Raw genomic sequence first — 72,089 nt, 5'->3', positions numbered from 1 at the left:
TGGGACCAAAGTAACAAAGCCTACCATCAGTAACACACTACGCCGCCAGGGACTCAAATCCTGCAGTGCCAGACGTGGCTCCCTGCTTAAGCCAGTACATGTCCAGGCCCGTCTGAAGTTTGCTAGAGTGCATTTGGATGATCCAGAAGAGGATTGGGTGAATGTCATATGGTCAGATGAAACCAAAATATAACTTTTTGGTAAAAACTCAACTCGTCGTGTTTGGAGGACAAAGAATGCTGAGTTGCATCCAAAGAACACCATACCTACTGTGAAGCATGGGGGTGGAAACATCATGCTTTGGGGCTGTTTTTCTGCAAAGGGACCAGGACGACTGATCCGTGTAAAGGAAAGAATGAATGGGGCCATGTATCGTGAGATTCTGAGTGAAAACCTCCTTCCATCAGCAAGGGCATTGAAGATGAAACGTGGCTGGGTCTTTCAGCATGACAATGATCCCAAACACACCGCCCGGGCAACGAAGGAGTGGCTTCGTAAGAAGCATTTCAAGGTCCTGGAGTGGCCTAGCCAGTCTCCAGATCTCAACCCCATAGAAAATCTTTGGAGGGAGTTGAAAGTCTGTGTTGCCCAGCGACAGCCCCAAAACATCACTGCTCTAGAGGAGATCTGCATGGAGGAATGGGCCAAAATACCAGCAACAGTGTGTGAAAACCTTGTGAAGACTTACAGAAAACGTTTGACCTGTGTCATTGCCAACAAAGGGTATATAACAAAGTATTGAGAAACTTTTGTTATTGACCAAATACTTATTTTCCACCATAATTTGCAAATAAATCCATTAAAAATCCTACAATGTGATTTTCTGGATTTTCTTTTTTCATTTTGTCTGTCATAGTTGACGTGTACCTATGATGAAAATGACAGGCCTCTCTCATCTTTTTAAGTGGGAGAACTTGCACAATTGGAGGCTGACTAAATACTTTTTTCCCCCACTGTATGTATAAAAATGCCCAAAATACCAAAAGCTAAATCAAGCAGAGATTTACGACTATTTAACCATGTTAATCATTACTGAAACATGCAAACTACAAACATTTAACCAGTTAAAGATAATGAATATGTGACAACTAGATACAAATATTTAATTAAAAATAATTCATACAAAAGTCAAGAGTTGGCTATAAAATGAGTGCAAACAAAGTGAGTGTGTGTATACTGTATGTGTGTAAGTGGTTGTGTGCGTGTGTGTGTATTATAATTTCCCATCATAAAAATGTATCCCCATTCCCCAATCAAATACCTTCATCAATACCCCACACCCCCCCCAAAAAAAAAAAAATCTGTTTTTTTTTCTCCAATCTGGCAACCCTCATAAAATCCGACATATCCTTGTATAAAATACATTATGAAAGAAATGGTGTAATGTACGCAAAATAGTGGAGCCTTGTATTAAATCCATTTGAAGAAAATGGTGTAATATAGGCTCAACAAAATATGAAATGCTTTATGTAGAAAATCCTGTAGGCCTACTGTTGCCTACATGAAAAAAAGGGCCTTTCTGACTACAAGTGCACCAGTATCCCAAAGAATAGAAAACAGTATTGGCATTAATTTAAAAAAATAACAACATAAGGGTACTATTATATTATCATTATTTCGGTGACAACCTGATTGATGAGCAATATTGGGTTGTTAACACGTATTTAAAAATATATACAGTAAATAAATGTGTGACACAAAAAAAAGGCAGTGTAGAACACCATTGCCCTTCATGCATTGCTCTAATAACTTTCAAAATATTGTTCCGAAAATGTATTTTCCTGTGAATGAAGTCGCACAAAAATGTGTGTATTTTCCTATGAATTAAGTTGCACAAAAATCTGTGTCTTTTCACACGAATTAAGCCACACAAAAATGCAAAAAAGCGCACAAAATGTGCTGAAATACTTTTTGTACATATTTGCACAAATTGAGTGTGAGATTGTGTTGATTATTTAGATATTCAATGTAAATACTGTATGTATCTGTAATCTGAGTTTAACAGAGTTGGTATAAGAAAATATAATACAATTTAGAAAATAAGTTAAAACTGCGGAATGGTTCACTCCATCTCCATGAACCTGTTGACTTACCAGTTGTAGGCTACTTTTTCTGTCCTTCTGCTCACATTGGTGGAGGTAGGTGACTTTCTGCTCTTCAAATGTGTTCATTAAAAGTGTGTTAATATCGCTGTCTAGTAAAAAGTAATGAAATATGTTTCCTGTGAACTTAATCGAAATTTTGAGTCGAAATTCCGTTTGTTAAGAATGTTATCTCTCTACAATGGAAGGAGCTGCTAGCTCTCCATGTTGGTTTTAGCATTTGCTATCTGTGCAGCTTAGCATGTTAGCATCTTAGCAATGCCAAAAAATATACTGAACAAAAATATAAACGCAACATGCAACAATTTCAAAGATTTTACTGAGTTACAGTTCATAGAAGGAAATCAGTCAATTGAAATAAATTCATTAGGACCCTAATATATGGATTTCACATGACTGGGCACTGGGCAGGGTTGCAGCCATGGGTGGGCCTGGGAGGGCATAGGCCCATCCACTTGGGAGCCAGGCCCACCCACTGGGGAGCCAGGCCCAGCCAATCAGAATTAGATTTTCCCCACAAAAAGGCTTTATTACAGACATACAGAAATACTCCTCAGCACCCCCTACCCCCTCAGACGATGCCGCAGATGAAGAAGCCGGATGTGGAGGTCCTGAGCTGGCGTGGTTACACATGGTCTGCGGTTGTGAGGCCGGTTGGACATACTGTCAAATTCTCTAAAACGATGCTGGAGGCGGTTTATGGTAGAGATTAACATTAAATTCTCTGGCAAAAGCTCTGTTGGACATTCCTGAAGTCAGCATGCTAATTGCACTCTCCATCAAAACTTGAGACATCTGTGGCATTGTGTTGTGTGACAAAACTGCACATTTTAAAGTGGCCTTTTATTGTCCCCAGCACAAGGTGCACCTGTGTATTGGTCAAGTTGTTTAATCAGCTTCTTGATATGGCACACCTGTCAGGTGGATGGATTATCTTGGCGGATAATAAATACTCACTAACAGGGATGTAAACAAATTTGTGTATATATAATATCACCATTCCTGAGACTTGTAGTAGTGTCTCTGTTATACCATGGTTTTGGTAGAGCTATTGGTTAGAATGCTGCTTCATGAGTGCGAAAGGTTGTTGTACAGAAGGTCTCGGGTTTACGCCCATGTTGGGACAGGGACGAGACCTACTCGGTTTCAATGTTTACTCACCAGGGAGTGGCAAAGACAAAATGTGCCTGTAATGTTGGCAGGGTGCCAGACAGCCAGTAAGTAATGTTATTCATAAACAAGCAACTTTTTATTTTATTTAACACGATCTTGTAGATACCCGGCTCCCATGAAAATGAGCTTCTCCCCTTTAAAAACTCACAACATTGTCTTTAGGACTGTGGCCGTCATGGAATTTTGGATGAAGGTAATTGGCAGCCAAATGACCACGGTCAATGTAATAATGTCACGACTTCCTCCGAAGCTGCCTCCTCTCCTTGTTCGGGCAGGCTTCGGCGTTCGTCGTCACCGGCCTTCTAGCCACTGCCGCTCCTCATCTCATCATTCCATTTGTTTTGTCTTGTTTATTACACACACCTGGTTTCAATTCCCCTCATCAGTACCTGTATAAGTGTTCCCTCTGCCCCCTTGTCAATGTGTGTGATTGTTTATTGTGGAGGTTATATGAGCTCGGTGGAGCTCCTTGTACTTTGTATCGACATATACAGTTGAAGTCGGAAGTTTACATACACCTTGGCCAAATACATGTAAACTCAGTTTTTCACAATTCCTGACATTTAATCCCAAAAAAATTTGAAGAAAAATTCCCTGTTTTAGGTCAGTTAGGATGACCACTTTATTTTAAGAATGTGAAATGTCAGAATAATAGTAGAGAGAATTATTTCTTTCAGCTTTTATTTATTTCATCACATTCCCAGTGGGTCAGAAGTTTACATACACTCAATTAGTATTTGGTAGCATTGCCTTTCAATTGTTTATCTTGTGTCAAATGTTTCTGGAAGCCTTCCACAAGCTTCCCACAATAAGTTGGGTGAATTTTGGCCCATTCCTCCTGACAGAGCTGGTGTAACTGTGTCAGGTTTGTAGGCCTCCTTCCTCGCACACGCTTTTTCAGTTCTGCCCACACATTTTCTATAGGATTGAGGTCAGGGCTTTGTGATGGCCACTCCAATACCTTGACTTTGTTGTCCTTAAGCCATTTTGCCACAACTTTGGAAGTATGCTTGGGGTCATTGTCCATTTGGAAGACCCATTTGCGACCAAGCTTTAACATCCTGACTGATGTCTTGAGATGTTGCTTCAATATATCCACATAATTTTCCTTCATCATGATGCCATCTATTTTGTGAAGTGCACCAGTCCCTCCTGCAGCAAAGCACCCCCACAGCATGATGCTGCCACACCCATGCTTCATGGTTGGGATGGTGTTCTTAGGCTAGCAAGCAACCCCCTTTTTCCTCCAAACATAACAATGGTCATTATGGCCAAACAGTTCTATATTTATTTCATCAGACCAGAGGACATTTCTCCAAAAGGTACAATCTTTGTCCCCATGTGCAGTTGCAAACTGTAGTCTGGCTTTTTTATGGCGGTTTTGGAGCAGTGGCTTCTTCCTTGCTGAGCGGCCTTTCAGGTTATTTCGATATAGGACTCGTTTTACTGTGGATATAGATACTTTTGTAGCTGTTTCCTCCAGCATCTTCACAAGGGCCTTTGCTGTTGTTCTGGGATTGATTTGTACTTTTCGCACCAAAGTATGTTCATCTCTAGGAGACAGAATGCGTCTCCTTCCTGAGCGGTATGATGGCTGCGTGGTCCCATGGTGTTTATACTTGCGTACTATTGTTTGTACAGATGAACGTGGTACCTTCAGGCATTTGGAAATTGCTCCCAAGGATGAACCAGACTTGTGGAGGTCTTGGCTGATTTCTTTTGATTTTCCCATGATGTCAAGCAAAGAGGCACTGAGTTTGAAGGTAGGCCTTGAAATACATCCACAGGTACACCTCCAATTGACTCAAATGATGTCAATTAGCCTATCAGAAGCTTCTAAAGACATGACATCATTTTGTGGAATTTTCCAAGCTGATTAAAGGCACAGTCAACTTAGTGTATGTAAACTTCTGACCCACTAGAATTGTGATACAGTGAATTTTAAGTTAAATAATCTGTCTGTAAATAATTGTTGGAAAAATTACTTGTGTCATGCACAAAGTGGATGTCCTAACCGACTTGCGAAAACTACAGTTTGTTAACAAGAAATTTGTGGAGTGGTTGAAAAACAAGTTTTAATGACTCCAACCTAAGTGTATGTGAACTTCCGACTTCAACTGTATACGGAATAAACCTTTATTATGTGATTTACCCTCCAGCGCCTGACTCCTTCCAAATCACACGCCACAGAATCACACACAACCGCCATGGAGTCAGCAGGAGAAGAGCCCATGCCTGGAGTCGTGGCACGGGTCCACAAGCATTCCAGGATGCTAGACAGCTTGGGAGAAGAGATGGATCGGGTTCTCCAGGTCGTCCAACGCCTGGAGAGGAGAGGACCCGACCCGTCGGGACCAGCTGAGCAACCGGATCTGGCCACCCACACTCCATCACCCCGAGGGATTTATCTATCCTAACCAAGGGACTTTGACGGGACGGCTGCCCGCTGCCAGGTATTCCTCCTTCAGCTGGACCTCTACTTCGTGAACATCAGCCCGGCTCCATCGGAGTGGGAGACAGTGTCCACCCTCATCTCCTGCCTCTCGGAGAAAGCCCTGGAGTGGGCCAACGTCTGGAGAGAAGGAGGAACCGCGTTGGACAACTACGGGGAGTTCGCTCGCCTCTTCCGGGCAGTCTTCGACCACCCACCCGAAGGACGAGAGGCGGGCGTGCGTCTGGTCCAACTGAGGCAGGAGACGAGGACCGCGCAGGACTTCGCCCTGGAGTTTCTGAACCCTAGCGGCTGGGTCCGGATGGAACTACCCTGTAGTTTCCCAGTGTAAGGCACTGGTCGATTCAGGCGCAGGTGGGAACTTTATGGACAGGTATTCCATTGGTTCCCCTATCCACTCCACTACCCATTAAAACACTTGACAGTCAACCATTAGGGTCAGGGTTCGTTAGGTAAGTTACAGCACCTTTTACGATGGTTACTCAAAGGACCCATAGAGAGCACGTCACATTTAATGTTATTTTGTGCCCCGATTTCCCTGTTGTGTTGGGTCTTCCCTGGTTAGCACTACACAACCCCACCTTTTCATGGCTGCAGAGGGTTCTCACAGGGTGGTCGCGAGAATGTCAGGGTAGGTGCCTAGCTGTTTCCGTTGGTGCAACCACGGTGGAAAGTCCAGACACTTCTTCCACCGTGCGCATCCCCCCCCCCACCCCCGAATACAACGATTTGGCGCACGCGTTTTCCAAAACGCAGGCGACCAAATTATCACCTCATCGGGGCTGGGGGGATTGCGCGATAAACCTACGAGTAGATGCTGTGCCTCCCAGGAGTCATGTATATCCCCTGTTGAAAGGCTGAAACGGAGGCGATGGAGACATACGTCTCCAAGTCCCTGCGCCAGGGGTTCATACAGTGGGGAAAAAAAGTATTTAGTCAGCCACCAATTGTGCAAGTTCTCCAACTTAAAAAGATGAGAGAGGCCTGTAATTTTCATCATAGGTACACGTCAACAATGACAGACAAATTGAGATTTTTTTTTCCTGAAAATCACATTGTAGGATTTTTTATGAATTTATTTGCAAATTATGGTGGAAAATAAGTATTTGGTCACCTACAAACAAGCAAGATTTCTGGCTCTCACAGACCTGTAACTTCTTCTTTAAGAGGCTCCTCTGTCCTCCACTCGTTACCTGTATTAATGGCACCTGTTTGAACTTGTTATCAGTATAAAAGACACCTGTCCACAACCTCAAACAGTCACACTCCAAACTCCACTATGGCCAAGACCAAAGAGCTGTCAAAGGACACCAGAAACAAAATTGTAGACCTGCACCAGGCTGGGAAGACTGAATCTTCAATAGGTAAGCAGCTTGGTTTGAAGAAATCAACTGTGGGAGCAATTATTAGGAAATGGAAGACATACAAGACCACTGATAATCTCCCTCGATCTGGGGCTCCACGCAAGATCTCACCCCGTGGGGTCAAAATGATCACAAGAACGGTGAGCAAAAATCCCAGAACCACACGGGGGGACCTAGTGAATGACCTGCAGAGAGCTGGGACCAAAGTAACAAAGCCTACCATCAGTAACACACTACGCCTCCAGGGACTCAAATCCTGCAGTGACAGACGTGTCCCCCTGCTTAAGCCAGTACATGTCCAGGCCCGTCTGAAGTTTGCTAGAGTGCATTTGGATGATCCAGAAGAGGATTGGGAGAATGTCATATGGTCAGATGAAACCAAAATAGAACTTTTTTGGTAAAAACTCAACTCGTCGTGTTTGGAGGACAAAGAATGCTGAGTTGCATCCAAAGAACACCATACCTACTGTGAAGCATGGGGGTGGAAACATCATGCTTTAGGGCTGTTTTTCTGCAAAGGGACCAGGACGACTGATCCGTGTAAAGGAAAGAATTAATGGGGCCATGTATCGTGAGATTTTGAGTGAAAACCTCCTTCCATCAGCAAGGGCATTGAAGATGAAACGTTGCTGGGTCTTTCAGCATGACAATGATCCCAAACACACCGCCCGGGCAACGAAGGAGTGGCTTCGTAAGAAGCATTTCAAGGTCCTGGAGTGGCCTAGCCAGTCTCCAGATCTCAACCCCCATAGAAAATCTTTGGAGGGAGTTGAAAGTCTGTGTTGCCCAGCGACAGCCCCAAAACATCACTGCTCTAGAGGAGATCTGCATGGAGGAATGGGCCAAAATACCAGCAACAGTGTGTGAAAACCTTGTGAAGACTTACAGAAAACGTTTGACCTGTGTCATTGCCAACAAAGGGTACATAACAAAGTATTGAGAAACTTTTGTTATTGACCAAATACTTATTTTCCACCATAATTTGCAAATAAATTCATAAAAAATCCTACAATGTGATCTTCTGGATTTTCTTTTCTCATTTTGTCTGTCATAGTTGACGTGTACCTATGATGAAAATTACAGGCCTCTCTCATCTTTTTAAGTGGGAGAACTTGCACATTTGGTGGCTGACTAAATACTTTTTTTCCCCACTGTACGTCCCTCCACTTTGCCCGCCTCCTCATGTTTCTTTTTTGTGAAGAAGAAAGACGGAGGTCTGCGCACGTGCATTGATTACCGAGCATTGAACAAGGGGACAATCTGTTATAGTTATCCTCTGCCCCTCATCCCATCTGTGATCGAGTCAATGCATGGGGCGCTGTTTTTCACAAAATTAGATCTCCGGAGTGCATATAACCTGGTGAGTTTCCGAGAGGGGGACGAATGGAAGACAGCATTCAGCACAACCACGGGGCATTATGAATACATGGTGATGCCGTATGGTTTGATCAATGTTCCATCCGTTTTCCAGTCCTTTGTGAATGAGGTGTTTCGGGACATGCTTGGTCACGGTGTAGTTGTCTACATCGATGACATTCTGGTGTATTCCGCTATGCGTGCCGAGCATGTGTCCCTGGTTTGCAAAGTTCTAGGCCGACTGTTGGAAAATGACCTTTATGCCAAGGCAGAGAAGTGTTTGTTTTTCCAGCAGTCCATCTCCTTCCTCGGATACAGCATTATCACCTCAGGTGTGGAGATGGAGGGAGATTGCATTTCAGCCGTGCGTAATTGGCCGACTCCAACCACGGTAAAGGAGGTGCAGCGCTTTATTGGCTTTGCCAACTACTATCGGAGGTTTATCCGGGGCTTTGGCAAGGTCGCAGCTCCCATCACATCTCTGTTGAAGGGTGGGCCGTCCCGGCTCAGCTGGTCTGCTGAGGCTGACAAGGCCTTCAGTAACCTGAGGGTTCTGTTCATCTCATCCCCGGTACTGGCCCATCCCGATCAATCACTACCGTTCGTAGTGGAGGTGGATGCGTCCGAGGTAGGGATAGGCGCTGTCCTGTCTCAATGCTCGGGCATGCCACCCAAGCTCTGCCCCTATGCCTTCTTCTCCAAGAAGCTCAGCCCGGCGGAGCAGAACTACAACGTTGGTGATCGGGAGCTGTTGGCTGTAGTCAGAGCCCTGACAGTGGACGGACCACCATAACCTGGAGTACATCCGGGCAGCGAGGAGGCTGAACCCTCGCCAGGCCAGGTGGGCCCTATTCTTCACCCGGTTTGAGTTTACTCTGTCATACATCCCAGGTACGAAGAACGTGAAGGCAGACGCACTGTCACAACTGTACGACACAGAGGAGAGGCCCATAGACAACACCCCCAAACCCCCGGCCTCCTGCATTGTGGCGCCGGTAGTATGGGCGATGGACGCGGACATAGAGCGGGCGGTACGCACAGAGCTATCTCCACCTCAGTGTCCAGCTGGGCTGCAGTACGTGCCGTCTCTTGTCCGTGACCGTCTGATCTATTGGGCCCACACGTCTCCCTCCTCTGGTCACCCAGGTATCGGTCGTACAGTGCGCTGCCTGACCGGAAAGTACTGGTGGCCTACCTTGGCAAAGGACGTGAGGGTGTATGTCTCCTACTGCTCGGTGTGCACCCAGAGAAAGGCACCTAGGCACCTCCCAGCGGGTAAGTTACAGCCCTTACCAGTTCCACAACGGCCATGGTCCCACCTTTGTATTGACTTTCTAACTGATCTTCCCCTCTCTCAGGGTAACATCACCATCCTGGTCGTTGTGGACCGCTTTTCAAAAGCCTGCCACCTCCTTCCTCTGCCCGGTCTCCCCACGGCCCTGCAGACGGCAGAGGCCCTGTTTACTCACGTCTTACGGCACTACGGGGTGCCAGAGGACATACTGTCTGACCGGGGTCCCCAGTTCACATCCAGGGTCTGGAAAGCGTTCATGGAACGTCTGGGGGTCTCGGTCATGGAACGTTCATGGAACATCTGGGGGGGGGGGGTGTACTGTCATGACTTTCTCTGAAGCTGCCTCCTCTCCTTGTTCGGGCAGACTTCGGCGTTCGTCGTCACAGGCCTTCTAGCCACTGCCGCACCTCATCTCATCATTCCATTTGTTTTGTCTTGTTTATTACACACGCCTGGTTTCAATTCCCCTCATCAGTACCTGTATAAGTGTTCCCTCTGCCCCCTTGTCTTTGTGTGTGATTGTTTATTGTGGAGGTTATATGAGCTCGGTAGAGCTCCTTGTACTTTGTATCGACATATATACGGAATAAACCTTTATTCTGTGATTTACCCTCCTGCGCCTGACTCCTTCCAAATCACACGCCACAACTAACCGTTCTAATATAATTATTTATACATTTTTTATAGACACACATTGTCTCCTCTCTTCCGCTCCTGACTGCATGTGCTGCCATAGAAATAGAATGAATAGAACACATCAAAATATAAATACAAAATGCAAGCACAAAGAAAGAAAAACACGGTCATAAAAAAAACACATTCTTCAGTAATAAGGTCCTCAATCAGCTTTCAGAATTGCCCTAGAGGCAACAAAACATGAAATGTAAGAACATTTTGAAGATTGTTCCACAAATAAGGTGCAAGAAAACTAAAAGCTGATTTACCTAACTCAGTAGAGACCAAAGGAATTTCCAGAGTTAGCCATCCCTGAGACCGGGTGTGATAACTCATATGTCGAAAGTTTAGTAATAATGTTATGTATAGTGGGACTTTTTGTAAAAGTGCTTTATAAATGGAAGCATAGCAATGTATCAACCTACGTGACATCAAAGAGGGCCAACCAACTATCTGGTAGAGAATTCAGTGATGAGTACTAATATTGTCGCCCGTAATATGATAAACTGCATCTAACGGCTTTAATGAAGTGGCAGCTATGTTCATATAGATGATGGCGCCATAGTCTAGGACTGGTAGGAACGTCGACTGAATAATCTGCTTTCTACTATTTAGCGAGAGGCAGGACCTATTTCTAAAGAAGAAGCCCATTTTTATTCTCAGCTTCTTAACTAACTCATCAATATGCTTTTTAAAAGACGGCATTTCATCTATCCAGATGCCCAGATATTTGTAAGCACAGACACGTTTAATATGGACACTAAAGTACATATGCTTAAATCAGACTTATTTTTTATGCGCTCTAGAGAACAACAAATACTTAGTTTTACCTGCATTCAGTACTAATTTCAGGTCAATAAAGTATTTCTGTAATACAATGAAGGTAGACTGTAGTTCAGATAGAGCCTGGTCAACCGTGGGGCAATAGCATACACAACAGTATCATCGGCAAGTGCAGGTCACATGTTTTTACAGACAAGTCGATATTGTTAATGTAAACAGTAAAGAGTACAGGACTCAGAATTGGCCCCTCTGGGACAACTTTCGTAATATCCAGGAAACTTGATTTAACACCATCAGTAGATATATATTGAGTTCTGTCTGTCAAGTAATTTTTAAACCAGTTACATGCAGCCTGGTCTAGGTCAATTGAGGAAAGCCTTTGAATTAGCAGTGAGTGATCAACAGTATCGAAAGCCTTTGACAGGTCAATGAAGAGGGCAACACAATGTTGCCTTTTGTCTATACAGTTCACCACATCATTTAGAACTAGGGATGCAGCAAAGATAGTGCTATGACCTGGTCTAAAACCCGACTGATGTACATTTAGAATACATTTCAAAGATAAGAAAGATCTTAGCTGAGAATTAATCAAAGATTTTAATATTTTAGCTTGGCAAGAAAGTTTATAAATAGGCCGATAATTATTTAGGTCACAAGGGTCACCACCTTTGTGAAGGGAGAGTACATGGGCTGCCTTTCAAACCTTGGGGATTGGACCAGTTATAATCATCAGGTAAAAAATATGGGTTAATGATTCAGCGATCAGGGGGGCTGAGAGCTGCAGCAAATATGGATCAAGAATATCAGCTCCAGTGGAGGTTTTAACATCAGTCTTAAGCAAGGCATCTACAACATCACAGATAGTAAATTGTTTAAATGAAAACAAAGATTCACTATAACTTGACGGGTTAACCGTCAAGTCAGCTAGAGGCTGGCGGAGGGAAGAGCAGTCGATTGACTGACCAGGGTTAACTACACCACCGTTTCTCTCAAATGAAAAGCCTGCAGAGATAAAATTATGATTAAAAACATCACTTATCCCATTCTTCTCAGTTAGGATGCCAGAGTCAGACAGAGCTTGCTTAGGCAGGGAAGAGGAATTTTTATGCTTCAGTGCATTTACTGATTTCCAACATTTTGAACGATCACCAGCAGAGTCAGAGATAGAGCTTAAAAAGTTACTTGATTTAGCTTTCTTAATCGAGATATCTGTTTCTCAATTGTCTGAAAGACTGCCAGTCCACTGTAGAGTCAGTTTTCCTTGCTTTGGCCCAGGCTTGATTTCTCCTCTGAATGAGCTCAGATAATTCCGAATAAAACCACGAGTTCGATCTATCTTTGACTCTGAATTGTTTAAAAAGGGGCATGTTTATCTGCCAGAGGAGTAAATATGGAGGAGACATTATCTAGAGCCAACTCAGGGTCAGGAATACAGGAGACAGTGGCATTAAATGTAATATAAAAACCCTTGAGCAGAAAACATTTTAAAATGTATTTTCTTAATTAAACGATGATTAGTATTTTGCTGTTTCGTATCTCTAAACAGAGATAGAGTCAGAGATAGAGCTTAAAAATACAGGAGACAGTGGATAAATCAGAGTAGAACATGTCATGTAAAAACACTTGAGCAGAAAACATTTAAAAATGTATTTTCTTAATTAAACGAGGATTAGTATTTTGCTGTTTCGTATCTCTAATACGGAGATAGAGTCAGAGATAGAGCTTAAAAAGTTACTTGATTTAGTTTTCTTAATCGAGATATCCTTTTCTCAATTGTCTGAAAGACTGCCAGTCCACTATAGAGTCAGTTACATTACATACTATGGGACAATGATCACTGAGATCATATGCAAATACTCCACTAGACAAATATTCATGGGGGTTATTAGTAAGAATTAAATCAATCAATAAAGAGTTAACAGGGTTTTTCACATTTAGCCATGTGGGTTTTGAGATAAATTGAGTCAGATTAACATACTGTTAAATTGATCTGAGGCTGGGTATGGACAATCCAGATTCAACTCCCCTAAAACGACCAACTCCGAGGCCAGAAAAGGTACTAAACATTCAGCTATAGCACCTATAATATCCGCCATGGCAGCAGGGGGGCAGTAAATACCAGCAACAAATAAATGTGTATTCTGGTTTATGGACACATCTAAAACCAGGAGCTCAGATTTCTTGGGAACAGAAATATTGAAAGATTGGGACGCCATGAAATTTGATTTTACATATATGGCCACTCCTCCCCCTTTCTGTAATCTGTCACATCTAAATATATTATAATCATTTACTATGATGTCTTTCTCAAAGACAGAACCAATTAACCATGTTTCTGAGAGTACCAGAATATCAGGACATGAGTCCTGTACCCAAATGTCAATTGTGTCCATTTTTTAAATCATACTTTGCACATTTAGGTGAATTAGACAAGACCCCTACAAGATTTAAAGTCATAGGGGGTATTAAGCTCATTCCCATAAGAGATAACATGCATAGGGTCATCTGAAGCTATTTGTTGAGTGAGCTGAGACTTTGCCAAGTCCCTGGTCAACCACATGAGACCAGAGCAGACTGAGCATTTGACAGACCTCCCTCAAGTCGCTGGATGCAGGGGCTGGGGAGAGAACTGGGAGATCAGAGCTCAGTCCACCCGGATGAAACTCCCGCCAAAGGAGTGGAGCTGCTGCAGGGGACCAGAGTGGCTGCCAATTCTCCATTCTGGGTGTGCACAGGAGGTTTTGGTGTGGCTCCTGTTGCAGGGTTGGGGATCCCATGGGGGGCAGGAGTGTCCCAGATGGGAGTAGGGAGGGTAACCAAAACTAGCCTGGTAGGGAGGTTGTGGGGGAAATTGACGAGGGTTGTGTGGAGGGCACTGTGGCTGTCGAAGCTCCAAACTCTCAGCATATGTAGGCTGATGATGTGAATGATACATGGTGTCGACTGCATCATGTGGTGCACTACCCTCAACAGTGTTTTGCCAGGCCCAGGGTAGTGGTCGGTGCTGTGTAGAGCTGGGCTGAGTTGAGGTGGGCCTGGTCTGGTAGAGCTGTGCTGAGACAGGCCGGGTCTAGTAGAGCTGTGCTGTGATGGGCCGGGTCGGGTCTGGTTGAGCTGTGCTGTGTTGGGCCGGGTCTGATAGAGCTGTGCTGAGGCGGGCCTGGTCTGGTAGCATGGGAGGGAGGTTTTAGGTGGTGTGGGGGGCAGTGTGGCCGGCGATACTTCAAACTCTGCGTAGTGCCTCTTTTACTGCATTCGACTTGGGCATAGCTCAGTGTATCTGCATGCAGTTCCTGGGAGAGAAGTGGTGGAGGGTGGTGTGTGGGGCAGTGTTGCTGGCTGTATTCCAGTCTCTGTGAAGGGCCACCGGATGCAGGTCTAAAGGAGCGCCTGATTTGTGGGTTCTGATTCAGCTGTTGGCTTGGTCCTGGGTTTTTGTGGTACTCTTTGTAGAGTGGATGGTGGTGGCTGAGAAATTCCTGCCTTAGCTCATGTAGCTCCTTCTGCAGGTCCTGCAAATGGCTGGTGTTGAATGTGCTGGACAGTTCCTCTCTAAGTCTCTAAGTTCGATCCTGAGAGCCTGGTTGTGCTCCTTAACATTTTTCATTTTTCATTCACACTGCAGCTCCCGGATCTCATTCCTATGCTGACGCACCAGGCTGATCTCCTATATAAGATGCTGTGGTACTGCAGGTTTCATGTGTGAGAGAGGCATTCTGGGGGGAATACATTTGTTTACAAAAGTACAGGCCTTTACCAGTCCCATATTAGCGGTTCCATGCATTGAATTTGATGTCGGCATTTGAACTTGGCCTAGTAACCCTTGTTGTAATATGATAGCCAGGGTTTAATTTAATTGGGAATTGGGAGATGGGTTGCCCACCTTTTTGGTGACCATTCAAAACTGTTTTATTGCTATTAAAATATAAGTTGTGATAGCTGTCAGCCAAATTGTTATGTTAATTTATTCGCCCATTAGGCTAGTGCAATTTTGGTTTCATGTAGGCCTATTGGTATGAAAATAAACAACTGAACAACTTGCTATTTAGAGCATTTCCCCAAAATACATGTCTTGTTTTTGCCTTCAAAGACAATAAGAATTGTAGGCTATAACAAATGTGTACCTAACTTGGCCTAACTTTGTTTTACTTCTTGCTGTAGGGCTACATCATCATCCTCTGCCTGCATCCCTACCTGTAGCCTACCTGCCTCTAGTATAATGCATTTCCACCTCTCACTCTATCAGTCTTGGTTGTCCATCTTCCTGATTTAAAATGAGATATTATAACAGATCAATCATGCTGGCAAAACTTAATTAAATATTGCGAAGTTATTTAGCTATAGTGTGGATGTAGAGCTGTTTTTTTTGTATATAATGAGCGCCCAGATGCTGCGTAGGAAACACAATAATATCACACAGAGACAAGCTGGTCCGGGGAAAATGTTTCACGGGCCGCCTCCGCGTTGGCAACTATGTTCCATATATTAATATTCTTGGAGCAGTCTTGTTTATATAAAATGTTTCAATATTCTCCGAATCACCTTGTTGATGCAATGCTTCAATTTTCGCAGAATGTTTCTCTTCCCTGGCGAATAATGCAGACAGGCAAATACAAAAATGAGCTGGGCGTACACATTGTAAGGAACAGCTATGAATGCAGAGCAACAATTTTGGTGGGAAGCTCACGAGACAATGACACTGTCATAGTACACTGTATGCACCGTTCCACAAGGGTGACTTCATATAGCCTAGGGTCTGCACATTTTTTACAACCGATCCTACAATGTCTAAAGATCTGCGTGCCAGTTATGCATTTCATATAAGCATTGTAGGCTACTCAACTGTGGCCAGAAAATGTCTAACTGGCCACAAACTGAATAGCCTAATTCGAACTGGCTACAAGACAGAGACGCTGTCCATTCAGCCACACCCCATGGAGCTCCACTATGCCTACCTGTACCGAAGCGCTGTCCATTCAGCGGTGCTGAATCACAGGCGTGGCCTTAATGTGTAGCTTTTTCTTCATTCCTTGGTCGAGTTTGTTTGTCTTAATGCGTAATTGTCCATTGTAGGCCTAAGTAATTCCTTTGATGTATGCCTTTTATTTCAATGCATGTGTAGGATTTATCTGGCATAGTTTGCATTCGCAGTGAGCTGTTTTATGCTCCGGTTACTTTCACATTGATGTCGGTATTTGAAGTCGGCCTTGATAGCGTGTATTATGCTTCCATTTCATGTTGCACTGTATGCACTGTTCCACAAGTAGACTAAATGAGTCAATGTAGCCTATGTATGATGAAGTTGAGGAGTACATTGTACACGCCATTCCACAGAGCTTATATTGTGGTGATAATGTCTGGGGGACATTTGTTTTTGTTTTTGCTGTTCTCCAAATAGCATTTTAGAGTTTTAAAATTGTGTAGAAGTACAGTAAATGAGCTTCAACTGGTGGGTGTATTTCTACACAACCCACTTTGCCATACCCTAGGTTTACCTGAACTGATGCCCCCCACCCTCATTGGCGAAAAAACGCAGCACCCCCACCCCCAAACTACTTCCCGCAGCTATGACTATGTCCTAATTCTCCTGTGTGTTCGTTAAAATTCACTCTGGAGTGTGCTCTGGGCGTCAGATTGTCCTTTTGTAAATTCAGAGCGTTTCGCTCTCGGAGTGCACACTGGACGCTCTGGCCAAGGAGTAGGTTTGATGACCTCACATTTACATTTTAGTCATTCTTATTCAGCTCTTATCCAGAGTGACTTACAGTTAGTGAGTGAATACATTTTCATATTGGCCCCCCATGGGAAACGAACCCACAACCCTGGCGTTGCAAGCGCCATGCTCTACCAACTGAGCTACAGAGGACTCACAAAGGCAGTCAAGCACCCAAGCTAACTGGCTAAAGTGAATTTACGAACGCACCATTCTTTTTGTCCTTGTTGGGTTTATAGTCCCCCAATTCCATTCCTTCCTTGTGTTGCCTGATGATTCAGCAGATGAGCCTTGCAAGTACATTTACATTTTTTGTCATTTAGCAGACGCTCTTATCCAGAGCGACTTACAAATTGGTGCATTCACCTTATGATAGCCAGTGGGACAACCACTTTACAATATATCCATTAAAAAATATATATATATATATTGTATTTGTTTTATTTAAAAAATGTTTTTTTATTTATTATTATTATTATTTTATTTTTTTTGGGGGGGGTAGGGGGAGGGTAGAAGGACTATCCCAGGTATTCCTTAAAGAGGTGGGGTTTCAAGTGTCTCCGGAAGGTGTTAAGTGACTCCGCTGTCCTGGCGTCGTGAGGGAGCTTGTTCCACCATTGGGGTGCCAGAGCAGAGAACAGTTTTGAATGGGCTGAGCGGGAACTGTGCTTCCGCAGAGGTAGGGGGGCCAGCAGGCCAGAGGTGGATGAACGCAATGCCCTCGTTTGGGTGTAGGGACTGATCAGAGCCTGAAGGTACGGAGGTGCCGTTCCCCTCACAGCTCCTTAGGCAAGCACCATGGTCTTGTAGCAGATGCAGGCTTCAACTGGAAGCAAGTGGAGTGTGCGGAGGAGCGGGGTGACGTGAGAGAACTTGGGAAGGTGGAACACCAGACGGGCTGCAGCGTTCTGGATGAGTTGTAGGGGTTTAATGGCACAGGCAGGGAGCCCAGCCAACAGCGAGTTGCAGTAATCCAGATGGGAGATGACAAGTGCCTGGATTAGGACCTGTGCCGCTTCCTGTGTAAGGTAGGGTCGTACTCTGCGAATGTTGTAGAGCATGAACCTACAGGATTGGGTCACCGCTTTGATGTTAGCGGAGAACGACAGGGTGTTGTCCAGGGTCACGCCAAGGTTCTTTGCACTCTGGGAGGAGGACACAACGGAGTTGTCAACCGTGATGGCGAGATCATGGAGCGGGCAGTCCTTCCTCGGGAGGAAGAGCAGCTCCGTCTTGCCGAGGTTCAGCTTGAGGTGGTGATCCGTCATCCACACTTATATGTCTGCCAGACATGCAGAGATGTGATTCGCCACCTGGTTATCAGAAGGGGGAAAGGAGAAGATTAATTGTGTGTTGTCTGCGTAGCAATGATAGGAGAGACCATGTGAGGATATGACAGAGCCAAGTGACTTGGTGTATAGAGAGAATAGGAGAGGGCCTAGAACTGAGCCCTGGGGGACACCAGTGGTGAGAGCACGTGGTGCGGAGACAGATTCTCGCCACACCACCTGGTAGGAGCGACCTGTCAGGTAGGACGCAATCCAAGAGTGAGCCGTGCCGGAGATGCCCAACTCGGAGATGGTGGAGAGGAGGAACTGATGGTTCACAGTATCAAAGGCAGAAGATAGGTCTAGAAGGATAAGAGCAAAGGAGAGAGAGTTAGCTTTAGCAGTGCGGAGAGCCTCCGTGACACAGAGAAGAGCAGTCTCAGTTGAATGACCAGTCTTGAAACCTGACTGGTTTGGATCAAGAAGGTCATTCTGAGAGAGATAAGAAGAGAGTTGGCTAAAGATGGCACGCTCAAGAATTTTGGAGAGAAAAGAAAGAAGGGATACTGGTCTGTAGTTGTTGACATCGGAGGGATCGAGTGTAGGTTTTTTGAGAAGGGGTGCAACTCTTGCTCTCTTGAAGATGGAAGGGACATAGCCAGTGGTCAAGGATGAGTTGATGAGCGAGGTGAGGTAAGGGAGAAGGTCTCCGGAAATGGTCTGGAGAAGAGAGGAGGGGATAAGGTCAAGCGGGCAGGTTGTTGGGCGGCCGGCCGTCACAAGTCGCAAGATTTCATCTGGAGAGAGAGGGGAGAAAGAAGTCAAAGCATAGGGTAGGGCAGTGTGAGCAGGACCAGTGGTGTCATTTGACTTAATAAATGAGGATCGGATGTCGTCAACCTTCTTTTCAAAATGGTTGACGAAGTCATCCACAGAGAGGGAGGAGGGAGGGGGAGGAGGATTCAGCAGGGAGGAGAAGGTGGCAAAGAGCTTCCTAGGGTTAGAGGCAGAGGCTTGAAATTTAGAGTGGTAGAAAGTGGTTTTAGCAGCAGAAACAGAGGAAGAAGGGAGGAGGGAGTGAAAAGATGACAGGTCGGCAGGGAGTCTAGTTTTCCTCCATTTCCGCTCGGCTGCCCGGAGCCCTGTTCTGTGAGCTCGCAATGAGTCGCCAAGCCACGGAGCAGGAGGGGAGGACCGAGCCGGCCGGGAGGATAGGGGCCATAGAGAGTCAAAGGATGCAGAAAGGGAGGAGAGGAGGGTTGAGGAGGCAGAATCAGGAGATTGGAGGGAGAAGGATTGAGCAGAGGGAAGAGATGATAGGATGGAAGAGGAGAGAGAAGCGGGAGAGAGAGAGCGAAGGTTGCGACGGTGCATTACCATCTGAGTAGGGGCAGAGTGAGTAGTGTTGGAGGAGAGCGAGAGAGAAAAGGATACAAAGTAGTGGTCAGAGACTTGGAGGGGAGTTGCAGTGAGATTAGTAGAAGAACAGCATCTAGTAAAGATGAGGTCAAACGTATTGCCTGCCTTGTGAGTAGGGGGAGACGGTGAGAGGGTGAGGACAAAAGAGGAGAGGAGTGGAAAGAAGGAGGCAGAGAGAAATGAGTCAAAGGTAGACGTAGGGAGGTTAAAGTCACCCAGAACTGTGAGCCATCCTAACTTACAGTTAGTGAGTGCATACATTTTCATACTGGCTCCCCTGTGGGAATCAAACCCACAACCCTGGCGTTGCAAGCGCCATGCTCTACCAACTGAGCTACAGTACCAAGTCGATCAATCTCTCAAAATCTCACCAAACTATTTCCACAAAAGAAAAATATCTTCCAATTCCTCTAGATGTGTAAAACACAGCAATGCACTAAAATAACTAAACTGTTCACATATAATAAAATCATTTAACAAAAAATTGCAATTTAAGGAGGAGCTCCTCTTAAGTGCTGCTGCTTATGGAATTGGTTGCTAGGAGAGGAAAAGCAAAGCAGGTAGTAAAAGCAGGAAGTAAAAGCAGGAAGTTTACCCATCAATATGTGCTGTGATTTGTTGATTCCTCAACTGACATTACAAAAAATACATCCCATGGTATGAGCCACATCAGTGAACATCATTTGAATGAATATTCGACATTACCATGGAAATGATTGCATCATAATACCAGGCAGCCATTGCGTATGTACCAATGAGTTTACCAGTCAAATTGCCAGTTTTAGAGGTGCCAAGCTCGTTCTATTCATTATATTTCTATTTGTGCTGCTGCTGCAGGGAAAGGGGCATTGCCTAGGCAACCGAAGACTCATTTGGTACAACACCTTGCTTGTTTCAGCAGGGAGCAACAAAGTTTCATCACATTGTTAAAGTCCATGTTAACACGAAACAGACTCAACTGCACAAAAATGCCTGGCTCTTAATTCATAACCATTACACGAAAATAAGGTAATTGTACCAGCCCAAATTGTCATTTCACTAGACATTAAATTAAATTAAACAGACGTCTGAAATAAGTTGACTCAATAAAAGCCTTTGCATTTTAATACCACATTATAGCAGGCCTGTAAAAATGAGGAGCAGGGATTGTATTTTAAGAAGGGCAGGTGGGAGGAAGGCCGTGCGCAATGACAGGGCCCCATAATTTCCACAGTGAGAGTACATCACTGTGAATGTTAATGACTTCATAGGCAAGCTTTCTCTTCTCATTTTTAGATTGCGTCCTTCCCACGCACTTTATGGCACAAGAGCAAAGTCACTCAATGGTATCGGTAATTAAATCACACAACCCGTTAAAAGGACTGCAAAGGGCAGTGGCCAGGTAATCTTCTCTCTTCATTTCTGGGCTTGAAGTGCATAGGCCTACATCATTTGATCCTTTGTTTCATGTTTTTGAATGCCATTACAGTATAACAATGTAGATTAGAAGTTATGACCAGAAAAATAGAAAACGCAAGTAAAATATACAAAATATGTTTATTAGGCTATGAAAACCCTATTCTAATCCTTCTCAATATATAACATCAGTAGGGCCCTATAAAATCTGTTACATTAGCGAACATTTCAAAAAATCTGTCATTATGGGGTATTGTGTGTAGATTGATGAGGGAAAAAAACTATTTAATCCATTTTAGAATAAGGCTGTAACGTAACTAAATGTGGAAAATGTCAAGGGGTCTGAATACTTTCCGAATGCACTGTACATGCAGTGCTTTTATTACAATGGATATATTTTCACCCGTACCCTTGTCCGCGGTGGTCTGCAAATCTACAACCTTCTGTCTACTTTGCTATGTAATAATTACAAAACAATGAACAGTTTCTAATATTTGCAATTTCTAAAAGGCTCTGGTCTGTCCTAGGAGTGAGGGTAAATGGTACGCATGTTTTCTGCTATCCACTTTGTTTTAATTATTATTTTAGGTATAGGGGAGGATCACTTGTTTATTTTTCAAGCGTTCAGGGAGGGTCGGGTAAAGACATATTTTACTGAAGGGAGGGCCATCCATTTTCATTTCAGAGAGGTCAGATTTTCTCCAGGTATCCAAATGTACTTTCACATACAGCTTGTGTAAGAAATGTTAGAGGAGTTACTTTCAACTATTTAATGTTATCAAATCAAATGTTATTTGTCACATGCGTCGAATACAACAGTTTACGAGCATTTCCCAACAATGCAGAGTTAAAAAATAGTAACACAAGGAATAAAATAAAATACACAAGAATGGAGCTACTGTATATACAGGGAGTACCAGTGCAAAGGTACTAGGTATTTGAGGTAAATATGTACATGAAGGTAGTGTAAAGTGACTAGGCATCCAGACAGATAATAATAAGAGTGAAATAAAAAACAGAGTATCAGCAGCAAATGATTAGTGTAAAAGTGTGAGTGTGCGTGCGTGTAATGTGTATGTATGTGTGTTTATGTTGTGTCTGTGTGTGTTTTATGTGTGTGTGCGTATGTAATGTATGTGAATGTGTGTGGCTTTCATGTGGGAGTGTCAATGTAGTGTTTGTGAATGTGTATATGGTTTGTATATAAAGTGGGGAGAACAAGTATTTGATACACTGCCGATTTTGCAGATTTTCCTACTTACAAAGCATGTAGAGGTCTGTAATTTTTATCATAGGTACACTTTAACTGTGAGAGACGGAATCTAAAACAAAAATCCAGAAAATCACATTGTATGATTTTTAAGTAATTAATTTGCATTTTATTGCATTACATAAGTATTTGATCACCTACCAACCAGTAAGAATTCCGGCTCTCACAGACCTGTTAGTTTTTCTTTAAGAAGCCCTCCTGTTCTCCACTCATTACCTGTATTAACTGCACCTGTTTGAACTCATTACCTGTATAAAAGACACCTGTCCACACACTCAATCAAACAGACTCCAACCTCTCCACAATGGCCAAGACCAGAGAGCTGTGTAAGGACATCAGGGATAAAAGTGTAGACCTGCACAAGGCTGGGATGGGCTACAGGACAATAGGCAAGCAGCTTGGTGAGAAGGCAACAACTGTTGACACAATTATTAGAAAATGGAAGAAGTTCAAGATGACGGTCAATCACCCTCGGTCTGGGGCTCCATGTAAGATCTCACCTCGTGGGGCATCAATGATCATGAGGAAGGTGAGGGATCAGCCCAGAACTACACGGCAGGACCTGATCAATGACCTGAAGAGAGCTGGGACCACAGTCTCAAAGAAAACCATTAGTAACACACTACGCCGTCATGGATTAAAATCCTGCAGCGCACGCAAGGTCCCCCTGCTCAAGCCAGCGCATGTCCAGGCCCATCTGAAGTTTGCCAATGACCATCTGGATGATCCAGAGGAGGAATGGGAGAAGGTAATGTGGTCTGATGAGACAAAAATATAGCTTTTTGGTCTAAACTCCACTCGCTGTGTTTGGAGGAAGAAGAAGGATGAGTACAACCCCAAGAACACCATCCCAACCGTGAAGCATGGAGGTGGAAACATCATTCTTTGGGGATGCTTTTCTGCAAAGGGGACAGGACGACTGCACCGTATTGAGGGGAGGATGGATGGGGCCATGTTTCGCGAGATCTTGGCCAACAACCTCCTTCCCTCAGTAAGAGCATTGAAGATGGGTTGTGGTTGGTCTTCCAGCATGACAACGACCCGAAACACACAGCCAGGGCAACTAAGGAGTGGCTCCGTAAGAAGCATCTCAAGGTCCTGGAGTGGCCTAGCCAGTCTCCAGACCTGAACCCAATAGAAAATCTTTGGAGGGAGCTGAAAGTCCGTATTTCCCAGCGACAGCCCCAAAACCTGAAGGATCTGGAGAAGGTCTGTATGGAGGAGTGGGCCAAAATCCCTGCTTCAGTGTGTGCAAACCTGGTCAAGACCTACAGGAAACGTATGATCTCTGTAATTGCAAACAAAGGTTTCTGTACCAAATATTAAGTTCTGCTTTTCTGATGTATCAAATAATTATGTCATGCAATAAAATGCAAATTAATAACTTAAAAATCATACAATGTGATTTTCTGGATTTTTGTTTTAGATTCCGTCTCTCACAGTTGAAGTGTACCTATGATAAAAATTACAGACCTCTACATGCTTTGTAAGTAGGAAAACCTGCAAAATCGGCAGTGTATCAAATACTTGTTCTCCCCACTGTACATATAGTCTAGTGAGCATGCATAGGGTCAGTGCAAGATAAAGTCAGTGCAGATAGTTTGGGTACCATTAATTTACTATTTAGCAGTCTGGCTATTTAGCAGTCTTATGGCTTGGGGGTAGAAGCTGTCTCTGAGCCTGTTGGTCCGAGAGCCAATGCTACGGGACCATTTGCCGGACGGTAGCAGAGTGAACAGTCCTCTAGAGGTCTTGGATGGCAGGGAGCTCGGCCCCAGTGAGGTACTGGGCTGACCACACCACCCTCTGTAGTGCTTTGCAGTCAAGGGCATACCAAGCAGTGATGCAGCCAGTTAAGATGCTCTCGATGGTGCAGCTGTAGAACATCTTGAGAATCCTTTCAGGCTCCCGAGGGGAAAGAGGCGCTGTCGTGGCCTCTTCACGACTGTGCGGGTGTGTTTGGACCAGGTTAGGTCCTTAGTGATGTGGGCGCCAAGGAACTTGAAGTTGTCAACCCAGTCCACAACAGCCCCATCGATGTGGATGGGGGCGTGCTCTCCCCTCTTTCTCCTTTAGTCCATGATCAGCTCCTTGGTCTTACTGACATTGAGGGAGAGGTTGTTGTCCTGGCACCACACTGCTAAGTCTCTGATCTCCTCCCTGTAGACTGACTCATCACCGTCGGTGATCAGGCCAACCACCAACGTGTGCTCAGCAAACTTGATGATGGTGTTGGAGTTGAGCATGGCCATGCAGTCATGGGTGAACAGGGAGTACAGGAGGGGACTAAGCACACACCTCTGAGGAACCCCCGTGTTGAGGGTCAGCATAGCGGAAGTGTTGTTGCCTACCCTCACCTCCTGGGGTGGGCCCGTCAGGAAGTCCGGGATCCAGTTGCTGAGGGAGGAGTTCAGTCCCAGGACTCCTAACTTGGTGATGAGCTTGGAGGGGACTATGGTGTTGAACACTTAGCTGTAGTCTATGAACAGCATTCTCACATAGTTACTGTTTTCCCCTCTTGTCCAGGTGGGAGAGGGCAGTGTGAAGTGCAATTGAGATTGCGTTATCTGTGGATCTGTTGTGGCGGTATGCGAATTGGAGTGGGTCAAGGGTTTTGATTGTGTTGATGTGTGTCATGACCAGCCTTTCAAACCACTTCATAATTACAGATGTGAGTGCTACAGGGTGATAGTCATTTAGGCAGGTTACCTTGGAGCTTTTGGGAACAGGGACACTGGTGATCAGCTTGAAACATGTTGGGATTATAGACTGGGACAAGGATAGATTGAAAATGTCTGTGAAGACACTTGCCAGCTGGTCTCCGTATGCTTTGTATTTACTGTAGGTAGTCTACGCAAATGAGTATGGAAGCTGATCAATGTGTAAATGTATCGACATGATATGTTAGCTGAAAAGGACACAGCTTGTTTCCAAAGCTAAGCACGGTATATGTCAGCGTCTGGGTGAAGTGGTGAAACAGAATCAGGCACAGGACACAGAACTGAGAAAAGTATGGCTTTACTAAACATAAAAGTAAACCATAGCAAACCCTCCACGCAGGGAAGAGCAAAACAACAGCTCAACAGACGACGTAACAACGAACAATCACGCACAAACCCAGCAGGGAAAACAGAGGTAATATAGGGAAACCAATAAGCCTAATGAGTAACAAGTCTGAATAATAAAGACAGGACTAGTGTGACACAGAAACATCGATCGGTGGCAGCTAGTACTCCGGTGACGAGGAACGCCAAAGCCTGCCCGAGCAAGGAGGAGGGGCAGCCTCGGCTGTATCCGTGACAGTATATAGAGATAGGCATCTGGATGGTAGACTCGTTCTCACTGAAGTGCATTACCCCTCATATACCAGTAAGAGTCACTGTTCAGGCAGGAATCGTTGGACAGTGGCTTCACATTTTATTTCAATATACCTCTTTATTTAGGTTCATGGCATGACGTTGAAACAATGACGTTGATTCAAATATACAATTTTACTATCATCATTGAAAGAAAGTAAAATAAAATATGTCTAATCAAATATATAATGTATTTCAACAACCCAATATACACTGCTCAAAAAAATAAAGGGAACACTTAAACAACACAATGTAACTCCAAGTCAATCACATTTCTGTGAAATCAAACTGTCCACTTAGAAAGCAACACTGATTGACAATAAATTTCACATGCTGTTGTGCAAATGGAATAGACAACAGGTGGAAATTATAGGCAATTTGCAAGACACCCCCAATAAAGAAGTGGTTCTGCAGGTGGTGACCACAGACCACTTCTCAGTTCCTATGCTTCCTGGCTGATGTTTTGGTCACTTTTGAATGCTGGCGGTGCTTTCACTCTAGTGGTAGCATGAGACGGAGTCTACAACCCACACAAGTGGCTCTGGTAGTGCAGCTCATCCAGGATGGCACATCAATGCGAGCTGTGGCAAGATGGTTTGCTGTGTCTGTCAGTGTAGTGTCCAGAGCATGGAGGCACTACCAGGAGACAGGCCAGTACATCAGGAGACGTGGAGGAGGCCGTAGGAGAGCAACACCCAGCAGCAGGACCGCTACCTCCGCCTTTGTGCAAGGAGGAGCAGGAGGAGCACTGCCAGAGCCCTGCAAAATGACCTCCAGCAGGCCACAAATGTGCATGTGTCTGCTCAAACAGTCAGAAACAGACTCCATGAGGGTGGTATGAGGGCTCGACGTCCACAGGTGGGGGTTGTGCTTACAGCCCAACACCGTGCAGGACGTTTGGCATTTGCCAGAGAACACCAAGATTGGCAAATTCGCCACTGGCACCCTGTGCTCTTCACAGATGAAAGCAGGTTCACACTGAGCACATGTGACAGACGCGACAGAGTCTGGAGACACCGTGGAGAACGTTCTGCTGCCTGCAATATCCTCCAGCATGACCGGTTTGGCGGTGGGTCAGTCATGGTGTGGGGTGGCATTTCTTTGGGGGGCCGCACAGCCCTCTATGTGCTCGCCAGAGGTAGCCTGACTGCCATTAGGTACCGAGATGTGGTCCTCTGTAGCTCAGCAGGTAGAGCACTGCGCGTGTAACGCCAGGGTAGTGGGTTCGATCCCCGGGACCACCCATACACAAAAGAAATGTATGCACGCATGACTGTAAGTCGCTTTGGATAAAAGCGTCTGCTAAATGGCTTATTATTATTATTATTATTATTATGAGATCCTCAGACCCCTTGTGAGACCATATGCTGGTGCGGTTGCCCCTGGGTTCCTCCTAATGCAAGACAATGCTAGACCTCATGTGGCTGGAGTGTGTCAGCAGTTCCTGCAAGAGGAAGGCATTGATGCTATGGACTGGCCCGCCCGTTCCCCAGACCTGAATCCAATTGAGCACATCTGGGACATCATGTCTCGCTCCATCCACCAACGCCACGTTGCACCACAGACTGTCCAGGAGTTGGCAGATGCTTTAGTCCAGGTCTGGGAGGAGATCCCTCAGGAGACCATCCGCCACCTCATCAGGAGCATGCCCAGGCGTTGTAGGGAGGTCATACAGGCACATGGAGGCCACACACACTACTGAGCCTCATTTTGACTGGTTTTAAGGACATTACATCAAAGTTGGATCAGCCTGTAGTGTGGTTTTCCACTATAATTTTGAGGGTGACTCCAAATCCAGACCTCCATGGGTTGATAAATTTGATTTCCATTGATAATTTTTGTGTGATTTTGTTGTCAGCACATTCAACTATGTAAAGAAAAAAGTATTTAATAAGATTATTTTATTCATTCAGATCTAGGATGTGTTATTTTAGTGTTCCCAAAAAAATTTTGAGCAGTGTATATATTGAAAATAGGATGAAAAATATTTTTAACGTTTCTATGTGGAACTTCAATGCAATTTCAACGTATACATAGTTCTGATGATTATGTTGAAATTCAATTGATGTAACAACTTGTTAGTCAGGTTAAGTCAATGTATTTAAGTTGAAGTTTTACCCTAATTTCAATGTTTACAATGCTGGTTGAAATGAGATGAAAACAGTACTGGTTGATGACTTATTTCAAATCCAGTGTATTTACCACGTTGATTCCACATCACAATACGTTGACAAATTACATTGAAACAACGTTGATTCAACCAGTGTGTGCCCAGGGGGATAGTTCCCTCTTATGCATATAAGGCCGGTAGGCCTACACTGTGAATAGTATATTCTCCCTGTGCCATTTGTTGTCTTGTGGTTCTATCAGAATAATCAGATTTTGTTGTCTGTTTTGTTCTGTCTTGCTTTCTTTGTCCTTTATAGTTTTTGATATTCACCTGCGTATTGTGTTTTTATGGAATGTGGTCCGTTCTGGCATGTGTTCTTGGGTTTGAGATAGACACTATATCAATATAACATCACCTAACTAACCAAATTCAACTTACTTTCATACACACAGCCCTTTATTGTCTAAGAAAGAGACCTAAATCTGCGAACTATGCCTTTATATTTCTACAGAGAAACTTCATCTCTCTTGGTCTCAACGATTCCTTAGAAGCCAAGGGAAGGGATAAAAGAGATGCAGTAAATATTTGATGATTTCCTGAACTAGTCTAAGCACTGATCGAGCCAGTCCCATTCCCCTGATGGTCCATATGCATCCACACACACACTGTTGTAACTAGCTCATGTGAATGCAGGACAACCTACAAGCAAACACCAGTACACACTGTACCACTCACAGACACACACACACACACTCACACTCACACTCACACTCACCAGCCACTGGCGAGGGCAGGCAGCTCAATCTCCCCTCTGCTGTTTTGGGGGAGAGGCTGATGGAGAGCTGCCTGCTGCAGACCTCTTGTCAGGGAAAGGCTTGAGCAATCTATTAATGAGCAAAGGGCCTGGGGCCCATGCTGTGTTTTCCTCTGCCCACAGGTCTCCTTGGAGTATTTCTTGAAAAAGTTATTTGGCAAAAAAACATTGACAATAACTGCAGAGGTAAAAGGGTGTTTACTTGAGTTGTTTAATAGTATTTTTTCTACAATGTATATATATATAGACAGTACGGACACAACGACAGCCAGGCACACCCTACATACACGGGTGTAGACAATAACACTCACATACAGAATCCACAATGACAAAGCCAGATACACTATATCTCTTTTTCCCCATCCTCGGCTGTTTCAATCAAGATCTTTCTGTCTCAAATGTACAGTTGGCCATAGAAAAAGCCTACCAATGAGTCCCCTTGGCAATGGTTGCTCTTCAAAGCCAACCATTGTTTATGAGAATAATTATTGAAATGCCACAGCATTTTTTCTGTTGACCACAGGCAGTATGCCTGTGACTGAATGACAAAACCCCAAAAGCTCCCTGCATTCAAATGACTTCAAGGTAGTTTTACGTATAGCAATATTCACATATAGCGAGCCACATATTGCTATATCTATTTCTTATTTTCACGCCTAGCTAGGATGAGAAGATTTATAGGACTTTAATTCACTCTTTTGCATTACAAAAACAAAGAATTGTACAGTCTACATCTCAACTGTGTTACAAATTGCAATGGGGATATTGTTTTGTTCAGACAGTTCAGTGTATTACTTTTTTGATTCCTTACTTAGTGTTGAATAAGTACTTTGTAGGCCCGATGCAAGTTGTGGTATTTTAGTCCAAATGTGAGTTGCTGTGATATCATATCGACACAGAGAAGCTCTCAAAGAAAAGCAGAACAACACTGCCCTCTTGTGGAAAACAATGAGAAACGGAATAATCCACATTGCCTCCTGTCTCTGACAGGAGAAGCCTTAACAGGGGCTACAGTATAGAGTTGTGAATATAATTATCAATTTGTAAAATCATCATATCCATAAAAAACTTTTTTCAACATATATAATTGTACCAACATTTTGTAAAATCCCATCATCAGATGTGAATATTTCTTGACAAGAAAGTCAAACTAATATAACTCTAAATTCTAAACCATTCTAGTTACAATGATCAATGACTGGATAAACAAGTGTAAAGATGTTACACTGGCTTCAAAATACAATACGTGCTGAATTAATCTGTTATTCGATTCCTCCAACAGCGCTAACTCTGTGAATAACTAACTTTCTAGTATTATGTAAAGTACTGACATTTTGAGTAGGAAGTTAATATCTTCCCCATTTTCTGGAATTTATGGACCAATTATTCTCGTCAGTTTCATTCACTATGTCGATGCTCAGCGTAACAGGTAAGGTTTTTATGTATGTCAATATATCTATGTATTTGTAATAAACTGACATTTATATGGATGGACATGCATTTTTTAAACAATTAACCACAATGCTAAGGACTTGACGAATTCAAATGTTCGCATTTATAATTTTGTAAACTTTAATTATTTTGTAAATGGTTTGATTTAATATAAAAATGTCAGCTTTCAATGCATTCATATTTACAGATACTTATTTCCCCTACATAAGAACACATACATTGTACATGTACTGTCTTACAGCAAGAACATAAACAGGACAAAATAACTTTGTTGGCACCCAATTATTCTTTTGTCTGCACTTAATTTACAAAGCTACACTTATTTTTAATATCTTTAAATAATGACAAGTTTTATATACAATGAGGTCCAAAAGTATTTGGACAGTGACACATGTTTTGTTGTTTTGGCTCTGTACTCCAGCACTTTTGATTTGAAATGATACAAAGTGCAGACTGTCAGCTTTAATTTGAGGGTATTTTCATCCGTATCTGGTGAACCGTTTAGAAATTACAGCATTTTTTGTACATAGCCCCCCATTATAGGGAACCAAAGTATTTGGACAAATTCACTTTAATATACAGGTATGTGTATTAAAAGAGTAAAAAGTTAGTATTTGGTCCCATATTCCTAGCATGCAATGACTACATCAAGCTTGTGACTCTACAAACTTGTTAGATGTATTTGCAGTTTATTTTTGCTGTGATTCTGATTATTTTGTGCCCAACAGAAATGAATGGTAAATATTGTATTGTGTAATTCTGGAATCACTTTTATTGTAAATAAGAACAGAATATGTTTCTGAACACCTCTACAATAATGTGGCTGCTACCATGATTGCAGTTAATCCTGAATTAATCGTGAATAATGATGAGTGAGAAAGTTAGAGCCATAAATATCATACCCCCCTACAAATGCTATCATTCCATGTTATTTGTAATGGTGGAAAGTTAGCATGTCTTGGGGGAATGGTCTTTGTGCCTCTTTAAGTTTGCAGAGTCACAAGCTTGATGTAGTCATTGTGTGCTAGGAATACGGGGACCAAATACTAAACTTTTGACTATTTTAATACACATACAGTGGGGAGAACAAGTATTTGATACACTGCCAATTTTGCAGGTTTTCCTACTTACAAAGCATGTAGAGGTCTGTAATTTTTATCATAGGTACACTTCAACTGTGAGAGACGGAATCTAAAACCAAAATCCAGAAAATCACATTGTATGATTTTTAAGTAATTAATTTGCATTTTATTGCATGACATAAGTATTTGATCACCTACCAACCAGTAAGAATTCCGGCTCTCACAGACCTGTTAGTTTTTCTTTAAGAAGCCCTCCTGTTCTCCACTCATTACCTGTATTAACTGCACCTGTTTGAACTCGTTACCTGTATAAAAGACACCTGTCCACACACTCAATCAAACAGACTCCAACCTCTCCACAATGGCCAAGACCAGTGAGCTGTGTAAGGACATCAGGGATAAAATTGTAGTCCTGCACAAGGCTGGGATGGGCTACAGGACAATAGGCAAGCAGCTTGGTGAGTTGGCAACAACTGTTGGCGCAATTATTAGAAAATTGAAGAAGTTCAAGATGACGGTCAATCACCCTCGGTCTGGGGCTCCATGCAAGATCTCACCTTGTGGGGCATCAATGATCATGAGGAAGGTGAGGGATCAGCCCATAACTATACGGCAGGACCTGGTCAATGACCTGAAGAGAGCTGGGACCACATTCTCAAATAAAACCATTAGTAACACACTACGCCGTCATGGATTAAAATCCTGCAGCGCACGCAAGGTCCCCCTGCTCAAGCCAGCGCATGTCCAGGCCCGTCTGAAGTTTGCCAATGACCATCTGGATGATCCAGAGGAGGAATGGGAGAAAGTCATGTGGTCTGATGAGACAAAAACAGAGCTATTTGGTCTAAACTCCACTCGCAGTGTTTGGAGGAAGAAGAAGGATGATTACAACCCCAAGAACACCATCCCAACCGTGAAGCATGGAGGTGGAAACATCATTCTTTTGGGATGCTTTTCTGCAAAGGGGACAGGACGACTGCACCGTATTGAGGGGTGGATGGATGGGGCCATGTATCGCGAGATCTTGGCCAACAACCTCCTTCCCTCAGTAAGAGCATTGAAGATGGGTCGTGGCTGGGTCTTCCAGCATGACAACAACCCGAAACACACAGCCAGGGCAACTAAGGAGTGGCTCCGTAAGAAGCATCTCAAGGTCCTGGAGTGGCCTAGCCAGTCTCCAGACCTGAACCCAATAGAAAATCTTTGGAGGGAGCTGAAAGTCCGTATTGCCCAGCGACAGCCCCAAAACCTGAAGGATCTGGAGAAGGTCTGTATGGAGGAGTGGGCCAAAATCCCTGCTGCAGTGTGTGCAAACCTGGTCAAGACCTACAGGAAACGTATGATCTCTGTAATTGCAAACAAAGGTTTCTGTACCAAATTTTACGTTTTGCTTTTCTGATGTATCAAATACTTATGTCATGCAATAAAATGCAAATTAATTACTTACAAATCATACAATGTGATTTTCTGGATTTTTTTTTTTGATTCCGTCTCTCAAAGTTGAAGTGTACCTATGATAAAAATTACAGACCTCTACATGCTTTGTAAGTAGGAAAACCTGCAAAATTGGCAGTGTATCAAATACTTGTTCTCCCCACTGTATTTAAGTGAATTGTCCAAAGAGTTTTGGTGCCCTATAATGGGGGGGACTATGTACAAAAAGTGCTCTAATTTCTAAATGGTTCACCCGATGTGAATGAAAAATACTCTCAAATTAAAGCTGACAGTCTGCACTGTATTATTTCAAATTATTATTATTCCAAAGTGCTGGAATACAGAGACAAAACAACAAAAGATGTGTCACTGTCCAAATACTTTTGGACCTCACAGTTCTTTAAATATTTTTTTAAATATTCAACAAATAGGTGTAGTCAGTATATACACTACTGGTCAAAGGTTTGAGAACACCTACTCATTCAAGGGTTTTTCTTAATTTTTACTATTTTCTACATTGTAGAATAATAATGAAGACATCAAAACTACGAAATAACCCATATGGAATCATGTAGTAACCCAATAGCCAGCCTTTGGCTTGATGACAGCTTTGCACACTCTTGGCATTCTCTCAACCAGCTTCATGAGGTAGTCACCTGGAATGCATTTCAATTAACAGGTGTGCCTTCTTCAAAGTTAATTTGTGGAATTTATTTCCTTCTTAATGCATTTGAAGATAGATACAGAAGATAGCCCTATTTGCTAAAAGACCAAGTCCATATTATGTCAAGAACAGCACAAATAAGCAAAGAGAAATGACAGTCCATCATTACTTTAAGACAAAGTCAGTCAATATGGAACATTTCAAGAACTTTGAAAGTTTCTTCAAGTGCAGTAGCAAAAACCATCAAGCGCTATGATGAAACTGGCTCTCATGAGGACCGCCACAGGAATGGAAGACCCAGAGTTACCTCTGCTGCAGAGGATAAGTTCATTAGGGTTACCAGCCTCAGAAATTGCAGCCCAAATAAATGCTTCACAGAGTTCAAGTAACAGACACATCTCAACATCAACTGTTCAGAGGAGACTGTGTGAATCAGGCCTTCAAGGTCGAATTGCTGCAAAAAAAACACTACTAAAAGACACCAATAATAAGAAGAGACTTTCTTGGGCCAAGAAACACGACATTAGACCGGTGGAAATGTGTCCTTTGGTCTGGAGTCCAAATTGGAGACTTTTGGTTCCAACCGCCGTATCTTTGTGAGACGCGGTTTGGGTGAACGGATTATCTCTGCTTGTGTATTTCACACCGTAAAGCATGGAGGAGGAGGTGTTATGGTGTGGGGGTGCTTTGCTGGTGACACTGTCTGTGATTTATTTAGAATTCAAGGCACACTTAACCAGCATGGCTACCACAGCATTCTGCAGCAATACGCCATCCCATCTGGTTTGAGCTTATTGGGACTATCATTTGTTTTTCAACAGGACAATGACCCAACATACCTCCAGGCGGTGTAAGGGCTATTTTACCAAGAAGGAGAGTGATGGAGTGCTGCATCAGATGACCTGACCACCACAATCCCCCGACCTCAACACAATTGAGATGGTTTGGGATGAGTCGGACTGCAGAGTGAAGGAAAAGCAGCCAACAAGTGCTCAGCATATGTGGGAACTCCTTCAAGACTGTTGGAAAAGCATTCCAGGTGAAGCTGGTTAAGAGAACGCCAAGAGTGTGCAAAGCTGTAATCAAGGCAAAGGGTGGCTATTTGAAGAATCTCAAATCTCAAATATAGTTTATTTTGTTTAACACTTTTTTGGTTACTACATGATTCCATATGTTATTTCATAGTTTTGATGTCTTCACTATTATTCTACAATGTAGATATAGTAAAAAAGAAAGAAAAACCCTTGAATGAGTAGGTGTTCTAAAACTTCTGACCGATAGTGTATGTTACAGTCAGTGTATGGTTTAAATAATATTCACTATCAGGAAGTTGTGGGGAGGGAAGTTGGAGCAGTTACATAACACTAAAATGTCCCTTTCTCTCCTTCTCATCCAGTACTCACCATCTTGTGGCTTGGGCAATCAGCCAGGGTGGTTTGGACTCAGGGTAAGCATGCTCTCTCTTGCATATTTCCAAATGTGCTTGTTAAAACTAGTTGTTTCTCTCCATACACAGTTGTACCCCCTGTAAATTAATCTATGTTCCCGACTTGAGAGTGAATAAGGCGCATTATGTATTATATGTTATGCATAATTAGTAGAGTATCACTGAAAAACATGTTATGTAATGTAGCTGATACAGTAATCAGACAGCAGACATACAGTACACTATAAGTAGGGCCAGATGTTTTGGTAGATTTATGTGGGTTATTTTTAGAACAGCATTATCCACTAGGTTTGCTGCAGGTATAACATCCTATGAAATGTTATTTAATTGACACAAGCTGTCTCCAATCAATCAATGTCTGGTTGTGAGTGAGTGTTTGGTGGGGGATCGCCTAAAGCTTACCGTATGCTTCCCAGTCGAAACAGTTTGCGCATATACAGTTGAAGTCGGAAGTTTACATACACTTAGGTTGGAGTCATTAAAACTTGTTTTTCAACCACTCCACAAATTTCTTGTTAAAAAACTAGAGTTTTGGCAAGTCTGTTAGGACATCTACTTTGTGCATGACACAAGTAATTTTTCCAACAATTGTTTACAGAAAGATTATTTCACTTATAATTCACTGTATCACAATTTCAGTGGGTCAGAAGTTTACATACACTAAGTTGACTGTGCCTTTAATCAGCTTGGAAAATTCCAGAAAATGATGTCATGGCTTTAGAAGATTCTGATAGGCTAATTGCCATAATTTGAGTCAATTGGAGGTGTACCTGTGGATGTATTTCAAGGCGTACCTTCAAACTCAGTGCCTCTTTGCTTGCCATCATGGGACAATCAAGTCCGGTTCATCCTTGGGAGCAATTTCCAAATGCCTGAAGGTACCACGTTCATCTGTACAAACAATAGTACGCAAGTATAAACACCATCGCACCACACAGCCGTCATACCGCTCAGGAAGGAGACTTGTTCTGTCTCATAGAGATAAACGGATTTTGGTGCGAAAAGTGCAAATCAAGCCCAGAACTACAGCAAAGGACCTTGTGTGGTCCTCTGTAGCTCAGCTGGTAGAGCACGGCGCTTGTAACGCCAAGGTAGTGGGTTCGATCCCCGGGACCACCCATACGTAAAAATTTATGCACGCATGACTGTAAGTCGCTTTGGATAAAAGCGTCTGCTAAATGGCATATTATTATTATTATTATTATTATTATTATAAGATGCTGGAGGAAACAGGTACAAAATGATCTATATCCACAGTAAAACAAGTCCTATATCGACATAACCTGAAAGGCCGCTCAGCAAGGAAGAAGCCACTGCTCCAAAACCGCCATAAAAAAGCCAGACTACGGTTTGCAACTGCACATGGGGACAAAGATCGTACTTTTTGGAGAAATGTCCTCTGGTCTGATGAAACAAAAATAGAACTGAGAAAAAAGGGGGTGCCTTGCAAGCCAAAGAACCGTGAAGCACGGGGGTGGCAGCATCATGCTGTGGGGGTGCTTTGCTGCAGGAGGGACTGGTGCACTTCACAAAATAGATGGCATCTTGAGGAAGGAAAATTATGTGGATATATTGAAGCAACATCTCAAGACATCAGTCAGGAAGTTAAAGCTTGGTCGCAAATGGGTCTTCCAAATGGACAACGACCCCAAGTATACGTCCAAAGTTGTGTCAAAATAGCTTAAGGACAACAAAGTGAAGGTTTTGGAGTGGCCATCACAAAGCCCTGACCTCAATCCTATAGAAAATGTGTGGGCAGAACTGAAAAAGTGTGTGTGAGCAAGGAGGCCTACAAACCTGACTCAGTTACACCAGCTCTGTCAGGAGGAATGGGCCAAAATTCACCCAACTTATTGTGGGAAGCTTGTGGAAGGCTTCCAGAAACATTTGACCCAAGTTAAACAATGTAAAGGCAATGCTACCAAATACTAATTGAGTGTATGTAAACTTCTGACACACTGGGAATGTGATGAAAGAAGTAAAGTCTGAAATCAATCATTCTCTCTACTATTATTCTGACATTTCACATTCTTAAAATAAAGTGGTGATCCTATCTGACCTAAGACAGGGAATTTTTACTAGGATTAAATGTCAGGAATTGTTAAAAACTGAGTTTAAATGTATTTGGCTAAGGTGTATGTAAACTTCCGACTTCAACTGTATTATGACACATTTTTGTGACATTTCTGTGCGTTTTGGTCTTCTGCAGGGTTTTTCGGCTTTCTTGAGGCAAGTTGAAGTTCGGTATCCTAAGTCTACTCCCCTCTGTTGGTGATAGGTCAACAGTAGGAGTGGAAACTATGTACGGGATTCTTCAATTAAGTGTTTTTTTGTCATTCAACGAGAGACAACTAGTTTTCATGCAAATGTTTTCACTTTAGAAATGCTGCACCGAAAGCGAGACACCCCACTCAGCTTTTTAGCAGTTTTGTTTCTGATTGAATAAAAGTCATTTAACTAAGTAGACCAGACCCAACTGCTATTGCATAGACTGGTTGGTTGTTTAGCAACAAAACCAATGGGAGCGCAACTATGGGGCAACTATTGCACAATGAGCACTTGTTGTCTCTCAAATACATTGTTACAGTTGCTGGTTAGCTAGCTAGTGAATTATAGCCATATTAGCATTGACATGAAATAAGTCAAAACACCTCGAAACAAGACATGGTACCAGGAACAAGATAAAACTAGCTGAAACGAGCCACCTACGATTCCCCAAATGGCAGCTTCTTGTCATTGTTGCTAGCTATCTGACCGTTCAGAATCATAACAATGCACGGCTTCCGGCCCCATCAATGCGCGCACATCTTTTGAGTGACGTTTTCAGCGAATCCCGTCTATGGGAGACACACCCAGTTAAGTTTCAAGTTATAAATGTTTATTCGCCATAAGCACAAGTGTAAAAGACTACAGTGAAATTCTTAACCTTGAGACCTCTTTCCAACAATGCAATGATAATAATATTATAAATAATAATAGAAAATAGAATACAAATTAGAAGTAAGAATATAAATAAAAGTTATAATATAAACTGGAACTGCCCAAAAATATATATGGTAAACGGCCTGAGTGAACTTCATTTATCCAACATATTTTTCTTAATTGCACAAAGCCTATTATTTGGCAGGGAATACTATTTGTAGATCAGTGATTCTACACCTCACTTTGATCAAGCTAGTCCTCTCCAACGGACTCTAAAAATTGGTCAATTAGGGGAAGTTTAAGGGGAGTCAGTGAAACCAACCCTGGAAGTATATTGTGGCGAATTCGGGGGGGAGCAGCGACCGCCCCTCATGAAAAGGTACTACTGAATTACTACTCATCACTACTACACAATATCTACATAAAACCTACAGGTTTACCACTTGATTGCTATTGAGATGTGTAGTAAATTAAGAAGTAATGAGTGATAAATTGGGACTTTTCACTACTGGTGAACACTACTTATTTCCTACACAAATCACTATATAATTATCCCTTAATGACTACTGTGTAACTACTGAGCTTTTGGGTACCTACTACTTAAAACCTACACACATGTTGTCTAGTACTGTCTTTTTGCGAGCTAGGACCATCTACTTTAAGTTCTGCCTGTCTTCCGAGCATCCTACTTGGTGTGTGAACTGCTGACTGCTCATAACTTGCAGTTGATTGTTGACACATCAACCAGGACTAAGTGGCAAGGTAATTTGTGACAGTTGTGGTTTTGGTAATCAGTGTCAGCGGCGGTCTCGTCATCAAAACTAAGACCGTCGCCAAAACAAAGGCGGTTCTGACAAGTTATTAGAGGAAGGAAAGAGAGAAAGTCTCCACACCACTCTATTACCTTAGTATTTTACCTAGTTATTTTCAGATTATCTCATTTATCTCTTTTGTAGTTTTGGCAACTATGTGTGTGTTTCTATCCCAGTTTGCTCCACTCCCTGTAGGCTTTACAGACGCTCCCCACCCCTTGGCGGCAACCCTTCTAATTTAGTGTTCCCTGCGCGCACAACCCATGTGGAATTCCTGGTCTCCGGCAGCATTTGGAACTGCCGATCTGCGGTCAAGAATACAGAGTTCATCTCAGCCTATGGTGCCCTTCAGTCCCTAGACATTTTGGACCTGACAGAGACATGGATCACCCCAGAGAACACTGCTGCTCTCTCTTCATCTGACTACGTTTTTTCTCATAGTCCGAGAGCATCTGGTCATCGCGGTGGTGGCACAGGGCTGCTCATTTCTCCTAAGTGGAGATTTTCTATTTTCTCCCTCACTCACCTGTCCATCTCCTGATTTGAATTCCATGCTGTCACTCCAAGCTTGTCCACTCAAGCTTAACATTATTGTAATCTATCGCAAACTAGGTGCCCTTAGAGAGTTCCTCAATGAGCTTGACACCTTGATAAGATCATTTCCTGACGATGGCTCACCGCTCTTCATACTGGGCGACTTCAACCTCTCGATGTCTGCCTTCAATTCATAATCTTTCCAACTCTTTCTTTCCCCTCCTTGCCTCTTTTGACCACACACTTTCCCAGTCCCCTCCCACTCACAAGGCAGACAATACGCTTGACCTCGTCTTTACTAGAGGCTGCTCGCCTACTAATCTCACAGCAACCCCCCTCCAGGTCTCTGATCACTCCTCCAAACCTAGCCACTCAGCCGTTAACCAGGTGGTCATGCGCCGTCGCAATCTCTCTCTCCCACTACTCTCTCCTCTTCAACCCTACTATCCTCCCTTTCCGCATCCTATGACCCCCATTGTCTCCTTTCCTTCCGGCCGGCTCAGCCCCGCGACTCATTGCGAGCTTACAGAACAGGGCTGCGGGCAGCTGAGCGAAAATTGCGGAAAACTAAATTTCCGGAAGACATATCATCCTTTAACTCCCTCCTCTCTACTTTCTCTTCCTCTGTATCCACTGCTAAAGCCACTTTCTATCCTGGCAAGTAGCCTAGTGGTTAAGAGTGTTGGGCCAGTAACTGAAATGTTGCTGGTTTGAATCCCCGAGCCAACTAGGTGAAAAATCTGTTTACGTGCCCTTAAGCAAGCCACTTAACCCTAGTTGCTCTGGATAAGAGTGTTTGCTAAATGAATAAAATGCACACAAAAAAAGGTCTGTATCCACTGCTAAAGCCACTTTCTATCACTCTACATTTCCAGCTTCTGCCTTTAACCCTAGGAAACTCTTTTCCACTATCCTCCCTCCTTAATCCTCCACCCCCTCCCTCCTCCCTCTCTGTGGACGACTTTGTCAACCACTTTGAAAAGAAGGTTGACGACATTCACTCAGCCTATTAAATCCACTGGTCCCACTCACAGAGAACTACCCTACACCTTTACCTCTTTTTCCCCTCTCTCTCCAGATGAAATCTTGCGACCAGTGAGATCGGGCGGCCCGAGAACCTGCCCGCTCGACCCAATTCCCTCCTCTCTTCTCCAGTCCACCTCTGGAGACCTCCCATTCCTCACTTCCCTCATCTACTCAACCTTGACCATTGGCTGCATCCCCTCTTACTTCAAAATGGCCCGAGTCGCTCCCCTCTTTTCTTTCCAAAACACTTGAGCATGCTGTCTCTGACCAACTCTCTCGCTATCTTTCTCAGAGCGATCTTCTTGACTCTAACCAGTCAGGCTTCAAGACGAGTCAATCAACCGAGACTGCTCTTCTCTGTGTAACGGAGGCTCTCCGCACTGCCAAAGTTGACTCTATCTCCTCTGTTCTCATCCTCCTAGATCTATCCGCTGCCTTCGACACCGTGAACTATCAGATCCTCCTCTCCACCCTCTCAGGGCTGGGCATCTCAGGCTCTGCACACTCTTGGATTGCATCCTACCTGGCAGGCCACTCCTACCAGGTGATGTGGAGAGGATCTCTCCCAGAGTGCAAAGAACCTTGGCGTTACACTGGACAACACCCTGTCGTTCTCTGCAAACATCTAAGCAGTGACTCGCTCCTGCAGGTTCATGCTCTAAAACATCCATAGAGTATGACCCTACCTCACACAGGAAGCTGCGCAGGTCTTAATCCAGGCACTTGTGCCATCAAACCCCGGCAACTTATCCAGAATGCTGCAGCCCGCCTGGTGTTCAACCTTCTCAAATTCTCCCATGTCACCCCATTCCTCCACACACTCCACTGGCTTCCAGTCAAAGCTCGCATCCACTACAAGACCATCGTACTTGCCTACAGAGCAGCAAGCAGAACTGTCCCTCCCTTCAGGCTTTGCTCAATCCCTAAACCCCAACCTGAGTACTCCATTCTGCCACCTCTGGTCTCGTGACCCTCCCACCCCTACGGGAGGGCAGCTCCTGCTCAGCCCAGTCCAAGCTCTGCCCTGGCACCCCAATGGTGGAACCAGCTTCCCCCTGAAGCTAGGACAGCAGAGTCCCTGCCCATTTCCCCAAAACATCTGACACCATACCTCTTCAAAGAGTATCTTAAATAATTTCAATTTACATAGGCTTTCTAGGGCAGATCAGGGCTTTTGGCACCGCTAGGTTGCTACAAGCAGAGCTTGTGACTTCACGCTCGAGATCGGACACTGGGGGCCTGTTTTCAACACACCAACACAATACATGTATTTGATTGTTCCATCGTTACCATTGCACCATGAGGTCGCCTAGGCAGAGCGCTCCTGTACATTTGGTAAATATTTAATACTTTTTAAGTGTTATTTGTTTGTATCTTTTTACTTAATTTTATGTGTAGATTAAGTCTGGATTGCAGCTATTTGTTTCCTGCCTGTGAATTTATGACAAATCAGCTTTCTCAAGATAGCTAGGTAGCGATACTACCAGGCTGGTTAGCTAGTGTTGTATTTTGATTTGAATACCCCCAGCCTATGTTTTGTTGTTTCTACGGTCTCCTGACCCAATGAGGAGGACTTATGCATGGCAAGCTGGCAGTGATGTCTTCTTCACTCGGGAAGTTTCCTCCGAAGTAAGTTATGAGTGGGATGCCATCATAATATCCTGAGTGAGTGGAGACTGGAGAGCTCAAAAACAAACTTCTCGTTTTACGCTACAAGACCTGAGAGTCAACTGCTACGGAGAAGAGGCAGTCAGATGGCGGGGACGGCAAGGTGAGACACCTTCAATGGAGAGTGAACTGTGCTGCCTGCCTACCTTCGGAGGACCTGCTCATCTCCCCCTGTTGACCTCTCTCTGCTCAAGCCTCGTGGTTCCATTTTGACTGTAGTGCCATCTGTGGATGCTTGAAACGCTCAAAACTTTCAACACTGTTTGAAAATTGTAGTCCAGACCTACTTTACCCTATAGCTGTTTTATTTTATTCTGGTTTGTTTAGCTTTTTCCAGCGCTTCAAAAAAAATGTGTAATGAAAAGCACTATAGAAGTTTAATAAATTATTATTTATTATTATGTAAATCTACAGTTTGGGAAACACTGCCTTAAACTGCCCCTAATTGACCCCAAATTTTTTGGGAGAGGATCAGCTTGAGAAAAGTGAGGTGAAGAATCACTCCTCTACAAATAGTATTCCTTTCCAAATAATTTGTGCAATTAAGATTCGTAAAGCTACACCTCCACTGGCTTAGGCGATCCCCCCACCAAACACTCATGCACAATCAGATATTCATTGATTGATTGGAGACAGCTTGTGTCAATTAAATAACATTTCCTAGGATTTTATACCTGTAGCAAACCTAGTGGAGAATGATGGAAATACAACAACAAAAAATGATTACACCCCTGGCCCTAACTATAACACACAGGGAAACAGGTTGTAACAGTTTCCCTTAAGAATGTGGTATACTTTGCATTGTATCAGAATATCCTTCTATAAAGCAACATCCTCTTCACAAGTCATGTGTTGTGATGGAGATCTGTAGTGTGGTAACCTATGTAGCAAGCATCAGCGTAAAGGGGTGGTCTGACATTTCCTGGTTTCATAAAAGTTTTGCAAGGCTGGATCCATCTAACTCTATGAAATGTGACAATGGTGCAACCAAGTACTTTTGCATGGCACTGTGTAACCCATAGGCAATATGATGTATTAAAAAACAAGGTGTGCGTGTGATAGGCGGGGAGGACGGGGTCTTAATAAGGGCTGGTACAGAATAAATTGAAAAGTATCGAACACATTTCCTCACTGTTCCACAGGCCCTCTTCCAGCCCCCTCCCTCTCTTTCCACCGCTCCAGTTCTGGCCGCAACATCGAACTTTTCTCAGACGTGGAGCTGATATGCACTCTTCCGATAAATGTTCGCTTTCCAGTAACTGTCTCTTTTGGCTGGGACAACCAATCCCTCTCTGCGATAGATTCCCTCACTATACAATCCAGAGACAATGTCAGGTTCACCACGAAAGCCATTGCAGCCAATGAGGGGATCTACGTATGCTGGTACAATGCCACCAGTACTGGAGACGTGTCGGGAACAAGCAATCCAGCCAACCTCACCATCTGTAAGTGTGTCGTAATGTCTCTAACTCTCTTATTACAGATCATCATGTAATGTTTAACAGATGCCCCTCTTCACTTAAAAAAATTTAAAAAATAAACTTCCAGTAAACAGATATACAACTTCCTCTCGGATAATGGCTGAACTATGCATCTTTTAGCCTCCCCAAGAGGCTAAAATATATTGCGATGAATACAACAGGTGTAGACCTTACTTACAAGACCTTAACCAACAATGCAGTTCAAGAAATAGAGTTAAGAAAATATTTACTAAATAAACTAAAGTAAAAAAGACAATAAAAAGTAACACAATAAAATAACGAGGCTATATAAAGGGGGTACCGGTACCGAGTCAATGTGCGGGGGTACAGGTTAGTCGAGGTAATTTGTACATGTAGGTAGGGGTAAAGTGGCTATGCATAGATAATAAACAGTGAGTAGCAGCAGTGTAAAACCATCTCTAACCAATCAGAGTATCTAATCCATTGACACATTTTCAAACTGCCGCTTTACCCACGTGTGTTCTGGCTTTGGCCCAACCCATCGGTTTCTGGACCAATCAGACGGCCCCAAATGTGTTCGCATTTGGGGAAGGGTCGGGGGTGTACTCAGATCCGGACTCATCGCGGAGAAGAAACTAATGCTGTGGGCGTGGCGTAGCATTTGGCCGGAGCAAGGAGTCTGGGTAGCCAGGCAAAAAATTACTTGGTTGCAACGAAAAAACAGCGGAATAAAACTAGCAGGCCAGCTGATCTGATGCTGTTATGGTGTCAAGCTTGATACAAGACAGCGGAAATGTTCATTGTCTGTATTCACTACTCCTGCAGAATTAGTCCTACACCATGATTTCTGCCATACATAAAATGTGTAAGGTATGGCTCATTGTCATTCAGTTGTAGGGCTATGGAATGACTGTCAAATAGATACATCGCCGTTAGTCTGCTCAAATATCAAGATTAAAATGGTCCGATGATGATACCTACCAGAGGGCAAAATTGTCTTGAAAAATGTTGGTTGCAAATAGGACTAAAAGACAGAGGAAGATGTGAAGCGAGAGGGTTTACTCCGCCCAAAAGCTGTCCATGTTAAGCAGATCATTAATCTGCTTAACTCACTTTCTGTAGGAGCGATCCGTTTTCGTGAACGGGGTGGTGTGCCTAATAAACTGGCCGTTGAGTGTAAGTGTGATGCACGTGACATCCCGGCAACTTTGAGAAAAAGCACTTTATATCGGAATTCGAGACTGTGCATATTTATGAGACAAGCATCTCACTCTCCATTGAATACAGGCGGTTGATGTCAACACCCTTTGAATATTCAAAAAAGTATTAAAATAACGAGATGTATCCACCAATCCAAAGAAAGGAATAGACGGGGGCAGCCAGCCGTTCCACTCTGTGGACAACAAACCCTATTGTTAGGCCAGAGGCACAAGCTTCTCGTCATTATATCCAGTGTCCCTGATGAACGATAACACCGACGTCCGTGTTAAGGCACTTATAGACGGGCCGCGGTAACTGGCGAAGGTCTCATAGACTTAATGGGAGTAGGAAGTCAGGCAGCAAAACGCAAGTAGTTTTGCAAGCGGCACAGTTCAGGGTGCTCGCCCCTGTGAGCGGCACTGCTGGATCGGTGCTCGGGGCGCCAAAAGATGAAATTAGCTGAAGTCTTGTGCGGCCGATGCACATCGTTGACCAATGAGCAGAATTCATCAACCAATCAAACAATGTTTTAATGACAGCATTCGAGCTGACAACAACCAGGACCACTGGTCTCTACACACGGTAGGCAGATTTTCTCACGGTTCAATTGCCATTGACCGTGGCCCGTCTGCAAGCGCCTTTATGGGGCGGTAAATTGGTGGTGGATAATGGTTGCAATTGAGATCAGCTGTGCAGGTGATTTTACCTCGTATTGATGGTTTAACGAGAGATCAGTTGGCAATAATCTAGTGGCCATCAGGGGTTGTCGCAATACGGCTTGAATCGATCCCTAAGTCATTATGATTACTGAAACCTACAAAGGAACAAATAGCCAAGAGATGAAGACTTAAAGAGAGAACTGTCCATCAATAAATGTATGACATCTCTCTCACCCTCTTATCTCTCTCCATCTGTCCTCTCCACTCGAACAGCCTCTCTCCCAGCGCCAAAGTTGGTTGTGCCCGCCTTCATACCCATTGGAGGAAACTACACCGTGAACTGCCAAACTACCACCCACTTCCCCAACAGAACCCTGGCCCTTTACTACAGAGAGCTGCCTGTTACTGTGGGAAATGAGATCTTTAAGCTTAGGGGGTTAGCGGCCCTGCTTGACATCCACGATTCCATTACACTGAGCAGGTGGCTAGTGGACGGCACAGAAACCTTTGAGTTTGTCTGCAGACTGGAGATTGTGGACTTCAACCAGCATATTTACCTCTCTCCTCCCTCCAGTCCCCTCCCAGCTATTGCAGGTCAGTGTATGAGCTCAGGAAGAGATAATAGTCAATTGGCCTACAGTAATGATGCTGTGTTGTACTGTAATGTAACGTAATGTGTTGGCAGTCTGCAGGCACTGAATATGACCAGAGTCCAGTAAAAAGCATGAGCTGACGCACACCCAAAAACTGTTTGTAGAGGTGTTAACTAAGGGAGAGTAAACTGTATAAAAATACGAAAGAAAGTCGACACCTGTATATTTAATAGGTAAACAAATGTTTTGGCACTCAGTGCCCTCTTCAAGAAGGCACTGTGAGTCGAAACGTCGGTTTATCTAGTAAATTGTTGTGAGCAAACAGTATATGCATGTGACTTTCCTTCTTTATTTTTTATACTGTATATGACCAGATTCAAATGACTAACTAAAAAGTAACCTGTTGAATATGTAATATGTCCTCTGACCCTCCACCCTGCTTCTCACAGAGGAGGCCCCTATCCGTCTTGTGCCCCAGTATCAGGGCTCCGAGTGTCTGGGACAACTGGAGGTGCAGGTCAGAGGCAGCTGGGGCCCTGTGTGCCAAGACAGAGTTTCTGTCCAACAGTTAGAAAGCTGGAACCGGGCAATGGGTAGCGTGGTTTGTCGAGAGCTGGGCTGTGGGACACTATTTTCCGTCTCGACGAAGCAAGACTACAACCGTAAGGTTGATGACTTCTCCATGGGGTCCATTTTGTGCAGAGGAAGTGAGGGACGACTCAGGGAGTGTCAGATTGATGAGGTGCAGCCCCTTTGTAGCTTAAGGAAGGGGGTGAAAATGGTTTGCTCAGGTGGGATAGAGTGCATTCTTCATCAAGTTGTGTTGGTTGGTGTTAATGCTGTACTACTCTTGAACAGGTTGTTGGTTGTTAAATTGCCATCAGGGCAGGGTTCTTCCCAATCCTGGTCCTGGGGACCCAAAGGTCTGCACATGTTTGTTGATAGCCCAGCACTAACTCAGCGGATTCAACTTAAAAACTACTCATCGAGCTTTTGATAAGTTGAATCAGGTGTGTTATTGTTGGTTTTGAATCCAACCCTTTGGGTCCGCAGGATTGGGAAACACTCTGTAAGGGTGTTACCTAATGTTTTGTGACACTGTTTTGACCAGATACTTGTATTTTGAAGATTTGTTGTTTTTTATATTTTGTATGGATTTTTCTCACAGTAAGAGCCTAAGGTCTTGTTTTCTGTACTATTTTTCCAATCTCATATCCTCTCCCTCTGCCTGTAGATGCTCTGCCAACTCCCAAGATCTCAGTCACAGGCTACAGAGAGGTATCTAGAGTCGACATCAGTGATGAGCACTCGTTGGAATTGTCCTGCATGTTCAATGCCCCTTGGTTTGGTACGGAAAAGGTAGTACTGTAGCTCCTTACAATACTGCCCTACAGTAACTTCGCTAACAGTGAAACTGAGAAAAATGGCTTTAAAGTTTTTTTGCTAGCCAGCCAAATATGTTGTAGGTAGATAAGTGATAATGCATTGATGTATCATCCTATTATGAAGTAATTCTTATGCATATCAACCATGCCCACTGATCTGACCTATGAACCCTAAAATGCTACTGGGTGTATGCAAGTACTGTATATGTCAACAACATTTCCATTGGTGATGTTTCTTCACATCATTTTCCTCAGCTTTCCATGTACTTGACGAGGGTCTCCACAGAGTCGTACATTAACATAATCGACAATGAGCCAATCGCCTCAGGAGAGGAGTTGAGGACCATGCTTCATGCCCCTGTCATATCAGGGGAGTATGCCTGTAGAATTATAAGGTCTGAACAGACTGGGTCCTCAGTGAGGATCTTCGTGAGCAGTGAGTACCTATGTTTTCTTGCTTTACTAAAAGCAACTCCATCTATATATAGGTAATCACAGTATGTCTGCCTCTCCCCTCCTCTGTACTGTAATCGAGTACTACAGTGCAATCCACATAATGACTGTGTCTGAATGATCTTACACTCCATACCCAATGCTCGCAGTTCACTGTAACTGTTGTGTTCTCTCTTCCCTTTCAACAGAATGGCACAAACCAAATGTTGGACTCATCATCACAGCTCTCCTCACAACCGTATCTGGAGTGGCCATATTAGTGTATATGTGTGTCTATCGTGTCCAGAAGGGGGAGACAACAAATGCTGTCACTTCTCAGGGGGTGTCCACAGCTGGCCCAGAGGCACCAGGAATGGAGGGAGTGTCCAGAAACATGCAGGAAGCTCTCTCCGAAAACCTCCATACAACCCCTGTGCAGTAGATCGTTTTTGTGTATTTACAATTCAATTAAATGTATGGACCTGTCTGAAACTTCACCCTAAACCCTATATAGTGCCCTACTTCCTACCAGTCATGTGACTATGGTGAAGATGTTGTGCACAATAAAGGGACCCACTAGGCACAGACTGGTTGAATCAATGTTGTTTCCATGTCATTTAAATTAAATTATGTTGAACCAACGTGGAATGACGCTTAATTTACGTCTGTGCTCAGGGGGGAGTAGGGTGACATTTGTGATTTGCCCTATAAGGGATTCCTCATGAAACTAGAACAAAAAAAAATACAATGATTTTTGGGATTTTCATTACATTTACTCTACGAGCATATCGAAGTTCCAGAGTGGGATCTCTGCTAGTCTTAAAGTTATGGCCCATTTTATACAGAGAAATTGGCATAGTAGGCAATGTAACCAATCACAGCCCTCCTTGTACATCCTGCAAATCACCAGCACAGAGGGCGACCATTTGTTAAATCAATTTTCATATTCACTCTGTTGGTAATGCTTACAAATTGGATCATAACTCTAAAAGTAGCAGAGATCCCACTCTGTAATGTACTTTTCAATATTTATACATTTATGTTAGAAATGTGTTATTGAAATCAAAATACTACTCATATTACAGAGCAAGTGGTAAAGCTTCATATGACGCCAACTTTTGCTTTGTAGCACCTACAGATTAAACATTATGGAGTCTTAAAGGAGGCCTGGGTAAGGCCTAAATGTCACAAATATTCTAACTTCAATTAATTATTTCCCAGTTATATTTTAAGACACAAGTGTCAAATATATGTCAACAATCCTTCCTCCAAAGGACGCTTCTATGGTCTTTTTTTGTTCTAGTTTCATGAGGAATCACTCATATGTCTGTGATTATGCTTCTTTATTGCAATCTAATAAGACTGTCTTGAGTAGGAGAGGAAGTCATAAATAGTTCAATCAAACTCAATTGTTGTATATGAAATGAATGTGAAATAAAACATTGGATGTTATGTGTTTGAGTGTTGTGTCCCTTCATAAGACAATGACTGATAACTAACTGGGTTTTTGAGTGCTTGTTGTATTTGTCAAATGATCAGTATTTTATGAATACGCAGTTATCAGTTTAATGGGGTTTAATACTCTGAAATTCCAAAATGCTCAACATTGTAGTTTCATTTGATCAAAGGAGGTGCTAGATGGTGCCAGAGACGCATGTGAAGCACACAAAATTCAGAAAAAAGGCAAACATTAATAAATAAAAAATAGTAAAAGAGACAGCAGACAGTGATTTTAGATCGCAGATTTATTCAATTTGTTCTTTTTGGTGTTAAAAAGTCAATTTTCACAAATTATGTAGGTTGTTGAGAAAACTTTCACAAATAAATCTGGTTTCCTTCTAATGGTCATAAAAATCAAAACCAAGCATAGAAGAAAACTATTTACAGAAAACCTCTCTAAAAATGTAAACTTCTGAGAAAAATGTATTTCCTTTAGAGTTATGCGAGTGAAGATTGACTACAGGTGCTTCTGTATGGCTACTTCAGTACACTATGAAAGAGACAGGCCATGTGTTAGTAACAAGGCCTATTTTTGTTTACGTGAACACATGATGTAATTGCTTTCATAGCATTCATAAATCCCCTTAAATGAATATGAGGGTATTCCCACAAGGGTGGGAGGGTTTTCTCCGTTCAGCTGCCAAATCAGCAAGTGTCCATAGTTGATTGATTATGATCATGGGTGTGATATGAGTGTGACACTAGAACAATATGCCCAACAACCACTGATGCATTTAGATGCAACATACAAGCTGACAAAGATACAAGGAGGATCCCTAGCAAGCTTTCTTTATGGTTGGTTTAAACTTTTCCCTCAAGATCTTACAATTTTTTTCTTCTTTTTTTTCCTTTTTCTATTCCTTTAATCGTCAGTGCAGAAAATTAGGAATTTAGGCCTTGTGAGGACCTGGCACTTTTACATTCTGGGTTACCTGCTAATTATGGTAAAGAGTAGATGTGAATGAGGGGAGAACAGCTATTGAGCCTGGATTAACACATTGATACATTCATTGTTTTCCAGTGAACCACTATCAAGGCACTATAATTCAACTTCCGTATTCTTCTTCTTATCTTTCTGTCTTGTGAGGGATTGAAAAAGAAACGTAAATACATTTCATCAATCTCATTGTAAATCATCAGGTTTGCTAGATGTTCCCCCATCACTTTTAACTCAACAGGGATATTGCTGTGTCTAAGAGTACTGCGTACCATCGTGGATTGGTATAAGTCTGGTTTGGGTGGAGAGTTGAAGGACACTAGTAACGTCTGCTGGAGCTGGTGGATGTCACGGACTTGGTGATGGTGGCACCTCCGCCACTGCCGTAGCTGCTGCTGCCACCGCCGTAGCTGCTGCCGCCGCCAAAGCTGCTGCCGCCGCCAAAGCTGCTGCCACCGCCGTAGCTTCCGCTGCCACCGCCATAGCCGAATCCACCTGAGCTTGCGCCGGAGTAGTCTGCGTACAGAGAGAGAGTGGGATCAGTTTAATCTGCTGTAAAGCTAGAGGATATTTCGGTTTCAATGATGCATGGCAAACTCCATGTATATAACGTAAAAGCTGGTGAGACAATTAGAAATTAAATCAAAATGGTACTTACTGCCGCCAGAGGTCTGCTGCACGTGGATTGTTGCAGATGCACCACCGGAGGATATTCTGTGAATAGATAACACCAATGTTATTGAAGTTTGGATGGAAAGTTGATTAAAGATGCTAACTGGCATTGATAACATGCTAAGCTAAGAGGCTAACGTCTCAACTATCCCGCTTTAACTCACCTGCTTTCCTCTCCTTCCAGCAGCTTCCTGTAGGTGGCAATCTCAATGTCCAGGGCCAGCTTGACGTTCATCAGCTCTTGGTACTCACGCACCTGGCGGGCCATGTCCTGCTTGGCTCTCTGGAGGGCATCCTCCAGGTCCTTGATGCGGAGCTTGGCGTCCTTCACCGCCATCTCACCGCGCTCCTCTGCCTCAGCAATCTGAGCCTCAAGGTTGGCCCGCTGTGGTAAAAGAGAATGGTGCATTAGCATTAACCTCGAATATTAGCAAACTGCTCATTGACATTAGCCTGTATCCACTGTAGAAACATGGATTAGCGGCTAATGGTAATACACTAGTGCTATGAACCATCTTGCTTGGACATCAGCCATTTACAGACAATCCTCATAAAGGAGGTTCTAAAATGAGATGGCACCCTCACCTGTCCCTTGACAGACTCAATCTCATTCTGGAGACGAGAAATCATGCGGTTCAGCTCGGCGATCTCAGTCTTGGTTGAGCGGAGATCCTCGCCATACTGTCCAGCAGAGCTCTGCATCTCCTCATACTGAGAAAAGTGAGGAAGAAATTTAAGAAAATTAAAATGAGGGAGGTGAAGATTGAGGAAGCGCTCACAGAAATGTTGCTTATTTTGCCTGAACATGTCCTGGTAAACTATGTTCATGTCTTTTGACCTTGCTCTTGAAACCTGGACTTGGCTTACCTTCTGCTTGTACCAGGTCTCGGCCTCAGCTCTGCTGCGGTTGGCGATGTCCTCGTACTGAGCGCGCACTTCGGCCACGATGGAGTCCATGTCCAGGTTACGGCTGTTGTCCATCTCCACCACGACAGAGGTGTCCTTGATCTGGCCCTGCAGCTCACGCAGCTCCTGAAGAACCAAGATAGGATGGAGAGAAGCCTTTAGATTTCAGCCCGCATCTGATTCACTGACTATCATGTAGTGTTGAAGCTCTCCAAGATTCAGATATGGAAGACTTATGTGTTGTATGGTAAATGTGAAAAAGTTAATGAATGTTGAAAAAGTTAATGAATGGTTCGTACCGCCTCGTAGACGGCCCTGAGGAAGTTGATCTCATCCTGAAGAGCGTCAACCTTGGCCTCCAGCTCCACCTTGTTCATGTAGGCACCATCAACATCCTGGAGAGAGAGAGAGAGAGAGAGAGAGAGAGAGAGAGAGAGGGAGGGAGAGGGAGGGAGAGAGGAGTTAATGGAATGGAATTGAAATTGGTTCTAACTCTGACATGAGTTATGACGAGACATCATGTTATATCCTGCACACCTTCTTCAGCAGGACAAACTCGTTCTCCACTGAGGCACGCTTGTTGATTTCATCTTCATACCTGGTGACAAAGCAAAGGGCAATATTTCATGCAAAGTCATCACTCTGGGTTGCTTCTTACACTGAGGTTAAAGGTTATTGCTTATACTAATATGGCTACTTTTGATGCACATCCGACATATCGACACTTACTTGTTCTTGAAGTCCTCAACCAGACCCTGCATGTTGTGCAGGTCCGACTCCAGCTTCATCTTCTCGTTGCCCAGGCCGTCAAGCTGTCTGCGCAGGTTGGAGATGTAGGCCTCAAACATGGCGTCGATGTTGGAGCGGGTGGTGGTCTGGTCCTGCAGGAGGCTCCACTTGGTCTCCAGCATCTTGTTCTGCTGCTCCAGGAAACGCACCTGCAGGGACAAAAGGGAAATGGTCAGTGAGTGAGTGAATAAATGGATGAATGTGTTCATTAATGAATGATGATGGGCGATGGATGGATAGATGGATGGATCCATAAATAAGGCTTTATAGACTCTAAATTCAAATTCAGTTGTCAGCCTTTCTTCTGAGTAGACTTGGTGATCAAAAAAAAGTTCTGTCAATTTTTAAAAGGGAGTAGAAAGAATTGGGCTCCAATGGTGTGGCAAAAAAATAACTTCACTGATGTCGACCTTGTAGTGGACTTGCAGTAAAAGCCACACCAGTACCTGCATAGCTGTGTAGATAGCATCACAGGGTTGGGCTTGAACAGCCACTCCCTGTCCAAGACATTGTTCATTTAACTGATGATGACATATGGTAATCTATGGGTATACATCCAGTCTGAGAAGCTTACATCCTGGGAGGCAAGATGAAACCTGATCCCATCGATAATCTGCCCTGAGATGTGTAGCTCTCATTGTTCACTCTCAAAACAAAAGATAGGCAAGTGTAAGAGTGTTTATCGGCATCCCAAAGCATATCCAGACTTTCTCTGCCTAGGAGAGGCTCACTGTGTATGGCTTGAAATGTTTTACCTATCTCTCATATCTCTTTTGCTCCATTTCACTGTGAAGGCCACGCATTCATTCCAGCCATAAAGAACTAGGTGTGGCAGATAAACCACTGAAGACAAAAGCAGCTTTGAAGGGGTGTTTACTTTGTTGTTTGCCTTGCTTGTGAGAGTTGACTCTCTGCCAATTAAGGGGATTTAATTTATTCTCTACCTCAAGTAAGGCATATAGGGGGTGTGCAGGTGAAAATACCTATAGGCTGGTGGAAACATGGAGTTCATCTTCCCTTGGAAAAGACAGTAGGGAAAGTTGATTTACTGCAACTGCACCCAACATACTCATCTCCCAGAACAACAGCGACAGGCATAGACTTTGGACTCTGTGGCTAGGTCCACATGACCACACCCCGCAGGTATGAGATGGGGTGAGTCATGGGGTGAGAGACGGGTCTCCACCCTTGTTTAGATAGCAGCCACAGAGTCCACTACAGTCACAGGCCCTGACAAGGCCATGGGCTATCTTTTTTTTTTTTTGCAACTCCTGGGTGGAGTCCTTTTGTGAAAGTTAAACACAGGGGCAGAGTCAGAAACAGCTTCTGCACAGTTGACGGATGCAGCATTAGAGATAAGATTCATAGCTGCCTTGGCGTCCTATCTTTCTCTTTCTTTGAACCAGAGTGTAATATTATTGAGCTCATAAGGGGAGTTGTGACATAAGGGCTTTGTCAGCAGAAAATGAAACATGCCTGCATATTGAAATCAGCTTTTCTCAGCTATATACAGCCAGGGAATCCTTTTATATTAGGATGCTAATATGTGAGGTGAGAGCAAACGCTTGTATTTGTCACCTTTCTGGTTAACTCCATTGATTGTGATCATTGCATAGTGATACAAAATACAAGTATCTCATCATGTCCTGGTAGTCAATGTCAAATATCTATTTGGTTACTTAACAACAGTCTGACAAGGAAGCCTGCAAATAGTATAGCTCTACACGAGCAAAGCACCATAATATCATTCTGAACACAGGCTTTAAGTTCACTTTCTTTAAGAATAAATTCAGTGTATGAGAAAGTCAATGGAAACGTGTACTGGTACTTATGTTGCTCATTACAGTATATACAGTAAGATAGAATGCAATCGATATCAATGTGAATGCTCAGTGTTTGTAGTGCAGGCGAGGTGGAGTCACATAGGGTTAACAGGAACTGACCTTATCGATGAAGGAAGCGAAGCGGTTGTTGAGGGTCTTGATCTGCTCCTTCTCGTGGGTGCGGACCACCTGGATGTTGGGGTCGATTTCCAGGTTCAGGGGGGCCAGCAGGCTCTGGTTGGTTGTGACAGCTGTGATGGGGGCGCAAACGAATCCACCACCCATACCACCACCGAATCCTGCACCGAGACCACCACCGTAGCCACCTGCACTGCTGCTGCTGCTGTAGCCGAAGCTGCTGCCTCCGCCCATGCCCATGCCACCACCGAACCCGGCGCCAGAACGGCGGACAGATCCGCTGCTCATCCTGGTGGATCCGGGGGCAATCATTGACTGGCTGGTGAAGCTCCTGCGAATGCTGGTGCCGCCACCCATGCCGCCACCCATGCCGCCGCCCATGCCGCCGCTCATGCTGCTGCCGCCCATGCTGCTGCCGCCGCTGGAGTAGCTTGTCCTGCTGAAGCTCATGGTTGAAACTTTAGGGTAGAGTTGACTCTGCTTTACAAGCCTGAATTCTCGAAAAAACAGAGAGAGGTAGAGAGCAACAGAAGAAGGACAGAGGACAAGGAGGCTTCAAAAGGAGAGTCAAGTCCCTCAAGTGACGATCTGGCTGACGCCGGACGGATTTTATCCTACTCTTGAGCCAAGGGGAGGAGCATTCACCTGGAACAGGTTGACACACCCACTTTTACCTGCACTTCTCTCTCTTTCCCCCTTCTCTTTCTTTCCCTCCTCCTTCCTCTCCCTTGGTTCTCTGAGGCTGTGGCTGGCAGGAGTGGCCCGTCCTGTCAGACTGGTAGAGAAGGATTGAGAGGAGATAAGCCCATGACACACCCTGATTCTGGCTAAAGGGGAGAGAGAGAGAGAGAGAGACAGAGTTGTGGAGAGAGAGAGAGGGGGGGTGAATGTGAGTAGACAAGTAGGGTGAGTCTTTTAACCTTTGGGAATAATTGCATTTTACGAGAGGTCTCTTCAAGAGAATGAATGTGCACTAGCTTACAGAGCTACGAGAGTAGTTACAGAGCTATGAGAAAGTGAAGGAGAAATGCAGTAAAATGTGGTTACTTTGAGATACTTTATTGTTGTGTCACTATGTCTTCACTATGTATGGTGGACATTTTGATGTGTTTACATAACTTAAATAAACATACCCTATATGAAAAGGCAAGCCTACTGTATAGACACAACACACACCCATATGCATACACACACACAGTCACACATATCCAATGTTTGTCGGACCTGCAGCAGAGTGGCTCATTAGATTGACCCAAACCACATGTAAAGCCTAGGTGCATGTACTTGTTATTTTCAGTCACTATACAAAACTACCCTAGTCTCTGACATAAGCTGTTATACTATCAGTCTACTGATGCAGAGCCTTAGGGGGAGCGAAAGAGGCTTGAAGAGGCTGGCACAGAAGGATTTGCTTAGGGCAAATGCATATATTAAAGTTTATACATGTCTACAGCGTGGCCAAGTTCACAATCTTTGGAGTACAGTCTTGCACATGAATGAATTACGTATATTACAACCTCTTTCAGTAGTATAATCACTTACTCGCTTTGATCATGCCAACTTTAGTTCACCACACCCAGTGGATGATTTTAATGACAGACAAGTTGATGCCTTAGGTTCCAGTGATATCATTTCCAGTATACTGTACTCCTTTGGCAATTGGAAACTCTACAATTTATTTTCAACATACAGTATACACCTACTTTCAGTGAGGGGAATTTTAGCTCTGTCTCTTGAATTTTGTGAATGTGTGTGAGAAAGTGTCTGCGAACTTTGTCTCTTCTTGGCAACAGATGTTGATGCATGAGTCATATCTCATAGACAGTGTGTTGTGCGACTCCTGACTCGTTCCTTAGGTTGATTGAGTGATTAATTGAATTTGAAATCAAGACATATTCAATCAAACCAAACTTTATTTAAAGTGCATTGAAAACATATGATAAAAACAGTACAAATGAAATCAAATGAAATCACATTTTATTTGTCGCATGCGCCGAATACAACAGGTGTAGACCTTACAGTGAAATGCTTACTCACAAGCCCTTAACCAGCAATGCAGTTTTAAGAAAAATAAGTGTTAAGAAAGTATTTACCAAATAAACTAAAGTTTAAAAAAAAGAAAAATAGAAGAAAATATAAATAGATTTTTGTATTAAAGAGCAACAATAAAACAACAGTAACGAGGCTATATACAGGGGGTACCGGTACATAGCCAATGTGTGGGGGCACAGGTTAGTCGAGGTAATTGAGGTAATATTTACATGTAGGTAGAGGTAAAGTGACTATGCATAGATAATAAACAGAGAGTAGCAGCAGTGTAAAAATGGGGGGGGGGTTCAAGGCAAATAGTCCGGGTAGCCATTTAGTTAGCTGTTCAGGAGTCTTATGGCTTAGGGGTAGAAGCTGTTAAGAAGCCTTTTGGACCTAGACTTGGCGATCCGATACCACTTGCCGTGCGGTAGCAGAGAGAACAGTCTGTGAATAGGGTGGCTGGAGTCTTTGGCAATTTTGAGGTCCTTCCTCTGACACCGCCTGGTATAGAGGTCCTGGATGGCAGGAAGCTTGGCCCCAGCGATGTACTGGGCCGTACGCACTACCCTCTGTACTGCCTTGCGGTCGAAGGCTGAGCAGTTGCCATACCAGGCGGTGATGCAACCAGTCAGAATTCTCTCGATGGTGCATCTGTATAACTTTTTGAGGTTCTGAGGACCCATGCCAAATCTTTTCAGTCTCCTGAGGGGGAATAGGCGTTGTCGTGCCCTCTTCATGACTGTCTTGCTGTGTTTGGACTATGACAGTTCGTTGGTGATGTGGACACCAAGGAACTTGAAGCTCTTAACCTGCTCCACTACAGCCCCGTCGATGAGAATGGGGGCGTGCTTGGCCCTCCTTTTCCTGTAGTCCACGATCATGTCCTTTGTCTTGATCACGTTGAGGGAGAGGTTGTTAGCCTGGCACCACACTGCCAGGTCATCTGACCTCCTCCCTATAGGCTGTCTCATCGTTGTCGGTGATCAGGCCTACCACTGTTGTGTCGTCGGCAAACTTAATGATGGTACAACAGGGCCAGTGATGTATGCTAGATTCCTGTCTCTTTGCGGCCTGCAGGACCTCTTTTGGTAAAAGTCACATCATTTACTGCCAGTGAGTGAGTGAGTGAGTGGGTGGGTGTGTGTGTGTGTGAGTAAACTCTGACTCATCAACCTGTCCCAACACAGTTGTGGAAGGTGTGTTCCACAACATGCTAGCGGAGTGACCTTCCAAGGAGTTGCATTATTTTCTAGAGAACGCGTAGAGGCCCTAGTTGATTATCCCTTTCATACCATCATTTAACACATTTGCCGCTAGAAACGTGTTCAACATCCATTGAAGTAACTAGCAAGTTTACTAGAGAGCTACAGTCATCGCCGTGGTAACCAAACAAACCATCAGTCCTAGCTTGCCATTATGAAAATCTAATTCAACAATGCAAATCATATTTTCAATGTGACTTTTGCTTTCAGAAGCAGCTCAAACATAGCACATGGAAGAATGAACCATAGCCACTGAATTCGACCTTGCAAATATAACGTGACTTCATCTCGGGCCTAACTACACCCGTGCCAATATATCCTCCAAACACCGGCTTCTCTGTCATCACTTAAATAATGCACGCTCTAGAATGCCCTTCAAGACAATCAGAAACAAGTATTCAACAATGCCATGGTATAAACATACATCTTACATATTGTACATTACACACACACACACACACAAACACATGCTAATTTATCTCTCCATTAGGTCAATACTAAAGAATGTATGATGGAATCAGAGCTATAGTATAGAGAAAAGAAAGGTGGTTGTAATGGCTGCACTGTATATAACACTGTATATCATAATGGTCTGACAAGCCTAGTGGGTAGAAGAGTTCACCTCCAGGGCTACATACAGTAAGAGGAAGGAAATGCATGTAAAGAGAGAGCGAAATAGAAAAAGAAAGGGAAAGAATGAAAGCCTGAGTGACACAGAGAAGAAAAGTATAGAAAGAGGTAAAAAGAGAGAGAAAGTCAGTAAGATATGGGAAGAAAGAAAGAGAGTAAGCGATATGGGAGGTAAGAAAAAAGAAAAAGATGAAGTCATGCTCATCAATCTGACAGGGTGTAGTTTCTGTCTGTTGTGGTGATCCTGTGATTGTCTGGGATTTTCTAGCCCAATGACACACACACAGAGGAGAGGGTGTGAGGGTGAGTTTCGGCAGGTCAAGGCAGAGATGGGCTTGGCCTTTCAGGGAATCAAAGAACGGAATTCAGGTGTTGTGCCTAAGAGCAGTTTGTTATACTGTAATAAAGCCATACACGAGAGTAATAGTCTGTGTGTGTGTTTTACAATGGGTGGGTGTATCTACTGGTTGTATGGGTGTACTGTATGTGTGCATGCATGTAGGCTTACAATAGATATGTGTGAATTGTGTATGAATTATTGTGGAGCCAAAAGTGTCTTAGGCCATCATGCACCATTAAGAAGACAAAAAAAGGTAGTGTCCGTGTCCTGACTTGCTTTAGTTTTGCTTTGGTGTGTTGGATACATAGACCTATCATTAGTGAGTCTTAGCTCTCCCTTCCCAAACAGAAATAAAATGCAACAAGAAAACAATATCTATTGTGAAAACTATGAGCGCTTAATAAAGAGAAAAGATGTCTGCCAGAAAAAAAGTTGCAAAGAAAACAGGGACGCTTGCCAAGAACACGAGTACACATAAGCCTTCCTTTGGAACAGTTAGAGTGAATGAGTGATTGAGTCCCTTAGGGGAGAAAAGTACTCTCTTAACCATTCATTTTTACAATAATCTCCTCCTTTTCTCTCCCCTCCTTTGTTTTAAAAAGTGATCCTCCTTGCTCATTCTTTGTTACTAATTAAAAAGTGTCAAAGGAAATAGTAACAATAAAATAACAATAACGAGACTATATACAAGGAGTACCGGTACTGAGCCAATGTGGAGGGGTACGAGGTAGTTGAGGTAATTGAGATAATATGTACATATTGATAATATGATACATACTGATAATGGCCTGAATGGAGCGAATAGAATGGCATCAAACACCTGAAAACCATGACTAAGAAATACCTAAAAATTAGATCAAATCCTAGTTTCAGCTATCAATCTTTGCGATGACTCTTGCCTTTGCAGGTGTCACTCTTTGGTGCGAAACATTACAGTACTGAATTATTGATTGCCAGCTACACTCTTTGTTTAAATGCCAATGCAGCATGGCAAACTGAAAGCTATGTCAATTCAAATAAATAAATACATTGTTTGTCATATGCGCCGAATACAACAGGTGTAGACTTTACTGTGAAATGCTTACTTATGAGCCCTTTCCCAACAATGCAAATTAGCAACAAAAAAAAATGTATGTATTTAATACCATTACACTAATTCCGCTCCAGTCATTACCACAAGCATGTTACCCCCAATTAAGGTGCCACCAACCTCCAGTGACATGTTGGTAGGGGTAGAAGTGACTAGGCAAATAAACAGAGTAGCATGAAGGGTTTCATTCCAAAATGCTATATATCCATTTCACTTTTACTGTTTAAGGAACTTATGAAAGCCATTGGTATGTATTTTCACCATCTAATCATGGCATGGGGTTGTTTCAAGTTTCAAGTTTTATTAGTCGTATGTACAGAATACGCATGGTATATATCGTTGAACTAAATGCTTACTTGCAGGTTCCTTCTCGACAATGCAACAACAATGCATTGGTGCATGGGGTTGTTCAATGACAGACATGTATTTGTTTAAAATCAATCACTTGATGGTTTCATTTCAGAGAGACAAATAATCATGTTTTGATGCAAAACGCTATGTATCCGCCTCACTCTCATAGAAATAAGTAGTACTGCTAGGTTTTACACAGTCAAATGACACATTTGTGACATCAATATAAAAAATATACTGTATATGTTTTCAAACGTAATCATTACAGTAATATGATATTTGTATGTAAAACATTTTTGGAATTTATCAGATGCTCTTATCCAGAGCGACTTACAGTTAGTGCATTCATCTTAAGATAGCTAGGTGAGACAACCACATATCACAGTCAAATATACAGGATACGAACATTCCATTCCAGCTAAACAATGGATATATAGCATTTTGCAACAAAACCCATTTTAAAACCCATTTAATCTAAAATCTCTGAATTAAAAAATCTGAGAACAGTAATATTTTACACACACAAGAAGGTACCCATAAGCAATCATTTCTGATGAATTCTTTGGGGTGGATATAGCGTTTTGGAACAAAACTTTTCACATACTGTATCAGTGCCACTGTCACGATATTATTGCACCTAAAAACACAATACGTTTATAGTAGTGTATTAGTGTCCCAAGATACTGGATGAGTAATTCAAAATGATAAATCATTAATATTAAGTCAGTCTGGCAGTCTTGTCACGCAAATACGTTGTTTGTGATGTTTTGTGGATGCTGGTTTCAGGATTTGGTTTTACGTTGCTATCTATGTCATCTCTTTGAGTCTCTTTTACACCTAATCTGGGAATACCTAAACAGTGGCACACCCAAGCCAAAACACCAATGATTAGGCATGTCATACAATCGAATGAGATGTGCATCTTTTTGTCATAAGCGTCCCATGAAAATAACCAGCCTCCAACTGTACTCATTTCTAATATTGATCATCAAAACAAGAACACTAAGGCTAGTATACACACAAAGTACGTCTAATCTAGTCTGGGATATGTAGTCAGTGTGTGATTCGGATAAAAATCCATTGATTAACATCAACCTATACGTGTGCGAGAATGTGCGCTTGTGTACATGCAGGCATGCATGTTGGTGTGTCTAACAAGCAAAATGAGTCACTCACTGCTAGCCTTTTTTGCACTCTGGTATGTAAAAACTGGGTGGGGGAAGCGGATTATGTTTGATATACACCTTGTGGCCTAGCTATGTGCACACATTCTGGTGTGAATGGAACAGGTATAGTATGGTAGAAGTCTCTGCCTGTCTGTTTCTCTGACTGTCAGTAACCCCACAATAATTTCCTGACCTGTTCTGAATGGTGGTGTTCAGCTTCAGTGCTTAACAGTTATGGTGCCTAAGTACCTTCCTGAGCGTATTTAAATGTCAATACTGTAGGTCAAAAATGGGGTGCAGTTCATTACCAAATGGTACGTTCCATGACATTTACTGTTTTGATGACAGTTTACAATATATAATCTACCTATTTATTGTCATATGTCAATTGTTTTTACTATGTGCTGTAAAATGAATTGCCACTCGGGGATAATAAATACTCCACTCTACTCTATGTTGACACATGGGCTACCCTATATGCTTTCTTGGCAGTAACCTGTGTTATGGGTGGCTACACACCAGGGTGCGTGACAGGGAGAGTACAGTCTTCAAATCAGCTACCATCATTCCTCACCTCCACAACACCCTGACCACCCCTATCTACAGACAGTATACTCATGCACACCAGCCAAGGCATGTTAATTATGTGAGTGAGTGAAAGGGAAAGTTACAGCAGGCAAATCAGGTCTCGGAAGAGTTAGTATTAATGTGATAGTAATAAAGCTCATTCGGAAAGTATTTAGACCCCTTGACTTTTTCCACATTTTGTTCCGTTACAGCCTTGTTCTGAAATGGATTAAATAAATAAAAATCCTCATAAATCTACACACAATACCCCATAATGACAAAGCGAAAACAGGTTTTTAGACATTTTTGCAAATGTATTAAAAAATAAAAAACACAAATACCTTATTTACATAAGTATTCAGACCCTTTGCTATGAGACTCAAAATTTAGCTCAGATGCATCCTGTTTTCATTGATCATCCTTGAGATGTTTCTTCAACTTGATTGGAGTCCACCTGTGGTAAATTCAATTGATTGGACTTGATTTGGAAAGGCACATACCTGTCTATATAAGGTCCCACAATTGACAGTGCATGTCAGAGCAAAAACAAAGCCATGAGGTCGAAGGAATTGTCCGTAGAGCTCAGAGACAGGATTCTGTCCAGGCACATATCTAGGGAAGGATACCAACACATTTCTGCAGCATTGAAGGTCCCCAAGAACGCAGTGGCCTCCATCATTCTTAAATGGAAGAAGTTTGGAACCACCAAGACTCTTCCTAGAGCTGGCCGCCCTGCCAAATTAAAAAATTGGGGGAGAAGGGCCTTGGTCAGGGAGGTGACCAAGAACCCGATGGTCACTCTGACAGAGCTCCAGAGTTCCTCTGTGGAGATGGGAGAACCTTCCAGAAGGACGCCATCTCAGCAGCACTCCACCAATCAGGTCTTTATGGTAGAGTGGCCAGACGGAAGCCACTCCTCAGTAAAAGGTGCATTACAGCCCGCTTGGAGTTTGCCAAAAGGCACCTAAAGTACTCAGACCATGAGGAACAAGATTCTCAGGTCTGATAAAACCAAGATGAAACCAATATTGAAATCTTTGGCCTGAACGCCAAGCATCACGTATGGAGGAAACCTGGCACCATCCCTATGGTGAAGCATGGTGGTGGCAGCTTCATGCTGTGTGGGATGTTTTTCAGCGGCAGGGACTGGGAGACTAGTCAGGATCGAGGGAAAGATGAACAGAGCAAAGTACAGCGAGATCCTTGATGAAAACCTGTTCCAGAGCGCTCAGACTGGAGCGAAGGTTCACCTTCCAACAGAACAATGACCCTAAGCACACAGCTAATACAACGCAGGAGTGGCTTCGGGACAAGTCTCTGAATGTCCTTGAGTGGCCCAGCCAGAGCCCGGTCTTGAACCCAATCAAACATCTCTGGAGAGACCTGAAAATAGCTGTGCAGCGACGCTCCCCATCCAACCTGACAGAGCTTGAGAGGATCTGCAGAGAAGAATGGGAGAAACTTCCCCAAATACAGGTGTGCCAAGCTTGTAGCGTCATACCCAAGAAGACTCAAGGTTGTAATCGCTGCCAAAGGTGCTTCAACAAAGTACTGAGTAAAGGGTCTGAATACTTATGTAAATGTGATATTTCCGTTTTCTATTTTTTATACATTTGCAAAAAAATCTAAAAACCTTTTTTTTCTTTGTCATTATGTGGTATTGTGTGTAGATAAATGAGGAAAACTAACTATTTAATCCATTTTAGAATAAGGCTGTAACGTAGCAAAATGTGGAAAAAGTCAAGGGCTCTGAATACTTTCCGAATGCACTGTAGGTGTATGAATGACATTTTGTAGCGTTGCATTACAAAAATGAAGTGGGTTTCGCCTGTTAATACAATGACGAAACCAACATGTTTTAGTTATAGTGTTATAGCTGTAACAAATGATTTGAATGTTGGATTTCCGTATGTTTTTGCATCAAGTAATCCTGGGACCTTTTGCTAGAGATTTAATTCAATACAAAACAAGAGATACCACACTAATACATAATTGACAGTATGGTGACAATCAAGAGCCATTGCTTCAATGGTCAAGAAGGTACCTGCCTGATATGAAGTTTGGTGGGAGCATCTTTAATGCCCAAATGCTGAGTCGGGCATATTTTAACATTGACATGTGTAGCAAAACCAATATTGTTCTAACCTACTTGACACCATCCTCACCAGTACCATTATTGTTTGTGAAGTGAGCGGACAAGAAGTTACAAACAGGCAGGCCTATGCATACTCCAAATGTTACGCAGCCCTGGGATGTTAGCATTCACTTTAAGTAATGCTCAAACATGACATTTTCGTCATTTAGGCTCTTATTCACATATATTTCTTTACTTTTTTCATGTTGGTTCCCTGTGTGAATTGGACCTGCAACCCTGGCATTGCAAGCACCTTGCTCTATCAACTGAGCAACACGGGACATTACCTCTACGCCATTTAGGCTACAGAAAATATAGTAAAGCACAGTTAGTGTGCCTTTTAAATGCTACTTAAATTGGTCAATGCCTAAATGAAGTGGCATATTGTATAACGAACTGTCCATGCAAAGTTTTTGTTCTGAAGTGGTTAAATTGGTGGAACTTACTTATTATTATTATTAACTTACAAAATAATTGGTTGCTTTTCCATAAATCTTTGGAACAGAAAGCTGTTCAAGAGCTCCAGAGTCCAATGGCGGCGAGCTTTACACCACTCCAGCCGACGCTTGGCTTTGCGCATGGTGATCATAGGCTTGTGTGCGGCTGCTCGGCCATGGAAATTCATTTAATGAAGCTCCCGACAAACAGTTATTGTGCTGACGTTGTTTCCAGAGGCAGTTTTGAACTCGGTAGTGAGTGTTGCAACCAAGGACAGACAATTTTTACGCGCTACGCGCTTCAGCACTCGCCAGTCCCGTTCTGTGAGCTTGTGTGGCCTACCACTTCGCGACTGAGTCGTTGTTGCTCCTACATGTTTCCACTTCTCAATAACACAACTTACAGTTGACCGGGTCAGCTCTAGCAGGGCAGAAATTTGACAAACTGACTTGTTGGAAAGGTGGCATCCTATGATGGTGCCGCGTTGAAAGTCACTGAGCTCTTCAGTACGTTTATATAGTGTAAATTGTACCATAAAGGTACTTGTAGAAGTATTGTAGTATTTGGCATTGCTACTGTATTGCCTTCAGTCAAAATTCAATAGATAGAGTATAACACATTTGCCACTCCGTAAATTCCACTTTGGAGGTGTTAATATGTTACTTTAGGCATGAGGCCATACATGTATTAGGTGTTTCACTTAAGTGAAATTGGCTTGGGGACAGTCAGGTGGGGCCAAGCTATTAACAAAGCCTGAGTGTGCAGAACTAGTCAAGCCGCTCATTCTTTCCTAGAGCCAGGGCAAGTTACCAAATATGCTGTAGCTAGCAGCTTTTCATTCTCAGTGTAACGTACGCCATTTTTACAATTACCATTGTCCACATCCAATAATGATCTGTCACGACTTCCGCCAAGGCTGCCTCCCCTCCTTGTTCGGGTAGGTTTTGGCGTTCGGCGTCACCGGCTTACAAGCTACTGCCGATCCATTTATCATCACTCCATTTGTCTTGTCTTCAATCACACACACCTGGTCCTTATTCCCTCATTAGTCATGGTATAAGTGTTCCCTCTGCTTCCTTGTCTGTGTGGGTGATTGTTTGTTTGTGGAGGTTAGTGAAGCTCGGTGGAGCTCGTGTATTGTGTATCGACGGGAGTATTTTCCCGTGTGCCTTGTATTTTCCAGTGCACCTGTTTTGTGCCCTGGAGTGTGTTTGACACATTTCTGCGTAAACCTGTATTTTGCGGATTAAAGCCAGTTATTCTGTGATTTACCCTCCTGCGCCTGACACCTTAATCACCACCTCATCACATGATCATTTTGAGGTGGGTTTGATGAGTGGAATCAGATGTGTTAGGACCTCACTGGAACACACCCTGTGGGTCCCCAAGACAAAGATGAACAAATACGTAGTGGCCCAAAATGCTCCAATTACTCTTGCCCTGTCCAGAAGAACTCCCTAACTCTAAACCCTAAAATGATTATAATCAGCATCATCAGAAGGCAAGGTTGACACATTGATTTAGAGTCCTCTGGTTTACAGGAAAAGGCCACACCAACTGCAATTTGCAATATCTGTATGTATTACCAAATGTACAGAAATAAGACTCTTTCCTGTTTAGCAAAAACAAATTTCACAATTACAATGGCTGCGTCTTGGGGTAGTGCCAGAGCCATTGTGAGTACAGTGGGCTGCCCTCAGCCTGCAAACCTCAACTTAACCAACAATATACATTTACATTTAAGTCATTTAGCAGACGCTCTTATCCAGAGCGACTTACAAATTGGTGCATTCAACTTAGGATAGCCAATGGGACAACCACATCTTGATCACAATAAGTACACTTCTTAAAACAAGCAGCTGTGAGCAAAGTCAGTGCAATCAGGGACAACTACATCTCGATCACAATAAGCACATTTCTTGAAACAAGTCAGTGCTAGCAGGTGAAATAAGTCAGGTGTTAGTTTAGACAAAAGACAGTGGTAGTAAAGGGGGGGTAGAAGGATTACTATTATACTATTCCAGGTATTCCTTGAAGAGGTAGGGTGGTCAGTGACTCCGCTGTCCTGGCATCGTGGGGGAGCTTGTTCCACCATTGTGGTGCCAGAGCAGCGAATAGCTTTGACTGGGCTGAGCGGGAACTGTGCTTCCGTAGAGGTAGGGGGGCTAGCAGGCCAGAGGTGGATGAATGTATTGCCTTCGTTTGGGTGTAGGGTCTGATCAGAGCATGAAGGTAATGAGGTGCCGTTCCCCTCACAGCTCCGTAGGCAAGCACCATGGTTTTGTAGTAGATGCAAGCTTCAACTGGAAGCCAGTGGAGTGTGCGGAGGAGCGGGGTGACATGAGAGAACTTGGGAAGGTTGAACACCAGACGGGCTGCAGCATTCTGGATAAGTTGCAAGGGGTTTAATGGCACAGGCAGGGAGCCCAGCCAACAGCGAGTTGCAGTAATCCAGACGGGAGATGACAAGTGCCTGGATTAGGACCTGTGCCGCTTCCTGTGTAAGGTAAGGTCGTACTCTGTAAATGTTGTAGAGCATGAACCTGCAGGATCAGGTCACCGCTTTGATGTTAGCAGAGAATGACAGGGTGTTGTCCAGGGTCACGCCAAGGTTCTTTGCACTGGGAGGAGGACACAATGGAGTTGTTAACCGTGACTGTGAGATCATGGAGCGGGCAGTCCTTCCCTGCGAGGAAGAGCAGCTCCGTCTTGCCGAGGTTCAGCTTGAGGTGGTGATCCGTCATCCACACTGATATGTCTGCCAGACATGCAGAGATGCGATTCGCCACCTGGTTATCAGTAGGGGGAAAGGAGAAAATTAATTGTGTTTCATCTGCGTAGCAATGATTGGAGAGACCATGTGAGGATACGACAGATCCAAGTGACTTGGTGTATAGCGAGAATAGGAGAGGGCCTAGAACTGAGCCCTGGGGGACACCAGTGGTGAGAGCACGTGGTGCGGATACAGATACTCGCCACGCCACCTGGTCGGAGCGACCTGTCTGGTAGGACGCAATCCAAGAGTGAGCAGCGCCGGAGATGCCCAACTCAGAGAGGGTGGAGAGGAGGATCTGATGGTTCACAGTATCAAAGGCAGCAGATAGGTCTAGAAGGATAAGAGCATAGGAGAGAGAGTTAGCTTTGGCAGTGCGGAGAGCCTCCGTGACACAGAGTTGAGCAGTCTCAGTTGAATGACCAGTCTTGAAACCTGACTGGTCAGGATCAATAAGGTCATTCTGAGAGAGATAGCAGGAGAGTTGGCTAGAGACGGCATCCTCAAGAGTTTTGGAGAGAAAAGAAAGAAGGGATACTGGTCTGTAGTTGTTGACATCGGAGGGATCGAGTGTAGGTTTTTTGAGGAGGGGTGCAACTCTCGCCCTCTTGAAGATGGTAGGGACATAGCCAGCGGTCAAGGATGAGTTGATGAGCGAGGTGAGGTAAGGGAGAAGGTCTCCGGAAATGGTCTGGAGAAGAGAGGAGGGGATAGGGTCAAGCGGGCAGGTTGTTGGGCGGCCGGCCATCACATGTCGCAAGATGTCATCTGGAGAGAGAGGGGAGAAAGAAGTCAAAGCATAGGGTAGGGCAGTGTGAGCAGGACCAGCGGTGTCATTTGACTTAATAAATAAGGATCGGATGTCGTCAAACTTCTTTTCAAAATGGTTGACAAAGTCATCCACAGAGAGGGAGGAGGGATGGGGAGGAGGAGGAGGATTCAGCAGGGAGCAGAAGGTGGCAAAGAGCTTCCTAGGGTTAGAGGAAGAGGCTTGAAATTTAGAGTGGTAGAAAGTGGCTTTAGCAGCAGAAACAGAGGAAGAAAAAGTAGAGAGGAGGGAGTGAAAAGATGACAGGTCCGCAGGGAGTCCAGTTTTCCTCCATTTCCGCACGGCTGCCCGGAGCCCTGTTCTGTGAGCTCGCAATGAGTCGTCAAGCCATGGAGCAGGAGGGGAGGACCGAGCCGGCCAGGAGGATAGGGGACATAGAGAGTCAAAAGATGCAGAAAGGGAGGAGAGGAGGGTCGAGGAGGCAGAATCAGGAGACCGGAGGGAGAAGGAATTAGCAGAGGGAAGAGATGATAGGATGGAAGAGGAAAGAGTAGCGGGAGAGAGAGAGCGAAGGTTGCAACGGCGCATTACCATCTGAGTAGGGGCAGAGTGAGTAGTGTTGGAGGAGAGCGAGAGAGAAAAGGATACAAAGTAGTGGTCGGAGACTCGAGGGGAGTTGAAGTGAGATTAGTAGAAGAACAGCATCTAGTAAAGATGAGGTCAAGCGTATTGCCTGCCTTGTGAGTAGGGGGGGTCGGGGGACGGTGAGAGGGTGAGGTCAAAAGAGGAAAGGAGTGGAAAGAAGGAGGCAGAGGGAAATGAGTCAAAGGCAGACGTCGGCAGGTTACAGTCACCCAGAACTGTGAGTGGTGACATCCTTAGGAAAGGAACTTATCAAGGTGTCAAGCTCATTGATGAACTCTTCAAGTACAATAAAGTCAACATCCACCCAACTTACTTGATCTGAATGAAAATAAATCACACCATTCATTGACAATGGGTATTAAAAGCCAACAAAGCCAACAGAGCGTTTGAACCCTTGTACTTTCAACACACCCCTCTGTGCTTGCTTTGGCTTTCCCATATGTTTGTGGGTGTGTTTCTGCGGGGGCGTTTTGTGAACTAGCTGCACTGTGGGAGTCCATGATAGCACAAGCTATGACAGACAGAGGGAATGCTGTTGAACTACACTCCAATCTATGACTATCCTGAGTAGAAGCTTGGCAATATGCAGCAGAATGTGGAAACTTGAAAATGGTTCTGGCAAGCAATTTACAATAGCTAGAACAATTGCAAATACCATTGCAAATGCAGTTCTATGGAAAGGTTTGGTGTGACAATATGTAAAAACAACAACTATGTGTGTGTGTGTGTGTGTGTGTGTGTGAGAGTGTGTGAGAGTGTGTGTGTGTGTGTGCGTGCGTGTGTGTGTGCGCGCGCGTGTGCGTGCGTGCGTGTGTGTGTGCGTGCGTGCGTGTGTGCATGTGTTGACTTTAGTGCCCACCAATGCCATGCTACGTCTGGTATCTTTGTGGTTGGAATAAGTTAGGCATGGCTTTGTGTGCTCACACACCTTATCACTGTGGTATTGTTGTGTGACACACCCCTAATGTGACACTGTGAGAACATCATGCAAGGTGTTTTTACACCTGCATATGTATGACTGTGTGTATCTGTCATTGTCTGTGAATGTCTTTGCAGGTGTAGCTGGCTGGTGTTCCCATTGTTCAAGATGTACAGCAGGGATTTTTATTTAGATATTGCAAGATCTCTCAATGCAAGTTGAAAGGGAAAAATGGGTAAACCATTGTAAATGTAGCTAATCATCAATAATTATTAGACCAGATTTTTCATTATTTTGGAACGTACGTATGGAATGGCAGTGCCCTGAGTTACACAAGCGGAGAACATTTACAAGTCAAGAAAGGTGTGTGTTGTTTAATAGCCTTTTATTGGCTTCTTTTGACGAACAAGTTCAGTCCTTGACAGCTTGTTTGAATGAGTCCAACCTCAGTACAGTCATCTCCTGGAACATTCTCTCATTTAAGCCCTTCGCAGAGATCCCACATGACATAACCATTACTTAACCCAGCCATCTTGATGAGTGCATCTGCCTCTCACTTTTTCCAGAAAAGGTTCTCTATCAAATACCATGTCCTGATTTTTCATATTAATGTCAGGATTAACATAAATATGTATGTAATCCACCCACAGCTGCTGATGCTACAACAGTTAACCAGGAAAGTACATGGAATTTATAGCTATAGTGCAGCTAAAGGCTATATGTCATCGACTGGAATCATCAATCAAATTGTAAAAGGTGTGGCAAAGTAGTCTAGTCTTCCTTACGTCCCTGTTATTTATATATAGATTTAGTGCAGTGCCTCCCAATCCTGTCCGTAGGCACCCAACATGGTGCACATTTCTGTTCTATCTCAGCACTCACACACACAATTTAACTAACAAACTACTCCTGTTGAACGTGGAATGAGGGAGTGCTCAGTTTGTTGTTTTGGAAGTCTATAAAAAAAGGTTGGTGAAAAGCTAGCTACCGTTTGAGTTTGGATCCCGCGACATGGTTGGCATCCATTGCTGGGACTGCCACTATTTGTCCAGTGATCCTGCCGACCAAGGCCGGGTTTGAGGAGCTGCTTGACGTAGCAGCAAGCCAGAGCGGTTTTCTTGAGGGCTTGAGCGCAGCCCACGATGCGGTTAGCCATTAGGCTAACTAGATCCCTGCTGTTTGTTGTTGTTGTTTCCAATCTTCCCTGGCACCTGTCTGGAACTGCGAGGAGTAACAGCGTAACCTAAGTTGCTACCATGACGACGACCAAAGCCGGCAGGAGTACCGTTGAGGACAGTTGTGTCTCTCTATCACAGGTGAAGGATCTTTTAAACTAACAAAAATAGTTATGCAAACAGTTGTTACAACAACAAGAAAACATCTTCAAGTGTTCTGTCCAAATACTGGTGGAGTCAACTAATAAAAGAATAGACGACCTGGCCAGAGAGGTCCAGGACCTGAAGAACAGTTTGCAGTTCTCCCAGGGTCAGCTCCATTAATGTAAACATGAGAACAGCAAGATGACAGCAATCTGTAAGTCATTGAGAGAGGACATCAGTTCTGTATATGAATCCATGATAACAATGACAGAGAAATCTGATTATCTCGAGGAACAATCAAGGCGGAACAACATTGTTGTGGACGGAATTGCTGAATCTCCATGAGACCTGGACAGAGTCCAAGGACAAAGTGAGGGAAATGATCTAGGAGAAACTGAAGATGGACCACGGAAAGATTGAGGTGGAGCGAACCACAGGACTGGAAAACCCACCACCGGCCCAGGTGACAGGCCCGGGACCGATAATGGTCAAGTTCCTGAGGTTCAAGGACAAGGTAACTGTTCTGGAAAGAGCCAAGAACTTGAGAGGAACTTACATCTTCTTCAACGACAACTATCCTGAAGCTGTGCGCCAGAAGAGGAAAGAACGTATCCCAGCCATGAAAGCTGCCAGAGCACATAGGGGCATTGCTTACATCTGCTATGACAGGGCTCATTGTCCACCCTCCTCCCAAAAACCTGGAAGGGATGAGCGAGCCAAGCCTATGGGTTTGTAACTTCAACCCTGCAGCACACACACACACTTACACACGCCAACTGATTAGCGGACAGCTGAATGTATATGTTTTTATCTTGCTTTGTTTGCTCTTTTCCATATTATGTCTATCTCTGATAAGCTACCCAGGAAAGGGCTGAAAATAGCCCATATTAATATATGTAGCCTTAGAAATAAGTTTCATGAAATCAATAACTTGCTAACATCAGATACCATTCATATAGTAGCCATTTCTGAGACTCGCTTAGGTAATTCATTTGATGATACAGCAGTAGTAATACAAGGATATAACATCTACAGAAGAGACACATGCTTATGGGGGAGGTGTTGCTGTATGTATTCAGAGCCATATCCCTATAATGCCTAGATAATATCTTATGTCAAGTGTTGTGGTTGCAGGTTCACCTGGTACATCTAAAGCCTTTTTTTGGGGGGTGTTGCTTTAGGCCGCCAAGTGCTAACAATCAGTATCTAAATAATATGTGTGAAATTATTGATAGTGTATGTGATGTAAACAGAGAGGTCTACTTTCTTGGGGACCTGAATATTAACTGGTTTTCATCAAGCTGTCCGCTCAAGAGGAAGCTTCTTACTGTAACCAGTGCCTGTTATCTGATTCAGGTTATTAATCAACCTACCAGGGTGTTTACAAACACTACAGGAACAAGATCACATTTTTACTAATACTGTAGAAATTTGTTCTAAAGCTGTATCCATACCCATCGGATGCAGTGATCACAATATAGTGGCTATATCCAGGAAAGCCATAGTTCCAAAAGCTGGGCCTAAAATAGAGTATAAGAGATCATACAAAAGATTTTGCTGTGATTCTTATGTGGATGAAGTAACAAATATTTGT

General features: G+C 43.6%; 2 protein-coding genes across 2 annotated transcripts; one reads left to right on the top strand and one right to left on the bottom strand.

The window, feature by feature from the left end:
• Positions 1-29,951: 29,951 nt before the first annotated feature.
• Positions 29,952-49,156, top strand: si:dkey-195m11.11. The gene is made up of 8 exons (XM_045223327.1): positions 29,952-29,973; positions 34,573-34,623; positions 42,728-43,030; positions 45,160-45,480; positions 45,929-46,270; positions 46,714-46,838; positions 47,120-47,300; positions 47,506-49,156. The coding sequence occupies exons 1-8, from the start codon at positions 29,952-29,954 to the stop codon at positions 47,736-47,738; spliced, it is 1,578 nt and encodes a 525-aa protein (XP_045079262.1). The 3' UTR covers positions 47,739-49,156.
• Positions 49,024-54,654, bottom strand: LOC121575534 (intermediate filament protein ON3). The gene is made up of 9 exons (XM_041888695.2): positions 54,044-54,654; positions 52,041-52,249; positions 51,849-51,909; positions 51,611-51,706; positions 51,273-51,437; positions 50,991-51,116; positions 50,570-50,790; positions 50,392-50,447; positions 49,024-50,249 (listed from the first exon to the last, which is right to left on the bottom strand). Exons 1-9 carry the CDS (start codon positions 54,509-54,511, stop codon positions 50,053-50,055), a joined length of 1,599 nt encoding a protein of 532 aa, XP_041744629.1. The 5' UTR covers positions 54,512-54,654; the 3' UTR covers positions 49,024-50,052.
• Between the last annotated feature and the right edge of the window lie 17,435 nt (positions 54,655-72,089).

Source organism: Coregonus clupeaformis, chromosome 10, assembly GCF_020615455.1.
Source record: "Coregonus clupeaformis isolate EN_2021a chromosome 10, ASM2061545v1, whole genome shotgun sequence".
Lineage (NCBI taxonomy): Eukaryota > Metazoa > Chordata > Actinopteri > Salmoniformes > Salmonidae > Coregonus > Coregonus clupeaformis.
The sequence above is the reverse complement of the archived record's forward strand: the minus strand, read 5'-3'. Positions and strand labels throughout refer to the sequence as shown.

Coding starts and splice junctions, on each gene's coding strand:
- LOC121575534 (XM_041888695.2), bottom strand. CDS start 54,511: ATGAGCTTCAGCAGGACAAGCTACTCCAGCGGCGGCAGCAGCATGGGC. Junction 51,117..51,272: donor AGACCTGGTACAAGCAGAAG/GTAAGCCAAGTC, acceptor CACTTTTCTCAG/TATGAGGAGATGCAGAGCTC. Junction 50,448..50,569: donor CTGGAAGGAGAGGAAAGCAG/GTGAGTTAAAGC, acceptor ATCTATTCACAG/AATATCCTCCGGTGGTGCAT.
- si:dkey-195m11.11 (XM_045223327.1), top strand. CDS start 29,952: ATGTCGATGCTCAGCGTAACAG. Junction 46,271..46,713: donor GGTGAAAATGGTTTGCTCAG/GTGGGATAGAGT, acceptor CTCTGCCTGTAG/ATGCTCTGCCAACTCCCAAG. Junction 46,839..47,119: donor CTTGGTTTGGTACGGAAAAG/GTAGTACTGTAG, acceptor CATTTTCCTCAG/CTTTCCATGTACTTGACGAG.